The sequence below is a fragment of the Haliotis cracherodii genome, unplaced genomic scaffold (genome assembly GCF_022045235.1).
Source record: "Haliotis cracherodii isolate W230 unplaced genomic scaffold, xgHalCrac1.p SCAF_2, whole genome shotgun sequence".
In the NCBI taxonomy this organism is placed as follows: Eukaryota; Metazoa; Mollusca; class Gastropoda; order Lepetellida; family Haliotidae; genus Haliotis; species Haliotis cracherodii.
In genome coordinates this window covers 5,580,419-5,652,507 of record NW_027266275.1, presented here as the reverse complement: position 1 = coordinate 5,652,507, position 72,089 = coordinate 5,580,419, and positions in this window count along the sequence as shown.

Below are 72,089 nucleotides of genomic sequence, written 5' to 3'. Positions count from 1 at the left end.
AGGGTAAAAGGCGGCGAAGAAGGAGAGAACGTATGAACAGTACCATAGGCTGGAGGGGATCGTGTCGACAAAGGGTAGCAGTTTGGGTTAGAATAAGAACAAGAGGATTAGGACAATGAACATATAAGATGAGGCAGTGTTTTTGGAAAGAGGATGGCAACGTCAAAGGCGACAGAGACAAGGCAGTGAGTGAGTGAGTTGGGTTTAACGCCGCTTTTAACAGTGTTCCAGTTATATCACGGCGTGTCAGCTTAATGTGGGAGGAAAGCCCGAAGTGATGCAGGTCACAGACGTTTACCACTTCGGTGAAACCCACGAGCACGGGTATGGTGCTGACAAACCTAGAAACATAATCGGGGCGAACCGGGATTCGAACCCACAATCATAGGTTTCTGGCGTGCCCAAGGGACGCAACTCTACACAGCGAATCGCGGCGCCTTAGACGACTGGGCCACCCGTGCCCCCTAGAGACAAGGCAGACCGCTTAGGAGGATGTAGAGGCGGAGGAGAGCATAAAGAAGCCGCTCATGCAATAACGGAAGCGAGATGGAGCAGCAACTGGGAAAGAAGATGGAGAAGGTAAAGGAGATGCCGTTGAACGTAGGAGCAGAAGCAACAATGAGTAGAAAAACAATTACATGTTAAAAAGATTTGAAAGATATGATACGAGGGGTAGCTGAAACGTTCTGAGTAACCACGGAAGATGTATAATACATACTTCACAGTTTGCATGTATTAAGTACGTACAATACTTTGTATGCTTACAATCTGCACGTGAACCACATACCACATACCCATATTTCTACAGGCATCAAAGTAACTGGGTATTCTCTGTTGATGAAAATGGACAAAACTGGCTACTGCGCTGTCATAAAGTATCTCCAAATGAAGAAACTCCAACAGCCATTCATGCGAACGTGGTGTCAATTATAAGGGATCATGCTAATTCCATTCTCATTATTAACAAGTGGGGGCCTGCCTTTAGAACTCAGCACCACAAAGTTTACAAACACGTCACAAAAGTACATTATGACGTAATTTGTGAAATTGTGATGAACAGCTCAGTGAAACAGTTCCCTGTGACGTCAGCCTAGCAACAGGGTTGCCTGGTTACCTAACCATGCATGCGCTCGTCTCCGCGATCTATCCTCTTTACATGCAATGTCAGTGATTAAGCCCAGCGATGTTGAGAGTATTGTTCCCTAATGTAGACGCAGTGTCGCATTGTTTTAGCAAATGCCAATTTATGAAAGCATATATATTTTCAATATATATTTCGTCTCGGATTCATGGTGCTAAGGTGATTATAAATGGTAACTAATATAAATATTTTATATTTTCGATCCCGTAGTTTTAATTATTATGCCCATGCAGTTTCTTTAGTGTGTATTTATTGACGCTGCACACATCCAAACGTCGCCGATCAGAACACTATCCATCTGCCTTGGGACATATGTTGCAAGGAATCAATCAGGCTTCTGATGACAAGGATGGAGACAAGCAGTTATGGGGGTCTTAGCGAGCTGTATCGCCATCTCATGCATTTTCAAAACATTGGAGTCGAAGCCATGAAGCCAGCAAATAAATGTATTTGTGAGAGTATTCTTTTCCATTTTAATGATTTCACGTGTTGATTAGCATTTATTCTTCACATAAAACCCCTATGGCTTCTACGTTCCATGATATTATTCCACGTTATGCTTATAGTGTTCCCTCCCACAATGTCTGTCACAAAATCACACAACGAATGATTAAATACCGTCATTCATGCCTTCTCATGAACCAAACGTCTGAATACCAGAACCGTTTTCAGTTCGTGGCATATTTTCATTCCTCTCCACTCGGGATCTTGTAGATTACGGAACCGGACGAGAGTGCTAAGCATAACCTTCGTTGGTGTCCGTCACCCCTTCCTCCCTTTCCGTTCATTTCTATACTATAACCATTTCAGCATGACTAGGTATATTTACAGGATGTGTAAACAGGAAGCTTATATGGTCTCCCTGGTGTAACAGTGTGCACGTAGCTCAGTCCGTTAGCTTGTCGGGGTAACGATCCGTTAGTCGCGAGTTGGAGAACAGCGGATATTCGCAAGTTGGTTGCTTGCCTAAGTGACATGTGTCCAACGGTGCCTAATTCTTAAGGTGCTACGAGGTGGGCAGCCTAGTTCAAGAGGGGATAGTACCTCGAAGAGGATCCAAGATCAGGAAGACCTCCAACTGCCACACCAAGCAAAAGGTTTGATAAAATACATGATATGCTCATGGATGGTCGACGACTCAACATAGTTTACATAGTAAACACAGCAGGCATTTGAGAACACGTTGAGGAATGAGCTAGGCATGACAAATGTTTCAGCACTGTGCTTCAAGGCTGATCAGAAACACTCGGGATCATCATCTCACAGCTGGTTTTCTGGACCGACATATGACCAATGATGAGTTCACCACTATCACCACTATCAACCCCAGCTCAAGCAATGGAACCGTCTCCTCCGAAGACAAAAGACAAAGTGTGTTCAACCAGTTGGCAAGTTGATGGCTTCGGTTTCTGGGATGCCAAAGGAAACCAACTGATGGACTACCTTCCGAACGGTCAGACCATCAGTGGTCAATATTATGATTATCTGCGTGAGAAGAACGAGGAAAGATGTCGTGACAAACTCACTACAGTAAACTACGGTTGTAACGAACACGCTTATAACGAACTAACGGATATAACGTTTTTTGTCCCGACTATTTGCTGTAGTTATGCTGTATATGTGCGTATAACGAACTACGGTTATAACGAACTAAAATTAGAAGTCCCTTTGAGTTCGTTATAACCGTACTTTACTGTACTTGAAATGGGGTGTTGTTCAACTAGGAAAATGCATCTCTGATCATTGAACACCCCCCGTATTAACCAGATTTTAAAATGATGATGACGTCATTTCTACACCAGTGGGATCCAGGCAATCCAGCCTCGTTTGCAGGAGTGTTGGGATCATGTTGAAACATCATTAGCAGCTATGCAACACATGATCGATCAACGCAGTCCATCATAGTTGATCTTAGACCTTTTCAGCCACCCATCGTAAAACCTTTAGCAAAAACCTTCGTAAAACCTTTCGTACAACAGAGTAAAACCATCTACTTTTACACCGATGTTCACGTTTCATTGTTGGATGTGAATCTAGGCACGAACCTGCGTAGATAACGATTTTGTCATTATGTGAATAGAGAACTTGGTGTACATGCCTTCCTTTCTACAAACTTTGAAATGTCCATCAAATACTTTACGTTCAGCTAATTACGGTACAAGTGTATATTGGGACAATGAAATCCTTAACGAACATACTGTAACAGTTTCTTCATTTGATAGACTCTGTTCATAAATGTCCATTCGTTATTTGGTTGATTAGTGTCACTTCAAGGCCTCCGTAACGATCTAAGACACTTTTATGGTAGACATGTGGAGGCTGTTTCCAAATTTGACGTATCAGTGACAAAATGATGTCCAATGCAATTCACTATTTTGACTTACACCATATGCTCCGTGGTTTTTGGGTGAACATTTGACTTGTCTTTGCATGTGTTTCTGACGGGTGCCACCGGTGGCGTAGGTTACGCGAGCCGTTTATCGAAAACCGATATTAGCGATATTTAATGGTGATCTATAAACATACGATCATGGAATCCCGTACCATGGACTCTGCTTTATCATATGGAAATGGTTTGTGGCCTTTCTTATTATAATCCATCTCTTACCAAACATTAACGTTTCAAAAATATGAACGTCATTTTATGTGTGAACTAAATGTGACAATAAACGTATCATGTTATAGCCAATCAATATTGTACTGAGCCCACTGTACTCATAAGGGGTCTTAAAAATCCGGGTTCGCGACATTCTCAAGAACTAAACGACTTTATCATAAAAGAGCTTAACTTATCATTATCGGCAATATGAGGCCACAGGAGCATAACGCGATCGTCTATTATGTTTAAACCAGTCCCCTCTTTCTGGCAATACTTGTCCTTTGTCAAACAAATAACTGCTGAGAGAAATAAAACAACAGGCAAAGACCAAGTAGTTGCATAACCTTGTTAGCCTTACAGCAACCGTGTGTCTAACACAAAAACCACCAGGAGCCTCCTAAATATGTCATCTTAAAGTGGCGCGTGTCGACAGCCATGTCTTGGTTAAGTGGTGCGGTTGTTTATTGACGATATTACAAAGCAACAAACTGTCGCCCCGAGCAGCGGCTTGCGTGATGGCTGCCTGATGACTGACTGCCTGATGGCTGCATGAGCGACTGTCGTTTACCTGACTATCTGTGTGTAAGACTGTTGAGCGAGTCTTGTGGAACATTGATTTGTCACGTTGATATGAGTTTACTTAAGCTGGGAAGCGTCAGTTGCTTTTTTTATCCTGTGATTTGACAAGGCAAATTTAAATTAGGCCATTCAGATAGCTGACATTAGAACTGATATCCATTGCTGAGTTCCTTCTGTAAGAGAGGACCAGTTCTAACTCTTGTTATTCCACTCCGTACATTTACATCTATACAATATATACTTTCTTCGAAATCTCCACATTTGTCAAACGCCATGAATTGTTCTTGGGTAGGGAGGTTTCTTTTCATGGACATGTATCAATTGTGGCTGAAGATGTCAGCTCTTTCAGGGAATACGAACTTTTTGCATTCACAAATATTATATTTGGTTGATTTTCAGTTTTTTTAAACACACCAACAAATGCAAAAAGAACGTATCAAAATTGTTGCGTCTTGGAAAGCAATACACGTTGTCATTCACAATACATTCGTCCTAAAATGGCCTGACGAACAAATCAGTTATTATATTTTAAACTGATCACAGTAAACTATAACTTCTTTGATAGGCATTTAGAAGTTGGAGTACTAAGTAAGGATAAGAATTTATGGATGAACAACTTCTTTATTACAATAAGAGCGACGTTTCGGTGTAGGTTCTAACACCGTTATCAAGCTTGATAACGGTGTTAGAACTGTCCAAGGGCGTTCGTTTCGGCCCTCGGATGGTAGCTCAGGGTGATGACGGAAGACAAAACTCAGGGGTGAAGTTTAGACGACAGCAGCCATATTTATTGTTGATGGTTGAAATGAGTCGAAAGGGTACATGTTAATAAGAACGTGACAGAACGCAAACCGGGACCGAGTGGCCAATCTTCCCGGGTGGGAGAACCGTTCTGTCACTTACCTTCTGGCTGTTCTCTGGGCTGTCTCCCGGCTCTCTCCCTGACTGACCAGGTCAGTCGGGTTTTGTAGAGCGAGGTATTACGTAACGCGTGGCAAGGTCATTGTCCCACGTGTATTTATATACGTAAGCTCCGGCGACGTTATGAGGTGTTAATTGAAATTTATAGATAGCGCTGGAGATTAAGGGTCCTGCCCGGAGGGGCTTATGATAAGAGGGTATACGCCGAATGGTTACTGAATATATAAAACAGACAAAGGGCATAGAATTTCGGTGGACTTGGAAACATATTGAACCAGTTAGGTATTTAGATAAATGAAATGTTAAATAAAAGTATTGAAACGATTTGCACTATTACAGAACCTACACCGAAACACCGAAACGTCGCTCTTAATTGTAATAAAGAAGTTGTTCAACCATAAATTCTTATCCTTACACAGTAAACTATGGTTATAACGAACTTTCAAGGACCACTAATTTTAGTTCGTAATAACCGTAGTTCTTTATAAGCGTATATGCTGCATATGTACAACAAATGGCCGGAACGAAAAATAAGTTCCTTATATCGGTCAGTTCGTTATTAGGGTGTTCGTTATAAAGTAGTTTACAGTATTTTCAATACAAGAATACACCGAGTCTCTTATTTGTAAAGCATGCCCTTCTTATTGTCACTATTAATCACTTTAATGACGTTATTATATCACCATTCATTAACAACACCGTCTTGACCGCCATCAACTTCATCACCATCGATAGCTAAATTGGACCCAGCTTTGACAGTATAAGTATCAGGCACTATTTGTTGCCATGGAAACAAAAGAGAGCAATTATTTCGCTTTACCTCTCCTTCTTTAGGTTCGACAAAATGCATGCATCAAAGTAATTGAATGTACACGCAATACAAATGAGAGTATTAAATGAGTTAGGCACTAACGTCGCATTAAAGAACTTCAGTCGTCCACCATCGCGTCTCATCTGTTTGAGAAACCCCCACACTTCCGAAGCCACATTTTGTACGATGAATCTTTGGTAACGACCAATGTAACATTATTATAAGGGTACCCTCATAAACTGCCTGACCAAACCATAATTATCTACACAATTTGTAATAAGCCTATACCAGATGTAAAAGATGGAAAGACACTTCATCATTCGTATATCTCTTCAGACCTCACTAACCCCTACGTATTATTCACCTACGTTAAAAGGAGATCCATGCTTCATACTTTATAATTATATCCCACCATATTTACGTTTATACCTCGATATGGTGGTGGTGATCTGGTGTTATAATAATATATAGAGTCATGTAAACATGAAGTGTAAACAGCCAGTAGGGGGTATCACCAGTTTCAGATAATTAGTTTCATCAAAGTGTAGTAATATACAACATGTATTACCATTATTTTCATGTTTCCACCTGAGAGTCAGGATCCGGGTCTAAATAGGACCCCAGTAAACAACGCATGTTGTAATACCCGATTACTATGGAAATCGTACACTGACATCATGTTTCGCTGCTCATGCTATCATTCACTGGTTCTCTTGGCCAAGAATAAATTATTTACAAGTCGTCGTAGTATATCCAGGACCCGTGAAAATCCGGGTTAGAATAGATCTTCAGCAACCCATGTTTGAGAGGCAACTAGCGGGTGGTCAGGTTCATGCATGTCATCGTATCCCAATTGCGTGGATCGATGCTCACGCTGTCAATCACTGGATTGTCTTGTACAGACTCGATTATTTACAGACATTATATCCGGAATATGGTTGACTCTGGCATAACTAGTAGATTTCTAATCATGACGTCAAGGACTTAATCGTCTAAAACAACATCAATGAACATACCATGTGTGTATTACATGTGTGCAATGTGTTCGAATAAGCATGAACCGAAGATTCGTGTAGATTTCGCCTCACATGTATATCCACACCGTGAAAATATACATTTACCCCTTATGTCAATGTAAACTGACGTCTAAAAGAAACTTTACCAACTGAAAATATAAATTTCAGACAAAGTATACATTTTTTTTTCGATGAAGTTTATCTAAAACACATAACCTAAATACAACAATAGTGTATGCAGAAGATATTAATCGTCTGTTACATGTTTGCGAGATAACACGCGAAAAAGTGAAAAATACATGCACCACGGACAACTGCAAATGCACGTGCGGGTAAGGGTATAAAACGATTGCAACGGCAAGTCAGACATCCACAGTGATAAAAAAACACTAAAGAAATGCCACAGTCGAACAACGTGAACGAACCTTGGGTATGGTACAGATGGGAGCCACCCACGCCCATATTGCATGAACCTTCGGTTGCTCCCGTGTTGCTGTTACCAACTTGATGCAACGTTACAGACAGACAGGGCGGATCGCTGACAGGCAAAGAACAGGCAGTCCCAGGGTGACCAAGCCCCATGATGACCGGTACTTGCGTACCTTGCACCTCCGAAATCGCTTCCTGACATTGACGTCATCGGCGACAAATGCCTTAGGTCACAGGGTTAGTCGACAGACAGTGCCCAGGAGACTCAGGGCTCATGGAATCAGGGCTTTTAGACCATACAGAGGACAGCTATTGACAGCGCAACATCGTCGTCTGCGATTGAGATGGGCCCGGACTGTACAACGTTGGCAACGACCTGACTGGCAAAGGGTTGTCTTCACTGACGAAAGTCGATTCTGTATGTTTAGGGCTGATGGAAGACAACGTGTTAACCGCCGATGGGGTGAACAAACGGCGGCGTGTTGCGTGCAGGAGGTCGTACCATATGGTGGAGGGAGTGTCATGGTGTGGGGAGGGATCTGTGAGCAGGAGAGGACACCGCTGGTCATCGTTGATGGAAACTTGACAGCTCAGTGGTACATGGATAACATTCTTCGCCCAGTTGTCCTACCATTTCTCCAACAGCAGCCACGTGGTGTCATTTATCAGCATGACAACGCTAGAGCCCATACAGCCAGAATTGTCACTAACTTCCTCGCAGCCAACAACGTCAACGTCCTGCCGTGGCCTGCACGCTCACCCGACATGTCCCCCATAGAACACTTCTGGGACTTGATGGATCGTCGTGTTCGACAACGACCACACTCTCAAGCCAACCGGCAAGAACTGATCTTGGCCCTCCAAGAAGAATGGCGTCAAATCCCACGTGACCTCATCAGACGACTGACTTTTTCTGTGCGTCGAAGAGTTGTTTCGTGTATTGAGGCATTTGGTGGTCACACAAGCTACTCATGACTTGAACGTGAGCGATTGTTTATGTAATCTGCCTATTGTCCATGATTCTGAAAGCTCGAGTTTTGTACCACACCCAACTTTGGGGGGGGCTCTGACGTCAATTTCGGTCGCGGTATGATTGTCATTTTCAGTGTTGATTATGTTGATATATTGATCTTCTCAATACACTTTACTTCATGCATGTATGTTTTGTTGTTTTTGAGCAAGAGTGATTTCAAACTCTGGTAAAGTTTCTTTTGGACGTCAATTTACATTTCCTCTCACATGTAAATGTACATTTCCCCTACACATCAATTGTACATGTCCCGTCACATGTAAATATACATTTACCCCTCATGTCAATGTACATTTCCCTCACATGTAAATGTACATTTCCCCCACATATCAGTGTACATTTCCCTCACATGGAAATGTACATTTCCCCTCACATCGCTGTAACGCTGACGCAGTGTTCACGTTAATCGCCACCTGTCACGGATGCCGTTAACAATATTACCATCTTGACATTTCAACTTGTATATATCAGACGAGTCTTTGTGTGCTATTGGAGACAGTCATTTCAACGATGTGTCGTTTTAGCAAAGAACTTCACGATAAGCACCTCCTCAGCCGCTTAGGAACTTCCATTAGCGACACTCGAGCGTTCTGTTATCTTCCGTTAAAGTCATCAAACATTTATTTATAGGAACAAAGATCGCATGATCATGGGTGGATCACCTTTATCCAGGTTTAGGTAACAAATCGAATACAATCAAAGGTTTTTCGTCACGCAGGGGAAAGAAATGTTTTTCATATGTGTTGATTGTATTTTTGCGGTACAGTTAAAACATCGTTGATGTGGTTGGTCACAAAACCCCATGGTCGATGGATCATCATCATCATCATCATCACATTTTACAATCGGTTACATGACAACGGATTATGTGTGAGTGAGTTGTGTTTAACGCCCCTTGTAACAGTATTCCAGTTATTTTACGGTGTGTCAGCTTAATGTGGGAGGAAAGCCCGAAGTGGTGCAGACGTTTACCACTTCGGTGAAACCCACGAGCACGGGTATGGTGCTGACAAACCTAGAAACATAATCGGGGCGAACCGGGATTCAATCATAGGTTTCTGGCGTGCCCAAGGGACGCAACTCTGCACATCGATTTGCGGCGCCTGAGACGACTGGGCCACTTATATATTCATATTCTCCAAAATCATACCAGTTTTGAAACATCAGATCGCTGCGAAATATCAACACCAAGATGGGATTCACACTTTGTACCCACATGGGGAATCGAAGCGTGGCTGTCGGCGGGGTGTGCGAACGCTCACGTCAGCAGGTTGTTGACCCTAACTGAATGTGATAACTATTTTTGTTGTTATTAAACATACATGATACCGCTCCTATTGAAACCGTCCAGGACCTTTTCTTAAAAAAACCGGTCTATTGTGAATATAAAACGTCATCGCCAGAGAATAATCAGTTTCGATTTTCTGACGAAACACATTCCATAAGGCGTAAAAGGCAAAGTAGTGGTGAAAATTATATGACTTGATAGCTCAAAATATGCGCGCGTGCGTGCGTGCGTGCGTGCGTGTGTGCGAATCCCGACATGGGTACAATGTGTGAAGCCCATTTCTGGTGTCCCCCGCCGTAATATTGCTGGAATATCGCTAAAAGCGGCGTAAAACCAAACTCACTCACTACTTGTGTATCTCTATTAGTGTGTAGACAGTCCACAGACACCAAACTTGACCACGCAAACAAGCTGATATTCTACACACAATCAACGGGGTTGAACGAGACCATCCGGGGAATACGTCTTCAAGCCAGAACGCCCTGATTAAACGATTCAGCATTGTATAATGGCCGTCTAGACCAACGACCTCGGGGAGATTCCATAAATAAGAAGGAACAGAAGCGAAACTATTACATTGTCACATTATGTTAGACCAGCGGCCCCCGTTTGCATCTTTTCTATCTTTTGTGCGTGTAAAGTACCATCATTTGATCACATCCCCGTCCTTGGTGCTGTGTTGACCATTACGTTGGTGCTGACGAACGCATCCTTTGCTATGTTATGTCCTATTCCTGTAGGAGGATAAAATAGGTTCAGTGGCTAACATTCTCCACTTTGTGTTTGATGTTGTAGAATTATTGTGATCCGTATATATGAATATCGACATCTTTGTGTTTTGTATATTTCAAAGTGAATAATAAGTGTTCTTAAACAATGATCAAAAACATTGCGTCGTCGAAACTTTTTTTTCTGGAGATGATAGAGAAATATTTACATTTAGCTGGCAACGGCAATATTTGGATATTCAAATGTAGATAAGAGTAGTGAGTGAATGTTTTACTCCACTTTTAGAAATATTCGAACCAATCAATGCGGGGGACGCCAGACATGGTGAGTGAGTGAGTTGGGTTTAACGCCGCGTTTCCAGTTATATCACGGCGTGTCAGCTTAATGTGGGAGGAAAGCCTGAGTGATGCAGGTCTCAGACGTTTACCACTTCGGTGAAACCCACGAGCACGGGTAGAAACATAATTGGGGCGAACCGGGATTCGAACCTACAATCATAGGTTTCTGACGTGCCCAAGGGACGCAACTCTGCGCAGCGCCCCCAGACATGGGCTTCACATATTGTAAATATGTATGGAATAGAACCTGGTCTACGGAGTGACGAGCGAACGCTTTAACCACTAGTCAACTTCCGATACAGGCTTCGGGTGTACGCCGCTATGAACAGTATTTCAGTTATATCCCTGAATGTTTGCGGAACGCCCAATGTGGCAGCTGTCGTAGGCGTATACCACTTGGGTTAGGGATGACTGTCAAAACCACCATCAGCGGATCCTGCGACGACTATGAGACGCAAATATGCAAAGCTGATTGTGTTTGCTAAGAACACATGGCCACCCGACTCCCGTAATTATATAAAGTAGAAAGCTAATGCAAATATCCCCAACAATACCATACATGTTCTAGGCTGTTTGGGGTGGATGTATGTTCGAGTTACAGTTTCAGTTGTTCCTCAGTGGCCCGTGTATGCCATCAACAATACCGTTTTACGGATTTCACTGTTACAGAGAAAACTTTTAATGGCCTCCTTCATTGGTCACATAATTATGTTGTCGTGTTGAGTGTTGCCCAGACAACAACCACAGGTCCAGAATTTGGCGCTAGAAAATTGGAAAAGATGAGTTTCGTAATTCGCCTTCTTTCAATTCTTCGAACTCTTGGGGTTTTCTCCAATAAATAAGACGCAACTGCCTTTAAGAAAACAATCCATTATTCCCCTAACTTGAAGGTCGAGTTGTGTGTGTGGCAGCTTGTACTAGTCCGGACTGATGCCGATTTATAGCGTAGCACACTGAGATACCATGTCGCAGTTTAACATAGATACACCCACTCTGACACAGTATACTGACTCCGAGCCGACCACTTTTAAACCATAAATGCCCAACACCAGACAGGGTAACAAGAAGTACAAGAATATATAATAATACAAATTGAATATAGATTAGAATACATTGCGAAAATTGAATTGGTAACCAGTTTGCGAAATCCATGTCCAAAACGGTAATAAGAAGGAAAAAAACAGTTATACAAGACTTGGGAACTCAAATAAAGAATGATGACAAATAGCAAAATCAATATACGCATCTTTGTCTTCCAGATCTTTTTAACATTTTCACTGTAACTGGTGTTGGGCGACAATTTCGAAAAGCGTACGACCTGCCTCTTATTGAATATATATACAGTATTATAATATTTGGCTATCAACCAATACCATGAGCTTTTATTGAAGTCAGTCAAATGTTCCCTCAATGCGTTTGGTTTTAAATAAAGAACCAGAATCGGTCATATCTTAAATGTGAACACATCTTCTCTGTCGAAGTCTCGTTAACTGAAACACAATTTCCTCGATGTATTGTTTGCGACGACACAGCTGTATGTTGTGGGCAGAATCCGTTCCTTACTATTTGAATATTTTAACATATGTATTGGTTTTTTCATATATACAGGTAACATATTTCTCTTTATTTACTTTTATTCATTTGAACAAACACGTTTTCTTTGAAATCGATTTGAATCAAATAAATAATACTTATTGTGTAAGCTTACATCAAACGCCCAAATCTAAGAACCGAGATGAGCGGCTGTTACGCGATCAAGGCATTTCATTTCTAGCGGTTCAGCCAAGCAGTGGCAATGCCCTTTCTCTGAATTTAAACTCGTTTACAATTGCAGCTGTTGCAGATTTGAATTCAAAACCTTTGTTGGGTGAATTTGATATCAAACCTTTTTTCACACCTAATTAATTGAAAGTGAGTAAATGTCAGTCAGGGGTGGCTGTTTCATCATGTGTGTCTGGGTGTATGGCACAGCAGTGGGTGGGTCGACAACCGCGGTGACTCTGGAGGTACTTTTTGAACATATAGCTCATATGTATATTTTCGTTAAACACAATGAAAATAGGCTTAGAATATGGAACCGATCGGCCTGGGATTTCCGTTTGAGACAGAATATTTGTTTTAGTCAGCACTTCACAACACATGCAATTCTGTCCCTATATGGAACCAGACAATTATATTTTACCCACAACACATTGTCATAGCATCTAGAATGTCGAGTGAACGATTTATTTTTCATTTTTAAATCTGAGAGGAAAAAAATATTATTTTCTAGTTTTTTAGGGAAGGCAAAATGGCTTGGTTCCACTTTAAATATAAGCGACAAGACAATTTCCATAATCATAAGAAATATCTATTGTCGATTTATGATTCCGACTATATCATGAGCATGTGTTTATGAATTACTATCAAATCGTGATGATACCGGATGCTCGCGAAATGCCCGAACGGTGGCACTTGTCACAAACACATACAAAGGCAAGGCAAGAGTTAACCTGAAATACACGAGAAGATATGGTACAAGTCAAAAACGACATGTCTTCATGTTCCTCCAGCTCCTAAATGCCTATCAATGACTCAAAAACAAAAACAATCGTTCCCCGACTTAAATAAAACCGTTTCCTAAAATATATATATCTGTAATCCTAAAATGAAAATCTTGAATGGTTAATTTTCATTTCACAGATATTTATCAGAAACGTACTTCAGCACGAAATTTATGTCCCCTCCCACTGCAAGAACACAACCGTCATACTGACCAATTACCAACCAGCTGCATTAGGGGAATCATTGAACGTTTTTTATCACTTAAGCCTTTTCTCAGCCGTCGTGTATTCATTGGTGCCGACAGGAACCCCCTCAGTGTGTTGTAAAGTAACTACGAGCTATTCTCACAAAGTCTCGCCGAGTCTCGTCGAGTCTCCCCGCCGACAGTATCAGTGAGTACACAAGATCCGTCTACAGCGGATGAGTGTCTTCGTTCTCTTGGACATAAATGTCACCTTGGGCAAAAACCTATCGCCCGACACTAAAAAAGCACATCCCGAATTTCTCACGGAGCGACTCAGTCTGCTGACATTAGCAGAGGGTCAGCTTGACCATTGGGTCATCGGAACGTCTCAGTGCCGATACCTGGCTGGACATTGACCAGTGAAATATGTCTGACAAGACCGTCTAATGGCCGCAGTTGGTTGAAGATTTGGATAATTGATTTTATGTAAGGCCCCTGCTAAGTTTGTATAGAGTGTCATGTACTCGATAGTGTTTTATTGATTGATCCTAGATGAACTGATAATGTAACATTGATACCGATAATTTGATTGCTATTGTGTCTGTCTACGAAAGTCAGCGGTCATGGCAAAACGTATATGGATCGGTCACATTACAGAATAAATAGGACCTGTGAAGATCCGGGGTAGAATAGGTCTTCAACAACCCATGTTTGCCGTAAAAGGCGATTTGTCGTAAAAAATGACTAACCGAATCGGGTGGTCAGGCTCACTGACTTGGCTAATACATGTCATCGTATCCCTACTGCGTTGATCGATGCTCATGATGTCACTCACTGGATTGTCTGGTCCAGATTCGATTATTTACAGACCGCCGTCATATAACTGGAATATTGCTGGATTGCATTGTCCAGACTTGAGTGTGGCGTTAAACAAGAAACAAACAAAAGGAAAAATAGGATTTGTAATAGATGTGTTGTAAAATGTGTACTAAATCGGTTAAAGGGTGGCGTCACAGGATATCAGCTAGCGTTGACAAACTTCCACTCTGTCACTACACATAGAGTTAGCTACTGAGTTCTGGTAGCCTCGGTGTGTGTGTGTGTGTGTGTGTGTGTGTGTGTGTGTGTGTGTGTGTGTGTGTGCGTGTGCGTGTGCGTGTGCGTGTGCGTGGTGTGTGTGTGTCTCTGTGTGTCTGTGTCTGTGTCTGTTTGTTTTTTGTGTACTTTTCCGAAATAATACTAGTGCCATGGTGCTTGTCCACTGAGATACCGTGCCGCAGTTCAACCAAGGCTATCAGATTTTACCCTCTTATGGCCGACCGCCAGACAGGGAAACAACAAGTATTACGTTTAACTCGTTAGGTTGTAGACTGAACCACCGACTTTCCCCTCTCCGGACAAACACTTATAATCTACAGTAATCAATATGACGTCCGTAGCGTTTCCGCGACATCATCTTTGGTCCTCTTGTACATTATGCATCGTCTTTGATAAAAAATTGTATATGCATACACATGTGTTTTAATAATCATTCAATAAAAAGAATCATCACTCCACCTTTCACTGTTATTGCGCATGCATTGTAAACACCGATGAGTGGTTTGATGCCACACACTTGTCTATATGTCTATATCAGCCTCTACACCAAAAGCAAAATTATAAAAACCGACCGCCAATCTCAGAACGGTCGGAGGCCACGCGCTCCATCAATGTTGCATTATGTCGTAAATATGTCTATATCAGCCTCTACACCCATCGGAAATCAGCCAAACTGCCTATTACAAAAGCCAGACGAAACCTATCACGTATATCGAAAACACTTGTCAATTTCAAAATGTGTGTCAATTTCTCTGAACATACTCATGTCAATTTCGCCATCACCATGTCACTATCAGCCATTCACGGCACCTCCGTCGTCACTTCCCGGGCGGTTTGTGCAATTTGATGACAAAGACTGCTAGATATTGTCTGATCAAGGCGCAACGAGACAAAGCGGTCTAAGAACACAGACACAAATTGATCGAATGCGTCTGGTTAATAAAACAACGACATGGGTCAATTTCAAAGCTAAGAACGACACGGTGTAATCGACAGATGAGATAGTTGTCAATTTCGCAGGTGAACAGACAGGGCAAGAGGTGATAGATCCGTGCGGATTTTCAGACTGTCCGCAGTTTATGTGATTAAATGATACGGGTTGTATGGCGCAGAGTTTGTGTTGTCTGGGCACTGGGGAAAACACGACTGATATAAGTAATCCACATCAATAACATTATATTGATTAGATACGGCTCGGGACAGATCGATTTGTGCATAGACCTAATGTTAGTCAAATGCAAGGGAACTGATTTGCTGATCGGTTAATGTTGTGTGTAGTTCAGTAGTATCGATCTTTAAAGGGCAACCAACTCATTGATCAAGACACTTAGTTACCACCTTGGAACCGGGAAGGGTAATACATTTCACTATGTCAGCAGATTGACACTGTTTGATCTATAGTAACACGGATTGCGTTTTCAATCACTGATGACCTGGGATCCATGTCGATTTCAATATTTTCCTGATTTTTTTCACCGGGATGGTGATGACATAACGCATTAATTTGTGTACCAAAACATACTGAGAAAATATTGGTCTTTGGCTTTACCCTCCGAAAGTAATGGTTCACTTGATGTACTGGTTAACGCTTTCAGAGCCAATGATCGGAGAGTGTCTTGAAGCTGTCAGATATGAAATGTAATAAATACAAGCTTGTATACGGGGGCAACAAAACTCTAAGACCTTTTTGCGTTTGGTTTTGTTGTTTGTTTGTTTGTTGTCCAAGGCCGCACTCGGCAATATTCCAGCTATATGACAGCATCTGGAAATAACCGAGTCTGGACCAGACACCACTGATTGACATCATGACATGACATCATCGAGTTATGCAATTGGGATATGATGACATGCATCAGCCAAGCCAGCGAGCCTGACCACCCGACCCCGTTAGTTTCCTCCTGCGACAAGCATGGGTTGCAGAAGATCACTCCTATCCCGGATCTTCACGGGTAGATCGCTGTTGGTATTTTTCTTAATTTGACACGCCGTGATAAGAAAAAGAGGCGCCAATCTCTCGTGTTTTTTTGTTTGTTTGTTGTTTAACGCCGCACTCCAGCTATATGATAGCGACATGTAAATACTCGAGTCTGGACCAGATAATCCAGTGATTGACATCATGAGCATCAACCAAATTAGCGAGCCTGATCACCCGATCCCGTTAGTCGTCTCTTACGATCCTTGCAGTCGGGGTTCGATGACACGACATCAACCAAGCCACCGATCCGGACCATCCGTTGAATTTAGTCAACTCTGGCCACCATTATAAGTTGGTGGGCACAACTGAACCAGGAATCCCCATGGTGGCCAATTCACTCACTCACTCAGTGGAGCGTCGGGCAGAGAAACACCATTCCACTTGTACGCTGCTTTGTCTCACGAAACACACACGTAATGCACCAAGTCGGTGAATCATAATCCCATAACCGCTTTTATGTGATTCTCCTTGCGTCAGTATTGTATTGTCGATTAAAATTCAAGGAATTACGTGATAAATCTCCACAACTCATTGTTCAAACTGGATCCACCATGGCTGTCTAGTGTGACATATCCTGGCAGTTCTAGTTGGCTTTGTTAGCATAAAACATTCGAATAGACCAAAGACACGTTTGAGCTGTTCACCACACTGTGTCGGAGTTTGTAAGGGACGTGAGAGAGATTGGCATCCAACCGCTTTAACATGGAACATTTCTCACCTGGGGGCACTGAGTTTTTTTACGCAGCTGTGAATATTAGTTCAGTTTAACTACGGCGAGAAAACAATCAAGAGTGATATAGGCCTCAGACGTTTACCATATTGGTTCCACGGCACGGGATTGGTGCTGAAAGACCAATCACTAGTAATCAGTGCAAATGTCAGATTCGAACCGAGCCACCAGTTCAACATTGCAGATATGGGACGCAAATCGGAAACCTTTCATACCACAGTGCCATCCGTGTATTCAACACAGGAATGGAGGATTGGATGGTCTAGTTGTCCAGGATCCGCTGATCTATCCTGGTTATGATCCCTGGCCTGGTTTGTCAGCTACACACGTGCTGGGTTTCACGAAAGAGGACAACAACGTCCCAGCACTGCATCGCTCAGGGCTCATCTCCCACATCACATGCCATAACAACGATACAGCATCAACACAAACTCACCCATTCACTTCACAGTACTGTAGTTACGTCACGGTGTGGAAGAGTGAGTGCGTTGGGTTTCACGTCGCTTCGAACAATGTGGTGCGTTTACCACTTTGATGAAACCCACGAGCACGGGTATAGTGCTGACAAACCTAGAAACATAATCGGGGAAACCGGGATTCGAACCCAGTGTCATAGGTTTCCTTGGTACCCAAGAGACGCAACTCTGCACAGCGCATCGCATTGGGTCATCCGTGCCCCCGGCGTGGAAGAGAAGCTGAGAGTGACGATATTCGTGGACGTGACAAAACGCACGGGAAAGGGTGTGACACTGATAGAGAACATATCAAAATCGGGCGAATCATGGATTCGAACCCTGCCAGTAGTTTATTCGGGCGGCGACGGAACGCTGATCTGTAGGGCTACTTGTGACCCCTTAGACCAATAAGTAAACGCGCCTCGTTGTACATCGTCACCATCACTAAACATATCTAAATATATCTGAACATATCTAAATGTATCTAAACATCTCTAAACCTCTGGAATAGCATCGTGTCATGACGAAGCTATGACTGGAAAGACTGTACGGTATTCACGGTGACAGTGTGAGTCATTGCACTCAGACGTGGGGCATCCAGCCACGCCGCGGTTAAAGTCAAACATTAGGTCATTTAATGTATTTATTATGAACGATGTTTACCCTAAATTATTTCGAAAGCAAAATCAAGTGTGGGGATGTCCTTTTCCGTTTCTGCATAAAACCGGAAAAGATCTTATCAGTACATCGGAAGTGACACACCATCTATTGACTAAGTTATACCGTCGCGAAAGACCGCGTGTTGAGAGGTAAAATATATCCTCGTTTTTCAGTGAATTCGTGTCGACTAATATAAGACAATCACGAATTATAATCACCCACGCCGTTTAGCAGGGTGTGATATAGGGAATAAGCAAGGTTTAGGGATGGTTTTCAGGATTTGAAATATGATTAAACACAAGGAGCGGTGTTTGTACATTGTTTCCAAATAAGGCAAATCGGGTTACGAGAACCTAGCATCACCTTACACAACTAAGTATCCTGATCAAGGCAGGTGGATAGCGAAGTGGGTCAAGCGTCCGCTGAATACCCTGGTTCGATTCTCCACATGGGTAAAAGTGGTAATAATGTTGGTCACGTGCTCCCTCACTCACTCTCTCACCAAACGAAGTTGCCGATTTCTTCACTCAACAACATAGTGTTTTATCGATCCAAACTCGCTAAAAGAAACAAGACCTTTTCGAATCCAAACAGATATATTGACGTATAACCGATTCTAGTCCTCAAACAATCAGTTATAATCAACGAAGTGAAACACAATATAATGCGTTATTCGTATGTTTCGTAATTATCAAATTTGCTCAACCCGATTTGCCTCAAGCTGCAATCCAAACACGCTGCGCTTCGCGCAAATGTTCAATGCGCCGTTGAAGATGAGAACCAGTTTATCTGTGTCACATGTATCGTCCCATTGTCTTGATGACTAACTACCACCATGATTCAGAGGCGCCCTGATGGCCCACCTGCTGTTTGCTCATTAGAAGAACGCTCAGGTGAGAAAAACGATGTATTAATGGAAGCAATCGAATAAACACTATAAGGCAATTATTTGATATTAATCCAAATTGATATTGTATTTAATGTTCCCGAGATTGTCTAGAGACATTTTAAGACGGATGACGTGTTTCTATTTATAGAACTTGTCACTTTGGAAAAGAGATGCAAATACAATGAAGCCGAAAGTATCCAAACTGGAGGGGCATTTGTCATAAGAACTTTATGTCTCTTTAATTCACTATAAGCAATGACAGACAGAACAGCTCCGCAGTAACGATAACATGTCATGGGGTGAGGTGAAGTCAAATGGGGTGAACGTCGCATCCAAGATGCACTCCGAGCCGACCAGTCTTTGCTTTAGCCCCTTAATGCCGAACGCAAGACAGGGTAACAGAAAGTACCATCTTTTAACGTCTTTGATATGACACGGCCGGGGATCGAACCCACGACCTTCCGCTCTCCTGGCGGACGCTCTACCACTAGACCACGGCCACGGCCCATCGTGTCATGAGAGGATTGAGTCATCACAATGTTGGACCTAGTTGATTGTGTGTCATCGTTTCCTGACGACCTCGATCGATGCTCGTGCTGTCAACCACTGGTTTTTCTATTTTGCTTCTGTGCAACGACAATATACAATTCAGCGTCATGAAGTCCGTGTTATCCTACACTGACTGGACTCACATATCACGACTTTGATCTTTTGTTAAAAATGTGAAAAAAGATTGAATTCTTTATTGAGACCTTCCATGTCAACCGCATTTGAAATACAATTAGAGAAATATAACTAATGATTTATAATAATGACGTTCATGTAATTATAAATCTTTTAGATTAGCAAAATCTGTTCAATTTAAACATTCACAAATACTCCAACAATAAAAAGGATATCAAAGGGCCAAAAATACAAACGTTCGGATGAAAATATATGATATTCAACTTAATTTCTTAGAAGGTTATTAAGACTTGAGCCAGACCTCAAATAGACAGGTAATTTTAGCCCTCCGCGAAAACTCACTGTTGTTGACAAGAGCAGCTATTTCGGACCTTGCTTACGTCAACTAGGAAATTAATAGGACCTTCGGCTCTAAGCCCAGTGAGGATAACCGCATCGAGGTATAAAAACACTGCACGCAGCTGGCACTGCATATGTATGACTGTATCTCTCCACGCGATGCTGTCAACAGAAAATATATCGAACGATGAGCCCCAAAATGCCAAAATACATCCGAAATTGGAAACGAAATTGTGTTGATGGCGAGAAGAGGTTCAGATGTTTTATGAATTAATTACCCGTCAGTATTGTTAAAAACAATATTATGGAATGCATGTTTGTGTTAATCTTGCCAAGGCAAGCATGTCCACTTGTCTATATCAAAGAGTAGAAACTAGCCTTTGATATTGGCCCGTGGACACGTTTGCCTCGGGAAGACGGATTGTTTGATGTACGACGAAGTGTATTTTTGACGCCCCAGTTATCTGCAGTATTTAAGTGTCTATTGTAGGTGGAGCAAGGGAGGGCGCTACATATGGTATCTTTGCTCGAAAGGTACAGTTATCTCGAACGTTTGGTTATTACGAAGTTCGATTAAGACAGGACAAATCAATTATACTCTCACAGGACCTCTTGTTTATTTGTTTCTCATCATCCTTCCATGCTCCCGAGCGTCACCGAAATGTTAATACCCACAACCTGCTTTATCCCGCGGGCGTTCCGAGTGTGTGAGTGAATCGGGTTTAACGCTGCTTTGAACAGTATTCTATTTATAACACGGGTGTCAGCTTAATGTGGGTGGAAAAGCCATGGTGATACAGGTCTCAGACGTTTACCACTTTTGTGAAACCAATGCGCTTTGGTGCTGACAGACCTAGCAACATAATCGAGGCGAACAGGGATTCGAACCCACGATCATAGGTTTGTGGCGTGCCCAAAAGGACGCAGCTCTGCACAGCGATTTGCGACGCCTCAGTCGACATGGCCATCCGTGTACTCCTACATCCCTGTGCTGGTCGTCACAGGCGGGAGTCAGGGTCGGTGATTTGGACGATGGCGTGTCATCGTACCCGAACCGGGCTCTCTGACTCGATTATTTATAAGTTGTTGTCACGGAGCTGGAATATTGTGAGGCGTTCACCATGAACAGACATACACACTCAGACACAGACACACAAAGAAACACACACACACACACACACACACACACACACACACATATACACAAACACAAACATAATGCATCCATACACATATACAAATACACATAAACACGCATATAACAAACATACAAATACACATATGCACACAAACACACACACACACTCACAAACATACATACATACATACGTACATGTACACACATACGCGCACACACACGCACGCGCGTCCCTTGGGTTTTCATCTCATATTAACCTGACACTTCGTGATGTAGATGTCCAACGCGGTTAAACCAAATTCACCCCATCACTGTCTACACATAGAGTACCATGCAACAATCGTTCACATTAATAAGTAAGCTTTGTATTTTTTGTTTAACGCAGTACTCGGCAATATTCCAGCCATACGACGGCGGTGTGTGTAAATCATCGGGTCTTGACCAGACGATCCAGCGATTGATATAATGAGCATCGATCCGATGACATGTATCAAACAAGTCAGCGGTCCTGACCACCCGATCCCGTATGTCGACTCTTACGGCAAGCTTGGGTGCTGAAGACCTACTCTAACCCAGATCGTAACAGGTTTTTTAAGTATGTAAAACGGATCGAAGGTTTATTTGTAAGTTTAATAACGACAATACAGTGTATAACCTAAATCACTACATTTTACATACAGTCAATTCCCTAATCATTACGCTGACAAGAGTAAGATTTGTTATCAGCCACTAAACAGGCGTTTTATTTCATTACTCATTTTGTCAACAGTACAAGATGTTTCTGAGATTGCGTGGCACTCATATATTATTTATTGACATATTTTAAATCAAATATATCCCTTACACATGTACATTTTATTTATTGAAGAGAACTTCACTAACCCCATCTGCTAAATCAATATCGATATAATGTGAAATAGTACAAGCGTCACTCACCAAGACGACTGTTTACTTAAGACTTGACAGATAAGAAGGTTCTTGTTGGTTTAATCACTGACTCATGGTGATTGACATATGTCATGTCGATTTCGTAGTAATGCATAGTAATAGTATGGGGTGGGGTTTGGGGGGAGGTGGTAGGGTAGCTCTATGACTGGGCAATATGCAAGCCACGCATGTTTGGGACACGTTGGCATGCGACAATGACCGATGACAAAGCACTAAGAGTCATGTCTAATTATAGCGCTGTTTAATCACTCGATGAGTTTATTTTTAAAACATGTTTTTTTGGAAAAGGGCAATGACGTCATGCCGTTAAGCGTGGGAGGGAATCATGGAAACTTGAATGGTGCTTAGTCACGCTTAGGCTTTGTTTTTCCAAAGAAATTCCTTTAAAGGATCGGCCCAGTTTACAATACGTCAAATGGGAGCTTATTATTTGCATTTGCTAATTGAAATCGAATTTTGTTTCACAACAGCCAAGGGAACCAGTCCACAGAGCGAGTTCAGTTATAAGACTGATCTAAAGTGTTAATGAAACTGGCATTTCTCACACCGACGTATCCTTTGCCTTTGCCATAGAGAGTTGGTGAGTGTATAGAGCGTATATGGGAGTGAGTGAGTATCGTTTTACACGGCATTTTTCATTATTCTGTTAACTATGGATGGCACCACAAGAGCTTCACATATTGTACCTATGTAGAGAATCGAGCATGACCACCCCATCTGTTGAGACTTCTCCCCAGTATCCATATATGTGAGGTAACATATACTGCCCGTCAACGGAAACGCAAACACAGGAAATATATAGAGAAGTATGTGCGTTAATTGGTTGGTTGGTTTGTTGTTTAACGCCGAACTCAGCAATATTCCAGCTATATGACGGCGGTCTGTAAACAATCCAGTCTGGACCAGACAATCAAGTGATTAATATCATGAGCATCGATCCACGCAATTGGTATCGATGACATGCATCAACCAAATCAGCGAGCCTGACCATCCGATCCCGTTAGTCGCATTTTACGACAAGCATAGTCACCTTTTACGGCAAGCATAGGTTGCTAAAGACCTATTCTACCTCGGAATCGTCACGGGTCTTGTGCGTTAAGAAGAGATGTTTCCAATGTGTACCACTTTATGACAAAACTAACAATCAGTCAAGTTTTACCACAATGTCTTTATTCTTATCACGATGTGCCGCACGTGATTTCCAAAGTTTACACGCTAATCCTGCACGAGACAAATGTTGCATCTCAAGTCATCTATGACGTCACGTGATGCGTTTATGAGCGCCGGTTCACGCAACATAACAGTATATTTGTTGATGTATCGAACCAATCTAACATCTCTTGAATATGAGTAATATATTTTTCATATATTCACCATCATGTATGGTTTCGCGTTTCTTTTGGCGCTGAGTATATGTAAACACCTTCGATACATACTGAAAGTATCAAAACCCCAAATGGCATTGTCAGCCTGGCCTAACTAATAATACAAACCCGGATGCAGAATGTAATCATTTTGTCCACATACTTACACATTTACCTTATTTACCCCGAAAGTATCAAAACCCCAAATGGCATTGTCAGCCTGGCCTAACTAATAATACAAACCCGGATGCAGAATGTAATCATTTTGTCCACATACTTACACATTTACCTTATTTACCCCGTGAAGATCCGGGTTAGAATTGGTGTTCAGAAACCCATGGATGTCGAAAGATGCTACTAACGGGATCAGGTGGCCAGGTTTGCTGACCTGCTTGCATGCTGCTGATGCATGTCATCGTATCCCAATTGCGATGCTCGTGTTGTCAATCACCTGATTGTCTGTTCAGACTCGTTTATTTATAGACCGCCGCCGTGTAGCTGGAATATTGCCAAGAGCGGTGTTACACAATAAACAAACAAACAAGTTTACAGAAACTAATTCACCTACCAGAAATATAAAGTAGATGGGCTTATACTAGTACGTTTGCGGCTTTTTCCTACATGTGAAACAAGTCAAGAGAATGATTATGATTTTATATTAAAATGTGAATATGACAATAATAGGCAACTGAATGTAGATTTTGCTTGATCTCACCCAAGCGATATCTCCTGTGGGAGCCAGTTTGGGATGATAAACTTTGTCAATACCTGTATTATAGCTATGGTTTGATTTGGTCTGTTGTTTAACGTCGCACTCAGCAATTTTCCAGCTATATGACAGCGGTCTGTAAACAATCGAGCCTGGACCAGACAATCCAGTGATTGACATCATGAGCATCGATCCATGCAATTGGGACAGGTGACATGCATCAACCAAGTCAGCGAGCCTGACCACCCGATCCAGTTGGTCGGCCCCTACGACAAGCATAGTCGCCTTTTATGGCAATTATGGGTTGCTGAAGACCTATTCCTCCCCGGATCTACAGCTATGAAAGGTAATTCTGAAAAGGCTGTAAATCTATAAAATTGTACCTGACATTACTTTTACCATGAACAAGACTATGTCAAATGTATGTTTGTATTATGTATGAGTCAGTACAAATAAAAGAAATAAACTTGATAAAACAAGCCTTCGTGGCACATATTTACACGAAACTGATATCAATAAAAAAAAGACGTAACATGCCATAAAAGTCAATGACACATTATCCACACATCTCTTCATATATGTTTTTCATCATAAAAAAAGTTGTAAAAGAGAATCGTGACCAATATGAAAAATGATACAGATCATATATTTTATGTATTGCAGAAGCGAAAAAAAGCAAAATCAACCTTTATACTGGAAAACGTGATGTACAAAATGAAAAATGTTTTCTGTTACTTTCAAAATATAACAAAACCATTATTACAATCTCAGAAACGGACAAGCTCTGTTGATAGGGGAAATCTCCCGCCATCTGACTCATCGTTCCGGGAACCTGACTCACATGTACAGACACTTCAATTCTATCCGTCTCATTACACAATTTTAAACCAATTCCCACCACTTTTAAAATCGCGTTTTGCTAATTTTACTTCGCGCTGTTGTAATGGAAAATATGGCTTGAGACAAAAACAAAGCAAGAGGCTAACATTGGAAACAACATGATCGAACGGACGCCGTGCTTAATATGCCTTGTATCAGCATACGAACATGTTTGGGACTTGTAGACATGGTGGTTCCTCGCCAGTAGCAAATTTGTTATCGTACGGGCAAAATGTCAATGTCATTTCTCTGGAAGTTGAAATTAGTTGCAAATTTGCGAGTTAAATATATCTTGCAAGACACTGAGTTATTATTATGGCGAAAATACCATTTTACCGACATGGAATATTGTCACCAGGAATATCAAATAAAACATGCTCAAAATAGTTTAGTGCTTATTCCATAATGTTGTAATTGTGAAGGGTACTGGAATTAGCATCTTCGGTGATTTAATAACGAGAGGAGCTGTGTGAAATTATTCCTAAAGATAGCCGACGAAAGAATATGAACAAGCACATATGTTGGGGATAGTTAATAAATAGATCAACAAACAGGTATTGGAGCAAAGGCGGTGAACTCAATTTATCAGTTGATTGATTGATTCACGAAGTGAAAATGAAATAGCTATAGCAACCATCTTACATAACTACCGTAAATGTATCCATGAGTCCACTTAAGCTACGGACAATGTCCTTTCTAAATCTTTCCTAATTCGTCAAGACCGGTGTGACTCGGGCTTTCACTTGGTCGAGGCTTTACAAGTTCCACCCAAACCTCGGAGTCGTATTTTAACCTTAACCAATAATAACTATTACAGCCCACTTCAACTTTTGTCTGATTCTAAGTTTCTCCAGAATGACTGCCTGAGTACCTGGAGCACCTGAAGATCTACAGGTTGAGACCACTGAGGCGAACAATGACCATGACAGCGCCTGGGAGCTACAAAGGGATGACAGGATAGGTCAGTTCAAATATGTTGGCAATGGAAAACATCAGAGTATACAACAGATTTTGGAGTGGTGTACTTTTGTTCTTCTCTGCCGTTACATAAGGATGTGATAAGTAACCTTTTGAGTCACTACAAACAGCAACTTTCTACATTACATGTTTTTTTTTTAAAATATTGTTATGGAAGTTACCAGACATGTTCAACAGATGACAATTATTCTTTATAATTACAGAAACGTTTCCAATTTGTTCCTTCAACTCTTTGTCATCAACAATCCATGCTAGTTAAAACGATGTATCACTCCCAGGTCCCATATCACCTGCCAACAAAGTATATCTTCCCTCATCACCTGCCAACAAAGTATATCTTCCCTCATCACCTAGTCAACAAAGTATATCTTCCCTCATCACCTGCCAACAAAGTATATCTTCCCTCATCACCTAGTCAACAAAGTATATCTTCCCTCATCACCTAGTCAACAAAGTATATCTTCCCACATCACTTGTCAACAAAGTATATCTTCCCACATCACCTAGTCAACAAAGTATATCTTCCCTCATCACCTAGTCAACAAAGTATATCTTCCCACATCACCTGTCAACAAAGTATATCTTCCCACATCACTTGTCAACAAAGTATATCTTCCCACATCACCTGCCAACAAAGTATATCTTCCCTCATCATCTAGTCAACAAAGTATATCTTCCCACATCACCTGTCAACATAGTATATCTTCCCTCATCACCTGCCAACAAAGTATATCTTCCCTCATCACCTAGTCAACAAAGTATATCTTCCCTCATCACCTAGTCAACAAAGTATATCTTCCCACATCACCTGTCAACAAAGTATATCTTCCCACATCACTTGTCAACAAAGTATATCTTCCCACATCACCTGCCAACAAAGTATATCTTCCCTCATCATCTAGTCAACAAAGTATATCTTCCCACATCACCTGTCAACATAGTATATCTTCCCTCATCACCTGCCAACAAAGTATATCTTCCCTCATCACCTAGTCAACAAAGTATATCTTCCCTCATCACCTAGTCAACAAAGTATATCTTCCCACATCACCTGTCAACAAAGTATATCTTCCCACATCACTTGTCAACAAAGTATATCTTCCCACATCACCTGCCAACAAAGTATATCTTCCCTCATCACCTGCCAACAAAGTATATCTTCCCTCATCATCTAGTCAACAAAGTATATCTTCCCACATCACCTGTCAACATAGTATATCTTCCCTCATCACCTGCCAACAAAGTATATCTTCCCACATCACCTAGTCAACAAAGTATATCTTCCCTCATCATCTAGTCAACAAAGTATATCTTCCCACATCACCTGCCAACAAAGTATAACTTCCCTCATCACCTAGTCAACAAAGTATATCTTCCCTCATCACCTAGTCAACAAAGTATATCTTCCCACATCACCTGCCAACAAAGTATATCTTCCCACATCACCTGCCAACAAAGTATATCTTCCCACATCACCTGCCAACAAAGTATATCTTCCCTCATCATCTAGTCAACAAAGTATATCTTCCCACATCACCTGCCAACAAAGTATAACTTCCCTCATCACCTAGTCAACAAAGTATATCTTCCCTCATCACCTAGTCAACAAAGTATATCTTCCCACATCACCTGCCAACAAAGTATATCTTCCCACATCACCTGCCAACAAAGTATATCTTCCCACATCACCTGCCAACAAAGTATATCTTCCCTCATCATCTAGTCAACAAAGTATATCTTCCCACATCACCTGCCAACAAAGTATAACTTCCCTCATCACCTAGTCAACAAAGTATATCTTCCCACATCACCTGCCAACAAAGTATATCTTCCCTCATCACCTAGTCAACAAAGTATATCTTCCCACATCACCTGCCAACAAAGTATAACTTCCCTCATCACCTAGTCAACAAAGTATAACTTCCCTCATCACCTAGTCAACAAAGTATATCTTCCCACATCACCTGCCAACAAAGTATAACTTCCCTCATCACCTAGTCAACAAAGTATATCTTCCCACATCACCTGCCAACAAAGTATAACTTCCCTCATCACCTAGTCAACAAAGTATATCTTACCACATCACCTGCCAACAAAGTATATCACCTCATCTTCCATGCGTAGCGTCCAATATCACCTCATCGTCGATGCACACAGTAAAATACGTATATAACGAACACGCTTATAACGATCTGACGCATATAACGAACTGTGTTTTCGGTCCCGGCCATTTGCTGTATATTTAATCATAAAGAATTAATGGATACAAACGAACACGCTAAAAACGAATGTACTCCGTCAATGACAATCCTTTTGTTCAGAGTGAACTGTTAATCTCTGTTAATCTTCTCAGACAAACAGATAGACAGACAAACAGACCGCTGTATATCATAAAATAAAACATGCATAAAATAAGAGTAATAATAAATAATGATACAGCGCAAATCATATAAAGTTATGAGAGAGGATACAAAACTAGATGACATATACCGATAAAATAGTTTTACCCATATAACAATAGCTTTCTGCGTTGTAATATTAAGAAGCTGGTTTAGGCAGTAAATTATACTTCATGTTTAAAAAGGACACATATTTTCTCATTGTTTGACCGGTTGAAAGTTGAACATTTTAGCCGTTATATTGGTAAATAATATAGATCTAAGATCATCGTATAAAGGACATTGGAATAAAACATGTTTTTCATCTTCAAAATGATCATTACAATTAAAGCACACACTGTCTTCAGCCTTTAAATTGATATATTTGCTTCGATACTAAAAGATGCAATACCACATCTGAATATGGCAAAGGTAGAACGGAACTCAGGGACATACATATCTTTACGTAGGTTTCACAGCAAAAACAATCTCATATCACCTCACCGTCCATGCATACCTACCAACAACACCTCACCGTCCATGCATACCTACCAACATCATCCAACCATCCATGCATATTTTCCATTACCACATACCCACTCCCCCATGCCTCTACACACCACCTTACAACTATTTGGTATAAGACTACTGGGTGAAGTGGGCTGACAACTGAACAAACCAGCCTTGTCGAAACGTACAAATAAAAGGGAGTTGGGTAACCTTAGAGGCGTTCGCTCGTCCCACAGAAACCTATGGTTCGATTCCCAACATGTTCACAATGTGTGAAGACAATGCCATAATCTTTGCTAGAATAACTGCCGCAATACCACGCCCCCACGTTTAATTAACGATGTGGATTAAACGACCTTCCAGAATAAAATATGTTCAAAATGTCAATACCACCAACCCATACACAGGAAGACTTAAAGGTACACCATCATTTGAAAAAAAGACACCGACCAGGTGAGCTTATACTTTTACACATAACCTTAAACTCAGTCTTCACTCCGACTTATTCCATACAATGTATGTAACAATTTGCACCTATAAAACATTCTACGAACGGCTTATTCACCACCGACTGCTACAATGACCGTGTTCATACATATCTGGAGACTTTCAATGATACGGCTTAGTCTGAGATAGTTCCACATAAAAATCTATTTTCAGGGATGCAAGGGTTGTTCTCTGATTTTCTATTGCCCTTCTGGCAAAGACCGTCTACGGTCCATCATTAAGCGTTGAACGCAGGAGAGCTGGATTGGGTGTTGGTATTTTTGTGGGGAGATGGTTTTATTGTCTTTGATATGTGTATGACAGAGCGACTAAACATGAGGGTAAAGACTGTGTGAGTTGGTTCACCGATGTATTTCAGGTATAGCACGGCGTGCCAGCATAATGGCACCATAACGCATGTCATTAGCGTTATTAGATTAAATGGATGTGCACAGGTATGGTGTTGGAGACAACGATTCAAGTCGAGAGAATCAGCGGATCCTGATGCAGCTAAACGGCCCCTCAGACCAACTGCGTGTTGTAGAAGAAAGTGGGGGTGATGTCGATCGTGAGAGAGTTATATTAAATTTTATATAATTTGTATACTGTACCAAGTTGGAAACAGGCGGAAACAGTGTGATGAAGGCGGATACTGATGGTTGATTTTGTTTTTTTGTTTAACGCCGAACTCAGCAATATTCCAGCTATATGACGGCGGTCTGTAAATAATCGAGTTTGGACAAGACAATCCAGTTATTGACATCATGAGCATCGATCCACGCAATTTGGACAGATGACATGCATCAACCAAGTCAGCGAGCCTGACCATCCGATCCCGTTAGTCGCCTCTTACGACAAGCATGGTCGCCTTTTACGGCAAGCATTGGTTGCTGAAGACCTATTCTACCCCGGATCTTCATGGGTCGGATAAAGATGGAAAGAGCGAATACAGGGGGGTACAGGGGGGTACAGGGGGATACAGGGAGATTCTAATAGTTATTGTGTCTTTAGTTGCCGTATACAGTGTCATATTAGGTTAGCCACCACAACGAATTTATTCTGCCGAAAAGTTTACACTACTACACTCGTATCTGGCAAATGTCACGTCAAAATGAAAACTCGATACTTACAACTGGTATAGATTACAGGACCAGTACATGTTTCCGATACACCGCTTTAATGTCAACGCAAACTAAACAATGGAATATATAATGTGGACGTTTGAACGAGTTTTATACCTAAAATGGATAGAACAATCCTAAAAATGCCGCACGTTATTTGAAATCTGCGGGCCACTGTAACTTGATAGCAGCCCGCATTTCCCCAGCGACGGGCTGCTATCTATTCTATTGTTATAAGACGTTATTGGCGTCACGTTTCTTTTGTGTGACGTCATCTATAATGTTCTATAACATTGCAATTTGTAAATCAGTAACTTCCATTGTGAGGTTTTTTTTATATACGGCATCTGCACGCTGATGTTGTTTTGTTCTTTTGTGCATTAGGTACACATTCTATCCATTTTAGCTATGATAACGGTAACGTTATGTTTCAGGTCATTATCATTTGCAGAAGCCTTCGGTAGGTTCAGCTGCCCCCCTTCGTCGACTACCCTATTATTTTTATAAATATAGTCACGAAGATGATTTCTGTAATATCCTTGCACATCACAAATAATTATATATATATATATATGTAAGACAGCTACGCGGTAAATTGTAAAGAACAATGGAGAAAGCAGCGTGGTTTTTTTCACTATAAAATATTTTTCTATCATGAAGTCATTTCTGGAGATTCGAAACTTCGCTCGCAACTTGATGATGTCGTAAATTAGACGGCGTTACTTTTTAAGGGAAGTGAGTTGATCCCCTTAGATGTGGCTAGGCAACTCAGATGAACGCTATGGCTAAACGAAAATGAGGGAGATTCATGACAATCCGTATTGGGAGAAAAGGTGCATATTATCGACGTGAAAATTGTGAGAATACCAAACGTAACCCCACTGCCGATGGAGTCTTCATTATGGTGTATACGGCAAATGTTTTCAAAATTTATGCTTGTTATTGACATCCGCGAAAAGGTTGTACAAAATTTTGATATCTCATATAAGACATAACGACTCGTGGTCGTTGTTTATGGTATAATAACACACTGCAGGGAGAATAAACCAAACGCAGGAGTGGCGCAGTCGCGAGTAGTTTATTCTCCCTGCATTGTTTTATTGTACGATAAACAACGACCACGAGTCGTTGGTTTCTTGAATGGACACAAAACAGTGTCGTATAGCGAATTTCTGTACCAGAATGTTCATGTGAAATCTGTGGGTAGTAGAAAATCCAAGATGGCTGTTACTGATGGTAAACGGTCTCATACATCAGTAACAACCATCTTGGATTTTCACTTATGATAACTGGGAAAGAGGCGGATACAGGTGAAACAGGCGGATATTGTGGGAAACAGGCGAATACAATGTGAAACAGGCAGATACAGTGAGAAACAGATAACTGGGAAACAGGCGGATACAGTGGGAACCTGGCAGACATAGTGGCAAACAGGCATATAACTGGGAAAGAGGCGGATACAGGTGAAACAGGCGGATATTGTGGGAAACAGGCGAATACAATGTGAAACAGGCAGATACAGTGAGAAACAGATAACTGGGAAACAGGCGGATACAGTGAGACACAGATAACTGGGAAAGAGGCGGATACAGTGGGAACCAGGCACATATACTGGGAAACAGGCGGATATTGCGGGAAACAGGCGAATACAGTGGAAACCAGGCAGATAACTGGTAAATAGGCGGATACAATTGGAAACAGGTGGATACAGTGGGAAACAGGCGGATACAGTGGGAAACAGGTGGATACAGTGGGAAACAGGTGGATACAGTGGGAAACAGGTGGATACAGTGGCAAACAGGCGGATACAGTGGGAAACAGGCGGATACAGTAGGAAACAGGTGGATACAGTGGGAAACAGGCGGATACAATTGGAAACAGGTGGATACAGTGGGAAACAGGCGGATACAGTGGGAAACAGGTGGATACAGTGGGAAACAGGTGGATACAGTGGGAAACAGGTGGAGACAGTGGGAAACAGACGGATACAATTGGAAACAGGTGTATACAGTGGGAAAAAGGCGGATACAGCGGTAAACAGGCGGAGACAGGGGTGAAACAAGCGGATACAGCAAGAAACAGGCGGGTATGGTAGGAAACAGCCGGATATAGTGGGAAACAGGTGGATACACTGGGAAACAGGTGGATACAATAGGAAACAGGCATATGTAGTGGGAAACAGTCGGATACAGTGGTACAAAGGCGTATATAGTGGTAAACAGGCAGATACAGTGGGAAACAAACAGATACAGCAAGAAACAGGCGGGTATGGTGGGAAACAGGCGGATACAATGGGAAACAGGTCGATAAAATGGGAAACAGGCAGATAATGTGGAAACAGGCGGATGCAGTGGGAAATATTTGGATACAGTGGGAAACAGGCATATATAGTGGGAAACAGGCGGATACAGTGGATAACAGGTGGGTACAGTGGGAAACAGGCATATATAGTGGGAAACAGGCGGATACAGTGGATAACAGGTGGGTACAGTGGGAAACAGGCATATATAGTGGGAAACAGGCGGATATAGTGGATAACAGGTGGGTACAGTGGGAAACAGGCATATATAGTGGGAAACAGGCGGATATAGTGGGAAACAGGTGGAAAGAGAAGGAAACAGGCATATATAGTGGGAAACGGGAAGATATAGTGGTAAACAGGTAGAAACATTAGGAAACAGTCGGATACATCGACAAACAGGCAGATATAGTGGGAAACAGGTGTATATAGTGAGAAACATGCGGATATAGTGGGAAATAGGCGGGTATGGTGGGAAACATGCGGATATAGTGGGACACATGCGATATAGTGAGAAACAGGCCGATAATTTGGTAAACAGGTGGATATAGTGGTTAACAGGCGGATACAGTCGGAAACAAGCGGATACAGAGGGAATCAAGCGGATACAGAGGGAATCAAGCGGATACAGTAGCAAACATGCATATTTAGTGAGAAACAGACAGATATGGTGGTAAACAGGCGATATATAGTTGTAAACAGGCGGATATAGTGAGAAACAGGCAGATGGAGTGGGAAACAGGCGGATATAGTGGGAAACATGCGGATGTAATGGTAAAGAGGCGGGTATGCTGGGAAACAGGCGGATATAGTGGGAAACAGGCGGTTATAGAGGGAAAGGGGATATGCTGGAAAACTGACAGATATGGTGGGAAACAGGCGATATATAGTTGTAAACAGGCGGATACAGTGGGAAACAGGCAGATGGAGTGGGAAACAGGCGGATATAGTGGGAAACATGCGGATGTAATGGTAAAGAGGCGGGTATGCTGGGAAACAGGCGGATATAGTGGTACACAGGCGGATATAGTGGTAAACAGGCGGAAACAATTGGATAAACACTAATGTAGTTGGATACAGTGAGAAACAGGCTGATATAGTGGGAAACAGGTGGATACAGTGAGAAACAGGCGGATATAGTGGGAAATAGGCGGGTATAGTGAGAAACAGGCTGATATAGTGGGAAACATACGATATAGTGAGAAACAGGCCGATAATTTGGTAAGCAGGTGGATATAGTGGTTAACAGGCGGATACAGTCGGAAACAGGCGGATACAGAGGGAAACAGACGGATACAGAAGGAATCAAGCGGATACAGTAGCAAACATGCATATTTAGTGGGAAACAGGCGGATATGGTGGAAAACAGGCGGATATCGTGTTAAACAGGCGGAAACAATTGGATAAACACTGATGTAGTTGGATACAGTGGGAATCAGGCGGATACAGTGGGAAATAGGCGGGTATGGTGAGAAACAGGCTGATATAGTGGGAAACATACGATATAGTGAGAAACAGGCCGATAATTTGGTAAGCAGGTGGATATAGTGGTTAACAGGCGGATACAGTCGGAAACAGGCGGATACAGAGGGAAACAGACGGATACAGAAGGAATCAAGCGGATACAGTAGCAAACATGCATATTTAGTGGGAAACAGGCGGATATGGTGGAAAACAGGCGGATATCGTGTTAAACAGGCGGAAACAATTGGATAAACACTGATGTAGTTGGATACAGTGGGAAACAGGCGGATATGGTGGAAAACAGGCGGATATCGTGGTAAACAGGCGGATGTAGTGGGAAACAGGCGGAAACAATCGGATACACGCTGATGTAGTTGGATACAGTGGGAAACAGGCGGATATAGTGGGAAACAAGCGGAAACAATTGGATACAGGCAGATATAGTTGGATATAGGCGGACACAGTGGGAAACAAGAGGATGCGCTGTGGTACAGATGGGATTGTTTACAGAATAATATAATGATGAAACACCACAACGTAGACCTACGTTGATATTGTACATATTCACACAGTACATGCCCAGAAACGTGTTAGAGTGAACCTCCGTACTCCAGACGTTACAGAGAAATCCTCTGGATTAACATATGGTTGAATTATTGAATCATTGTTTCGGAATTATGGCCATTTGTATTTCTGTATAGAGCTACCCGGGAAGCAGAAGTTAGAGGCTCTCAGAGTCCCAGACCATGGAATATCATTGTATGAAAGCTTTACGGAAAATTTGGATGTACTTTTATGTATAAAATATCATAACCATCTCGGGATATGCGACTGATTTGTTTTGGCGTAATATCTAATCTAAAATTTCATTCTTATTTTCCTTCAGATTCGAATCTGTTTTAAATATCGCACGCCAAATTAATAGCTATGGACGGGAGTTAATAATCAGAATACGATAGCCCGTATATACTGGCAATAACCTGAAGGCTTCGAATGAAGAAAAACCTTTTAAATGCGCCTGGATCGTGAAAATATCGGATAGAAAAAGATGATTAACAAATCTATATTTGCAACAAAATTGCACAATTTCTCTGGGAATATGTCAACTTCAAAGATAGATATCCATGGAATGACAATTAATCTAAGGTGTCGTATTTATGTAGAATCGCGTCACTTTGTCGTTCCGGCATCCGCAACTCATATATTCTCAGGATTTTGATCGTAGCCTGTCAACTCTATCCCGACCAGTCTTAGTGAGATTCACAACAGTGCTTAACGTCTTCGGCATGAATCACGTGAGGCCTTTCTCCACTATATAAGAAACCCAACCCAAACTTTGTCAATGCATACCTTCAGGGATTACATGACAGTAATAGGTTTGCAAGTAGATTATTTATATATATTTCCCCAGGAAGAATGTATTGCATGAGAACTCGTAAAGAAAATGCAAACCATTCAAAAACCTAAATAGACGCTGCCATGTGTGACAAAATTTAATGTTCAAGAGGTGCATTGACTACACAACGACAGCATTCACCACACCTTTGTGTCAGCTCAGTCTTGACAAGTGTTATATCAGACCCCCGCGAAGAGAGCAAAGCGTGAACTGCCTTGTATAGCTTCTGACGTCAAGCACCTCCCTGTGTAACGCACACTCAAGCCAAACATTATTTCACGCACGTTCATTCCAAGCAAAGTTTCCCTTTTCGATTGGTGTTAATACCCGTACGATATAGATTCTTTTCATGGCAATTGATTGACCCATTCGTCATCCCTACAGGGCTAAACCAGGATATGTGTTGTGTTGATTGTTGTGTGGGTTGTGTTGCGGGCAGTGGGCGCTATGGCGTGGTACAAGCACCGGGGATGGGGGTGTTGTAATCTATTGATGAGCTGGTAAACGTTGCAGTTAGCATTCATTTGGCTTCGACTATGATCATCAATTACGAGAGCGGGACAGCTCCGGATTACATGTATGGGTCTCGTGGGATATTCTCAATGAAATAATTTTGATATGTCCGTGTGGGTGTGGAGAGGGGGTGAGGGATGGGTTGGGTTGGCGGTGAAGGGTGAAGGCGTCGAGCGGTATACTTAGAGAATAGCCACCAAAATACGAAGAATTACGGATTATCTATCTTGAATAAATGAATGGTGCAAGCCCAGAGCCTTTTGCAATCACCACTCATTTAAGAGATACTGAAAACTCGTAATGCCGAGTTTCGAGTTTCGAATAGACAAATTGCTTATTGTCATTTTAAAGGGGCGGTCGGGTAGCCTAGTGGTTAAAGCGTTAGCTCGTCACGCCGAAGACCCGGGTTCGATTCCCGACATGGGTACGATGTGTGAAGCCGTGATATTGCTCGAATATTGCTAAAAGCGGCGTAAAACCCTACTCACTCACTCACTCACTCACTCACTATTGTCATTTTAAGAAGTAGCAAGTAGTGAATAATAATAACGCAGAAGTAATTTCACAGACACCTCACTGAAGTCGAGATAACGTTCATATCACGTAATGTGATCAATTTGTGACGTCGAGACCAAGTGACGTCACAAAGTTGTGTTGTTGCAAGGTTGCAATTTATTATATTGCTTAAATGACCAATCAGCATTGGTAATAGCTAAATTATACATGTGATAGTTATAGAAACTAATATGTAACTCTCACGGGTAATACCCCAAATTATACCCCACTCATTGCCTCTCCCCCTTATCCCCCCGTCTTAACTATCAAATGTGTCAAGAGACTTTGTGCAGACAGAACAACATGAGCACTCAATATGTCCATCGTTACAAACGTTCCTAAGAACACTCAGAGCTGGTGTATCAAGCCTTGGGACCGCCTCCGTGGTAGAGCGTCCGCCCAGAGAGCGAAAGCTCCTGGGTTCGATCCCCGACCGCTTCATACCAAAATACGTTGAAGATGGTACTTATTGTTACCCTGTCTGGCGCTAGGCATTAGGGGCTTAAACAAGGACTGGTCGGTTCGGTGTCAGTATACTGTGTCTGAGTGGGGTATTCATGTAAAACTGCGGCATGGTATCGCCATGGGCTAGCGGTATAACTCGGCATCAGTCCAGACTAGAACAAGCAGCCACACACACACGTGCAATAATCTTGGATGCGACGTTAAACCACATGTCAACATAACCTCACCTCTCCAGCCTTGATATTGCTGGAATACTGCTAAAAACAAACTCACTCACACTGACAATACCGAAAAGCACCACCATATAGCATTACAGAGGAATGTTACAACTTCAAAAATCTCTCTGTATAAGACAACACATCAAAATGAAAGAGCTCATGTTGATACGTTAAAAATCATGTTTGCAGACAAACCTGTCACCTTGTGTTTTAATTTGAAATATATAACAGGGAAATTGTTGTATGCATCTGACAATTATGTACAAATTAACAGCCAAAGTTGAACGGAAACTTTTAACTTCCGTGTTTGGGACTTCGTGAGCCAAGTGATATATGTTTAGCTGTGTAAGTTGTTACGTCAAATGGATAAGCATTGCATTCGCCCTCTCCTATCAGGCAAATTACAAATCACTATATTATCAAGCACCCGTGCAATTAAGTCTAAGAAGAAGTGTAAGAAGGAAAAATCATTTAAGTTTTCATTGCACAGCGCCTCGGGGTAAATATGACAAGTTATCAAACACACAGCTGAAGATTTCCTAAAACGGGATCTAAAATAGAAAACACGATCTTCAATGAATTGAATTATCGTGGTACTCGTGACTCTACACCTACGCGTTCACGTAAACAGTTAATTAGCCCCAGGCCATAGTGGTATTGATGTAGTGTTTAGATCATCCTCACTGATCCCGTTGTATTGGAATATTTGCGAAGCCGTTTAAGTCTGGGATTACGTATTTCTGTCATAGCAGGTTCCACCAACGCACATCATGGAAGATGGGCACATTTAAAGTACTATTGCCGTAGCTGGGGTTTGTTGGATGAGGTTCCCACCAGCATATGCGTTGGCTGACATGGATAATATTCGGATACCACGCCTCCGTCCAGGAGCTGAAACATGTACATGTCTGCCCCTTGAAACAGTGAAGATGGTGTGTTGTAACAATGGCCATGGAAAACTTGTAATATATATTTACCATGGGCTACCATGCTGGGGCTTCAATACCTGTTGTGATATATTTACCATGGCTACCATGCTGGGGCTTCAATACCTGTTGTGATATATTCACCATGGGCTACCATGCTGAGGCTTCAATACCTGTTGTGATATATTTACCATGGCTACCATGCTGAGGCTTCAATACCTGTTGTGATATATTTACCATGGGCTACCATGCTGGGGCTTCAATACCCGTTGTGATATATTCACCATGGCTACCATGCTGGGGCTTCAATACCTGTTGTGATATATTTACCATGGCTACCATGCTGGGGCTTCAATACCTGTATTGATATATTTACCATGGCTACCATGCTGGGGCTTCAATACCTGTTGTGATATATTCACCATGGACTACCATGCTGGGGCTTCAATACCTGTTGTGATATATTTACCATGGCTACCATGCTGGGGCTTCAATACCTGTTGTGATATATTTACCATGGGCTACCATGCTGGGGCTTCAATACCCGTTGTGATATATTCACTATGGCTACCATGCTGGGGCTTCAATACCTGTTGTGATATATTTACCATGGCTACCATGCTGGGGCTTCAATACCTGTTGTGATATATTTACCATGGCTACCATGCTGGGGCTTCAATACCTGTTGTGTTATATAATTACCATGGCTACCATGCTGGGGCTTCAATACCTGTTGTGATATATTTACCATGGCTACCATGCTGGGGCTTCAATACATGTTGTGATATATTTACCATGGGCTACCATGCTGAGGCTTCAATATCTGTTGTAATATATTTAACATGAACAACATCCCTAGGGGCTTCAATTCCTGTTGTAACATATTAACCATGCACAACCTCCCCGTTGCGTCAATTCCGGTTGTAATATATTAACCATGCACAACCTCCCCGTGGCTTCAATTCCTGTTGTAACATATTAACCATGCACAACCTCCCTGTGGCGTCAATTCCTGTTGTAATATATTAACCATGCACAACCTCCCTGTGGCGTCAATTCCTGTTGTAATATATTAACCATGCACAACCTCCCTAGGGGCTTCAATTCCAGTTGTAATGTATTAACTATGTACGACCTTACTGTGGAGTCAATTCCAGTTGTAATATATTGACCATGCAAAACCTTCCTGTGGCATAAATACCTGTTGTAATATATCAACCAAGCACAGCCTTTCTGTGGCGTCAATTTCTGTTGTAATAAATTTACCAAGCACAACCGTCCTGTGGCGTCAATTTCTGTTGGAATATATTAACCATGCATAACCTTCCTGTCGCGTCAATTCCTGTTGTAATATATTAACCAAGCACAGCCTTCCTGTGGCTTCAATTCCTGTTGTAATATATTAACCAAGCATTCTTGATAACTCGTAACTACCTATTGTATTGACTACACATAGTAACCATCGCATGGGTTCTTGATGACTCACTCCTACCCAGAGTAATGATCACCAAGGGAAACCACCACATGGGTTATTGATAACACGTAGCTACCTGTTGTAAAGATCACAAAAAGGTAACCATCACCTGTGTTCTTGATAACTGGTAGCTACCTATTGTATCGATTAGCAAGGGAAACAACACAGTGGGTTCTGGAAGACTCGAAGCTACCTGTTGTAATGATCACAAGGGTAACGACCACATGGGTTTTTGGTAACTCGAAGGCACGTGTTGTAATGATCACAAGTGTAACGACCACATGGGTTCTTGGTTACTCGTAGCTACCTGTTGTAATGATCACAAGGGTAACGACCACATGGGTCCTTTGTGACTCAAAGCTACCTGTTGTAATGATCACAGAAGATAATGACCACATTGGTTCTGGATGACTCGAAGCTACCTGTTGTAATGATCACAAGGGTAACGATCACATGGGTTCTTGGTAACTCGTAGGCACGTGTTGTAATGATCACCAAGGGTAACCACAATGTAGTTCTTGATAACTCGTAGCTACCTGTTGTAACGATCACCAAGGGTAACCACAATGTAGTTCTTGATAACTCGTAGCTACCTCTTGTAAACGATCACCAAGGGTAACCACAATGTGATTTCTTGATAACTGGTAGCTACCTCTTGTAAACGGTCACCAAGGGTAACCACAATGTGGCTTCTTGATAACTCGTAGCTACCTGTTGTAACCATCAGCAAGGGTAACCACATTGTAGTTCTTGATAACTCGTAGCTACCTCTTGTAAACGATCACCAAGGGTAACCACAATGTAGTTCTTGATAACTCGTAGCTACCTGTTGTAAGAAACAGCAAGCGTAACCACAATGTGATTTCTTGATAACTCGTAGATACCTGTTGTAACGATCACCAAGGGTAACCACAATGTAGTTCTTGATAACTCGTAGCTACCTCTTGTAAACGATCACCGAGGGTAACCACAATGTGGGTTCTCGATAACTCGTAGCTACCTGTTGTAAACGATCACCAAGGGTAACCACAATGTGGCTTCTTGATAACTCGTAGCTACCTGTTGTAACCATCAGCAAGGGTAACCACATTGTAGTTCTTGATAACTCGTAGCTACCTCTTGTAAACGATCACCAAGGGTAACCACAATGTAGTTCTTGATAACTCGTAGCTACCTGTTGTAAACGATCAGCAAGGGTAACCACAATGTGGGTTCTCGATAACTCGTAGCTACCTGTTGTAAACGATCACCAAGGGTAACCACAATGTAGTTCTTGATAACTCGTAGCTGCCTCTTGTAAACGATCACCAAGGGTAACCACAATGTGGCTTCTTGATAACTCGTAGATACCTGTTGTAACCATCAGCAAGGGTAACCACATTGTAGTTCTTGATAACTCGTAGCTACCTCTTGTAAACGATCACCAAGGGTAACCACAATGTAGTTCTTGAAAACTCGTAGCTACCTGTTGTAAGAAACAGCAAGCGTAACCACAATGTGATTTCTTGATAACTCGTAGATACCTGTTGCAACGATCACCATTGGTAACCACAATGTAGTTCTTGATAACTCGTAGCTACCTGTTGTAACGACCACATGGGTTCTCGATGACTCGTACTGACCTTTTGTAATCGTGTGTGGGGCTGGGGTCTTGTATCGAACTACAAAACCAGAGGTACGGTTTTTTTTAACTATGAGCCTGGTTTTTATCATGTTGGATCATGATTATCTGTGGTTACCGAATAGTGACCCACGGTAATCCCCATGTAGCTTTATGTGTTAACGTTTAACCTTGCCATTTAGTTAACGTTTAGCACGCTTTCCTGCTGCAATCAATACAGTTTCGCCAATGGCTAAAGTAGACGATCATGTTTCCTCCCATGCAGACATTGGCTTCACCTTCGAGTTATAAGATAACAAGAGTTGCTTCCCCTATCATTTACTATACCAGCGAATGTATCAGCAATTATCAACAGTTGAATAAATGAGGAAACTTTTTTCAATCTGTTACACAAAGAATGAGCATTGGTATATTGAACGCTATATACACAACAACTGGAAAAGGACTGCATTGTTATATTGAACGATAAAAACTGGAAAAGGACTGCATTGTTATATTGAACGATATATACTTACCAACTTGAAAAGGACTGCATTGTTATATTGAACGATATATACATACCAACTTGAAAAGGACTGCATTGTTATATTGAACGATATATACATACCAACTTGAAAAGGACTGCATTGTTATATTGAACGATATATACATACCAACTGGAAAAGGACTGCATTGTTATATTGAACGATAAAAACAAAACAATTGGATAAACTGCATTGTTATATTGAACGAAAAAAACAAAACAACTGGATAAACTGCATTGTTATACTGAACGATATATACACAACCACTGGAAAAGGACTGCATTGTTACATTGAACGATATATACACAACCACTGGAAAAAGACTGCATTGTTATGTTGAACATTATATACACTACAACTTGAAAATGACTGCATTGTTATATTGAACACTATATACACTACAACTGGAAAAGAACTGCATTGTTATATTGAACATTACATACACAATAACTGGAAAAGGACTGCTTTGTTATATTGAACGATATATACACTACAACTGGAAAAGGACTGTATTGTTATATGGAACACTATATACACTACAACTGGAAAAGGACTGCATTGTTATATTGAACATTACATACACTATAACTGGAAAAGGACTGCTTTGTTATATTGAACGATATATACACTACAACTGGAAAAGGACTGTATTGTTATATGGAACACTATATACACTACAACTGGAAAAGGACTGCATTGTTATACTGGACACTATATACACAACAACTACAATAGACAGTACACTTGCTATACTAAACTCTACATATACAACAAATGTATCTGTATGTATATTTAAGAAATAAACGACGAGTGGGCGTTGTTATTTCGTACAAAAAACACTGCATGAGTGGATAGTCTCCCTGCAGTTTTTTATTGTACGATAAACAAAGCCCATGAGATATCAACATTATTCTCAGCCTCTTTTAGGATGATGATAAAATGTATAAGCTTTAAACATTTTACACGTATTTTAATAATGATGACTCCCTCAATAGAATCAGACGCTTCGTTATTCAACGCTCTTTTCGTTTTATTCTTATACAAACCGATATGAGATAGCTATGCGATAAATTGTAAAGAACAATGAAGAACGAAGTGTAGTTTATCCACGATAAAACATTGTTCTATCATGACGTCATTTTGGGGAGATTCGAGTATGCCCTCGAAACTTGATGACGTCATAGTGTCTAGTGAGTTGTTCCCCAAAGATGTAGCTGGGCCGAAAGTTAGCATCCAAACGTAGGAGAGATATGACAATCGGTATTAGGAGAAAAGGTACAGTAATCGAGGTGATGACTGTGAGAATATGGAGGAAATAACTTAACCCACCTCTTCATAAAATGGACTGTTCCGACATTGCTGAGGTCGGATTCTATTCAGGGAGTCATCATTATTAAAATTAAGGTAATTTAAAACTATTTAAAAGCTTGCACATTTCATCAATATCCTTAAAGAGGCTGTACACAATGTTGATAGCTCATATAAGAAAATTTACGACTCGTTGTTGTTTTATGTCGTACAATAAAACACTGCAGTGAGAATAAACCTCTCGGGGCTGCGCCCATCATGGTTTATTCTCCCTTAAGTGTTTTATTGTTCGATAAACAGCTCCCACTCGTCCTTTATTTCTTACGTATTAGTATAAAACAACTGCACACGGTAACTGTGATTTAAAGTGTTCATTTTCATTGTTTGATTACACTTCAGATACGACTACGTGCCAAAGGAAACAACAAAGTCCGGCTGTTACGAATTCTTATCATAACCGCATAGCATAACAATAAACGTTACCTCTCATGGAAGCAACATACTTCGGATATGGCAAAAAGTGAGCTTTGGAGTTAGTTTATGTTACATCGATCGCTCACATGACGGTATTTTTGTTTCATATGCAGAGACAAATACTTCTTTCGTCCGGATGTTAGGAAACACAATAATTTATCTTTTTATGTATCGATTTTCTATTTTGTAAGTTAATTGCCTTCTTCAATATTAAATTTACAGGGTTGCTTTTATTCTCAGTAAAACTATCGCGATGCATCCCAATGCAATAAGCAGCCCATTCAACAAAAGCCTGCCCGGGGGTCAAAATGCGCCACGCCCAGGCAGTGACTTGGATACTTGGCAAGTAATGGGAAACCATAATTACCCAAATTGTAATAAGAATTTCGGAAAGCGATTTAATAATTGAATTCATGTAATCATGAATAAAACATGCATCACACGTATGAATAACGATCTTGTTAAGCTCTTAGTTGTTACCTTATTATGTCGGTAATTAGAATAAGGAAAACAAATATAGCGGTTAATTATTCAAATTCTCAAATTGTGTTATCTGGGAATATTACGTAAACCGATCTATAAGCATCGAAAATAAGTTACATTATCAGCTTGAACTCAATCAACTACACTAAAATGCATAATTACATAACAAGCGCTACATGAACTTATTAGAATTAATTCAAAGAACACATTCATAAAGCTCGTGTAAAAATAGCAACATTGAATTAAAATTTGGCTTTAATTCAGTGGCACCTTTGTGTCATCAAATGTTTGAAAGGTTTTCATTTTGGTACCCTGTCGCAGTGTATGGAGTGTAATTGATTATTTCTTATGATGTTCATAATCTCAATGTTTTGTGCTCTGAAGGCGGATATTTGTGAATACGCAGATGTTTATTCCCAGGTTAGTTTCAATGCTTCGGCATCTGGGCTGCTTTATTCCACGCAATTATAATCTGACGCGACTTTAATATCAGATTTTGTGTCCCATTTCGTCTGTTTTGTCCCCGCGCTCCATTTGCGGAGACAAAGCTACGAGAATCGACCGGACCGACGACATATGGGGGTTTTGAGCGCGATCGCCACCTGTTCTCGGAAACAAAAGCGTTTCAGCCAATGAATTCTCCCCCCGCTGTAGGGAGATATCCTTTGAGTGTTCTACGTGTCTTTATTTTCGGCCGCGTGACGCTGTCACCAATTACGGAGTTTATTTTGTTTCAGTCCTTAAATATCGAATAAATACATCAGCCACTTGTGACGAGATGGTTTCTTGTTAGCTTGTTCCGCGCTTTCCATTTGCTCAGTGGTGCGAAATAAAATCTTCGTTTTGTTCTGGGCGGCGGAGTATCATGACTACGGAAACGAAGGTTGTCAGGTTAAGGCGGGTTTGAGTAACCTCATTGCTACTATTCTCGCGAACTGACAGAGCAGAATTGACATTCGTATTGCTCATTATTGGAAATAATTAACACCCTTTTCACAAAAACGTACATGTTTCGTCGGCATTACATTTTCATAATTCATAATATTTTTTTCTATAATATAATACCTGCCCAACCCAACCTCACCAAACCCCACCCACCCCAGCTCCCACTCACAACTCTTTCTCTTTGTCTTGAAAAGAAGATTAGAAAAGGCGCGGGTTTTTCTAAACAAAGGTTAGCTTAAGTTGAGTTGAACCAGCGTCGAGTTTGATAGGTTACACAACATGCCGGTTTGGTAATAAACATTTAATAGGATTCTAACTTCATTTCTTTTTTCATATTAAAAAATTGGCATCTCCGATGCTAACGCCATGTGCAATTAACTACCACAAAGACAGGCACATGGCGCGCGCGTGTTTTTCGCGATTTTTGTGTTCGCTAATAATTGTTACGTTAAGCCAAAGTTTTGTAATGCGAAGTTCAAAGATAAATTTTATGCAATATGCACCCGTGCAGATTATCAGTACAGAATAGGTCCCGCCTACCCTCAAATTATACAATTATTGTGACATAAGTTATAATTTCTTTGCTATTTTCAACACAATGGACGCTTCGCGTTTATTTCTGAAATATACTTAACATAGAAGTATTTGTTTTAAAACACGCTGCATTTTTTAAAAGTTAAAAAAGCCCATTCTGCTCGGTATGATTAGTAATTCCGCCATATCAACAGGCGGTAAAGTGTATTTGTTAAAAAAATTCACCTACAAGATGACATGAAAATAACAAAAAATTGAAGCAAGCCCTACCTTCACATATGTACGCATGCATTTCTTACAATTTTAAACTTTAAACTGAATTTCGTACCATATAAATGCGTTATATGGCAAAATATCAAAACAAAACAGCCAGTGTTATGTGTTCACCGTTTTCAAAAAGAACCTTTATCGTAAAATGTCAGAATTACAGTTTCTTCTTTTGTGACTGAAATGTAGATATTGTTCTGACCGTGTCCGACTACAAACCCACTTCATTTTAGTTCTGATACAATACATACTTGACGGTTAACAAGTCATACGAGGAGTAAAAACAACGCAGTGTAAAACCAATCAGGCAAAAATATGTAAAAGAAATTCAAGTTAGTACATATCGTGAAATGATATACAAGATCTGTCCTCAATAATCGCTCTTTACAAAAAGACAATATCCTTACGGTTTTTTAAATAAAATAAGAAAACAGTTATTTTCATTTTAGAAAAACAATATAGCCTATCGAAACAATAATAAGACACTTCGTTGAATGTAATCTACTGCGGCCGCCCTTCAGTTACAGATTTAGTTCGTGTAGATGTTGTGTTTATTTTGGTTCAGTGACTCCTCTGATCGTCATAATGAAAAGAAACGTACATACATAATTTTACTATGTTCTTAAACTGTTGTCTGACAACGCAAAACCGACTGTTACCACAATACTTGATCAATTTCACGTGCACTGAATGACAGCATGAAATTGACAATATTTTCGCAATACTAATACGCGTAGGTTACAGCTTAATTATTGGGTATTGATTAGATACAATGCATTGATCATACGGAGGTTTGCGTTTTCCGCGAACGCACGTGTTTCTCCCCGTCTGCACGTGGCGTATGTGCAGTCACGTGCTAGTCATCATGTGACTTGTTTGGCAGCCAATAGACACATCGCCACGGTTCACGATCCCCACGTGTGCAGTTCCGACACCGGAAAAAAGCCCGGACGAATGTAATTGTTTATGAATAACACACGCACGTGAACATGAAATTTCACTCCACATCATCATGAACACTCATGGGGGACTTGGTGTCTAACAGAAATGATTTAATTAAGAAGTTTCAGAAATATTTGCTTTTAGCCAACCTTTTCAAAATATGCCATGTGTTGATGGCAAACACGTGGCTACACTTTCGACAGTAGCATTTTCCCTTTTTTAATGTACTTTTATTGATTTATCACGGTGGCTTAAGATTTCAACGCATTATAAAGTCAAAACTTTCTGTAAACACTATGCTTCATAAAGCTGTGGAAAACAGCGCATATAAAAATTTTTTACCATGAACCTTTTGACACGCGCTACCTCATTTGTTCTGCAAAACATATATTACAAGAAACGTATTCAAAATGAGAAAAATGTAAATGCCGTAATAAGTTTTGTAAGTTGATTCAAATAATTGAAATGTAATATGAAAGGTAATTTCTTTAACAGATGCACGAATTATCAAATTGGCCAGAATACTCACCATTTAAGTACCAACATGATGTAAAATGTTTGGTGGATGTGGTATAGTTGTAAGAATGGTTGGTAGATGTAGTACTGTTGTAACAATGTTTGGTGGATGTAGTACTGTTGGAACAATGGTTGGTAGATATAATACAGTTGTAACAATGTTTGGTGGATGTAGTACTGTTGTAACAATGTTTGGTGGATGTACATGTAGTACAGTTGTTACAATGTTTCGTAGATGTAGTACAGTTGTATCAATGTATTGTAGATGTAATATAGTTTTAATAATGGTTGATAGATGTAGTACAGTTGTCGCATTATAATGTAGCAATGTTTGGTGGATGTAGTACAGTTGTAGCAATAGTTGTTAGATGTAGTACAGTTGTAACAATGTTTGGTGGATGTAGTACAGTTGTAACAATGTTTGGTAGATGTAGTACAGTAGACCATCCAGATCTTACGGCAAGATATGGGTTGCTGAAGATCAAGTCTAACCTGCATATTCATGAATTGTAGTAGTGGTGGTGGTAGTAGTAGTAGTAGTAGTAGTAGTAGTAGTAGTAGTAGTAGTAGTAGTAGTACTAGTAGTAGTAGTAGTAGTACTAGTAGTAGTAGTAGTAGTAGTACTAGTAGTAGTAGTAGTAGTACGAATTGTAGTAGTAGTTCTACTAGTAGTAGGACCTATCATAACTTATTCTTATCCAATTCCAAGGCTTGTTTAAATTGAATAGAACCTCTATGTACGAACAGTGTTAATCGACTAAACCGTTTCAAGACATAGTACAATTGATTTTGATTTAACTAACAAAGAGTGTCGTGATATTTCATGTCGAACAAGTTGTAGCTGAGCTGACATGCGAATTCATAACAGACGGCATAAGGGAGATAAATCTTCTAAGTCTAGCGCGCATAATCCCGCGGAACACATCGACGCCAAGGCTTGTTACAACCCGGTTTTGATAACCATAAACGCAATGTGATATCGCAGCTTTAACACATGATTTCTTGAGTATTATATCGACCTCAACCAGTAACCGCTACATTCAAGTTTTCTCATATCATGTGTCATATCCGTCTGGCCAATTGTTTCTTCAAAACGTATAAATTAAGAAAACAAAAAACACCAGACTTTTATATCTACGTTAGTACAACCTCTATTATATTGATTATATAACAGTAGAGACAAAATTACCATTTATACTATATCCGTTTTTCTCATCTAAGTCCCACAATGCTCACGTAAACTGCAGACAAACCTGTTAAACACCTAATGTTGAAAATATAATATGACTGCCGTGGGTCAAAGTTTCTGTATTAATGGTTGATGTTTTTTTATATAAGGTAGCTACGCAAAGAACAATAACGAACGAAGCCTCGTTTATTTCACGATAAAACATTACTCTATCATGCCGTCTGATACATTGTATGAGGAACGAAAGGTGGTTTATTTCACGAAAAAACGTTGTTCTATCATGACGTCATTTCTGGTAATTTGAACAGGACAACGTTAGTTTTGAGAGGGAGGTGGCAAGTGAGTTGTCCCCCCAGTAGCTGGGCAACGTAGATTCGAACATGCGCCCGCAACTTGATGACGTCATATATTGGACGACGTTATATTTTAGAGTGAAGTATCTAACGAGTTGTTCCCCCTAGATATAAATGGGCAACGCAGATAAGCGCAGTGGCCGAACCTTGGCTTCCAAAATGGTATTGGGAGAAAAAGTACAGATAATCGACGTGGGGATTGTGAGAATATGCGGAAAATACCAAATACCAAACCCACCTGTTCATAATATGGACTTGTCCGACATTGATGAGGTCGGATTTAAAGCTTGTACATTTTATTAACATCCTTAATGAGGCTGAACATAATTTTGATATCTCATAAAAGAAATAAATGACTTGTGGTCGTTGTTTATTGTAAAATATATGATACATTGTATGAGGAACGAAAGGTGGTTTATTTCACGAAAAAACGTTGTTCTATCATGACGTCATTTCTGGTAATTTGAACAGGACAACGTTAGTTTTGAGAGGGAGGTGGCAAGTGAGTTGTCCCCCCAGTAGCTGGGCAACGTAGATAAACGCTAAGACCGAACGATCGCTTCCAAAATTGAGAGAGATATGACAATCGGTATTGGAGGAGAAAAGGTACAGATAATCGACGTGAAAATTGTGAGAATATGCGTGAAACCCTGTTCATAAAAAACGGACTTGTCCGACATTGCTGTGGTCGGATTCAATTCATGGAGTCATCATTATTTAAATACGGGTAAGTATATTTAAATCGTATACTTCTTACTAACATCCTCAAAGAAGCTGTATATAATGTTGATATCTCGTATAACAAATAAACAACTCGTGGTCGTTGTTTATCACACAATAAAACACTGCAGGAAGAATAAACAACCCCTCGTGGAATATTCTCCCTGCAATGTTTCATTGTACGATGAACAACTCCCACTCGTTGTTTATTTTATAAATTTAACATGCAGCAGTATGTTGTTTCAAGTGTATTACGTGCAGGTAAAACACATCCGAGGGCTTTTAAGAGAATCTCAGAAAAAAACACAGAAGTATTATTTTTTTCTTTTTAATCCGGAAGAAAAATCTGAAACAACTTTCATGAACAATTGTATGTTTCAAACACACTTTCCATGAACCTTAGGAAACGGACGGAAAATATCTCTTGCTGTCTTACATGCACTTGAAAAAAAATATTGATAAGGATGTGTAGTTTATCAGTGTCCTAGTCGTTCACTCCCTCGGGCCAAGATGCGAAGGTTGCAAGTTCAATCCATTGAAATATAATCATAGCAGACATCTTTCGTTTGATGTGAGACGTTACAATATCATCGGATTGATTGGTCTTCATTGAGTATAGTTTTAAGCCGCTTTTGGGGCGATATTCCAGCTAGGTCATGGGGAATACCAGAAATGGACTTCACACATTGTACCCATGTGGGAATCGAACCCGGGACTTCGGCGTGTCTAGCGAACGCTTTAACCACTAGGCTATCCCAACAACGGGATGACGGTTTATAATGAAGAATACTACAAGTCTCAAGCATCTGCCCAGTACGTTTTATGAGACACGCCGACCAGTGTAGTTTGTGACAAGCGCTGTACTACTCAAATTAATGTATGATTTCGTGAGCATGCTTGGTCGTCAGCGCTACCACCAAACACCATCGAGTTCTTCAAAAGGGATTTGTGGTGCGCTTCAAACAGTTGTTGTTCTTAAAATTATCAGGTAACTGTATCATGTAATTATAGCGCAGGTGAATAATTTTTAGCTAAATAAAACGTTGCGAACAAACTCAACAGTGATAGTTGTGTAAGTTAGATTCATACTATGTTTGAACAGTATTTCAGTTATGTTACGACGTGCAGCACCCGAGTGCAGATACGGGTTAGGACTGGTCGGGACTAACGGGATCGGGTGATCAGGCTCGCTGAGTTGGTTGAGGAATGTCATGGTATCCCAGTTGCGCAGATCAATGTCCAAGATGTCAATCACTGGATTGTCTAGTCCATACTCGGTTATGTACAAACTGCCGTCACATAGCTGGACTAAAAATTGCGTCAAACAACAAACAAACATAAACGTTTGGCGAAACCAACTAGCACGGTTATGGTGCAGACAAACCAAAAGGTGACAATCCGCGATTCAAACTCACGATTATAAAATTTCGGAATTTAAGGGAGGAAACACGCCTAATGCGAGTACTGGTGAATCCATAGTAACACCTCAATGTGCATTGTTAGGAGTCATCATCACGACAACGTCTCTGTACAACGCAGTGTAAGAGAAATAATTGTTTCTATCGACGAGGTAGATGATGTATAAAAAATAAAATGGGTATTTTTCATGATATGTGAACGGCATGCTCAACATCAATATTTAAATTTATGATGAAGCATCGTGTGTATTATAATGTTTAAAACCTAATTTAAACAACCGTTGTTAAGATGAGGAGAGGTGAAATCGGGTTTAACGTCGCCGCAATATAATACATATACTAATATATATCGACGTGCGTGCATGTATGTGTGTGAGCGTGCGTCCGTCGTGCGTGTCTCCGTGTCAGCGTGTGCGTGCGCGCGTGTGTGTGTGTGTGTATGCGTGCGTGCGTCTATGTATGTGTGTGACTACTTGTTCTGATCCAGATTCTGAATTCCGGATTCCTATAGCGCTAACCACTGACGCAGTTTAACATAGGTAGACACATTATACTGACTTCTAGCTGTATCCCCTTAATACCCAGTGTCAGACAGGATTCGACCTACCATCTTTTAACGCGAGGTGGTAAGGGGTCTATCCACTACACTACGGGAGAGGTCGTATGAAACAGGAATGTATGTAGCAAATGTGTAACTGTGTAATTATTTTGACATGTATGACGATATATACACGCGCTTCGGTTCATGACCATGTCTACATGTACGTATCGATATGACAAAATCAGGCCAGTAATCACCGTATTTAGTCATATTACAATACACGTACTTGATAATCTATTCCCAGCTGCGGCTGGGTCAGACTAGATCACCGCCACCTCATGCTGGTCTTAAACCCGACTGATTAGACGAATATTAAGAGTGAGTGAGTGAGTTGAACAGTTTGGACAGTATTCATGTTTTATCACGGCGTCTCAGCTTGATGTGTGGGGAAAGCCCGAAGTGATGCATACCTTTACAACCTTGGTCAAACCCACGAGCAAGGGTATGGTGCTGACAAACATGGAAACATAATCGGGGCGAACCGGGATTCGAACCCCCAATCATAGATGTCTGAGGTGCCAAAGGGACGCAACCCTCACAGCTAATTGCGGCGCCTTAAGCAACTGGGCCATCCGCGTCCCACCAATATAAAGACCAATTTCTGATTGTTACAATGTCTGGTCTGACTTAATGGTTACCATTCCATCAACCACTAGTTTGCCTTGCCCAGAATCTGGTGTAGCAAGGGATATAGCTTAGACATTGCCGACAAAGGCGGAGAGAAATGTTACTGTCGCTCGCTCTGCACTTTAGGATTTGCACGATTTGGGCTATGTGGAGAGTGAGTGAGTATAATTTTACGCCGCTTTTAGAAATACTCCAGAAATATCCCGGCGGGGAACACCAGGAATGGGCTTCACACATTGTACCCATGTAGGGAATCGAACCCCGGTCTTCGGTGTGACCCCACTACCCTATGACTATGTAACCAATCAGTGCTCTTCGAGTGTCATTTCAACACGAGTCATTGAAAGTTTAAACCTACGAGGCTTGCCATTTGATATCACTAGACACGAGGGTGAGATTGAATTTCTATTTATCATCCAAAGGACATGGGAAGCCGTAGGGTTTAAGCGTTCCCGCATCACGCCGAAGACCCGGATTTGATTCCCCACATGGGCACAATGTGTGAAGCCCATGTCTGGTGTCCACCGGCTAGATATTGCTAGAATATGGCTAAAAGAAGCGTAAAAGCATACTCACTCACTCACTCACTATCATCAAACATTTGGGTGGCCCAGTTGTCTACGGCGACGCGATTCGCTGTGCAGAGTTGCGTCCCTTGAGCAAGCCAGAAACCGGCGTATCACGGTTCGCCACGATTATGTTTCTAGGTTTGTCAGCACCATACCCTTGCTCGTGGGTTTCACCGAAGCGGTAAACGTCTGAGACCTGCATCACTTCGGGCTTTCCTCCCACATTAAGGTGACACGCCGCGATATAACTGGAATAATGTCAACAGCGGCGTTACACCCATCTCACTCACTCACTCAAACATTTTACAGTTTGACCAGTACTAACCAGTGTAACAATTACAGCTAACCAGCTTCAGCAGCAGAGAGATATGTGATGTCATTTAAAAACCAGTTCAAAGGAGATATCGCTTGATCTCACCAAGCGATATCTCCTTTGGAAGTCTGTTTTGGATGATAAATCTTCTATACATGTAGACATTTGAAACACCCCGTGTTTTACAACATCACGGCTGGGGAAACCACAGATAGGTTTCATACAATTTCCCCATGTCGAATCCGAACGTCACGAGGAAGCACTTTGATCACACGGCGACCCTACCGCCAATTGTAACATAAATTGTGTCTGAACCCAAACCAATTTCCACTGGAATGTTATTGTGTCGAGTAAATGATGCAATATAATTGAGAGTTTTTTCTGCGTACCGTTTGATTTCAAGCAGCAGACAAATTCCAGGAAAGGAAGTCCGACTAGGACAGGCATTTGGATCGTCTTTTACAAAAAAAAGAATTCTGAACAAAATGTTTCCTAAACATTTTCTTTGATTACACCTTTACCCTGAAGACTCTTGTGGAGTTCTCTTTTTCATGAGTTATTGAGTTATTTGTCTTTTTTACTCAAGTATTAACAACTGAGTTAAACAATGAACCAGTTTGATGTACCCCATGATTTTTATGCTACAAATGTTTTACCTTATGCATGTTTTGACAGACCAGGGATCATAATCAAAACAACTCAAGGATTCAAACCCACGACAAGCGGATCCTGGTACGGTTAAGGGACACTAATCTGTTCAATGTGTTGTTTGCGCAATGAGTGACTGGCTGAACGGCACTGAGGAGTATTTCAGTCACGACCTGGCGTATCAACTTGATGTAAGAGGAGAGTCAAAAGAAATTTTGGTGAAGCCCACGAGAACGGGTCTGATGCTGACAAACCTAACATCTTTTTCTTAAATAAGTAAATAGATAATTTATCCACGTTAAATTAAACATTTGAAACTTCACGCTGCGCGTTCGTTTCCAAATCAGTTTAGCATGGTTATGGCATGGTATCTCCTAAGTGAGTATGGTTTTACGCTACTTTTAGCAATATTCCAGCAATATCACTGCAAAGGACACCAGAAATGGGCTTCACACATTGTACCCATGTTGGGAATCGAACCCAGGTTTCCGGCTTGACGAGCAAACGCTTTGACCACTAGGTTACCCCACCGCCCCTGAAGCTTAAGTGATACTAAGCAGCTCAGAACATGACATCAAAGAGACAACAAAAGAAAGCCTATTTGTCAAATTTCGTTACTTGAAGCCGCACTCAGCAATGATCCAGGCCCATGTATATGATGGCGGCCTGACCGCCCGATCCGGTTAGTCATCTCTTGCGCCACTAGGGTTCACAGTGGAAAGCCTTATTCAAGTGTATTTTTGCCTCATTATTACTTCTCATCAATAAATGATTTGCTAAGCCTTTCTGGTTTTCGGAAATACACACTTTCGTTGTTTTCGATACTTTTTTTCACGGCCTCCCGTTGAGTCCAATGTTCAAGCATAAGCAGTCCTGATGTGCACTTCTTACACTGCACTTAAACTTTCTTTTTCTTTGTGACGACTGTCCCTTCCACAGTGTTGAAGACCTGAAAGCTTGGTTTTATCGAATAAAAAAGAACCAACATCAAATTTCCACTGGAACCGATGGCAGCTTTATATCAATCGATACGTGTTTGCTAAGAGCGTTCTATTTCTACAGATATGATCGAATTTGAAATCAAGCATGCAGAAATTTTGAAAAATGAAGTGTGAGAAAGTGAGTCAGAATATGGTCACATTAATTCTGCCTCTCACCAGGCTGAGGACATATCGAATGGCGTACAGCATCCCTTGCACGGTGTTAGGATCGTCGGGAATACAGTCTGTTTTCTTGTCACCTCTTCGTTTTGTTATTTGGCCTTCATGAGCAGTTGAATTTGGCGGTGATATTTGACATGGCATTCTCACACCTACATATATTGTTTAGCCTGTTGAAGAATCCATTATTATTCATGGAATGGTTTCCTTAAAAGGTTTGATCTTTACAATGACATTCAGTAGTGCTCGCAATTCCGGATAGCCTAGACACGTGTACACCTGACATAAATGTAATGGATGTCAGATCCGAGTTATTATACTTTTATGGAATATGTTGATATTTATTTACAGCATTTTTGTTTACTTTCCAGAAGTTCATATTCCTACTCCGTTCGATTCCCCACATTAGTACAATGTGTGGTGACCATTTATGGTGTTCCCCGCCGTGATATTGCTGGAATATTGCTAAAAGCGGCGTAAAACCATACTCACTCACTGTTGCTCGTGACGCAAGGCTGGAATTTACCATGCGATATTGGCGACGGGTCCTCAATGCTAATGAAAGTCGATTCTGTATGAACAGAGCAGATGACAAGTAACATAGGTGTATCGTGGTAGGCGTACACACAAGGCGCGTTGCTGCGTACAGGAAGTGAGGTGAAATGGGGTTTAACGTCGCGTCCAAGATTATTGCGCTTATTTAGCGACGTGCATGCACGTGTATGTGTGTGTGTGTGTGGCTGCTTGTACTAGTCCGGACTGATGCCGATTTATAGTGCTAGCTCACTGAGATACCATGTCGCAGTTTAACATGAATACCCCACTCAGACACAGTATACTGACTCCGAGCCGACCAGTCCTCGTTTTAGCCCCTTAATGCCGAGCGCCAGACAGGGTAACAACTAGTACCATTTTTTAACGTCTTTTGGTATGACGCGGCCAGGGATCGAACCCCGGACCTTCCGCTCTCCGGGCGGACGCTCTACCACTAGACCACGGGCGTACAGGAAGTGGACGTGTTGATGGTGGTGTCATGATCTGGGATGGAATCTGTGGCTAACTGCGTTGTGGATGTGACATTGTCTATCTTCGCTCATTTACGGATAGATCCTGCGTTTCACAGTTATCACGCTCGGACAACAATGTGGGCAATACATGTCGTTCTGCAAGTCGTTGTAGATCATTGTGTCTGTTATCTTGTGGTCATTCAATAGTCAATTTTGTAATATTCTTTTGACTGTCAGCAAGATTGGCGTAGTCATTTTCATGTAACAATAACCTTTCTATAATAGAAGCGTGATCATTCACTTGTATAAGGGGATATAATGTATATACAGTAAACTACGGTTATAACGAACTCAAAGGGACAACTAAATTTAGTTCGTTATAACAGTAGTTCGTTATAAGCACATATACAGCGTATATACATCAAATGCACGGGACCAAAACAGTTCGTTATATCCGTCAATTCCTTGTAGGCGTGTTCGTTATAAACGTAGTTTACTGTAGATATATATTCATATATGCTATATGCGAAGTCCAGCACCAACGGAGAGGGCAAGGATTCTTTAATGTTATACATTTCCAGGTATGCTCATGTCAGACCACTAGAAACTATTCAAAGCATGTTTCAGGTTATTGCTGCCAGCATTGTGTAGAAGGTCGATGCACTCCAGTCAGTCACTATATGACATTGATGAGAAAGCTGCTTCTACTATATTTAACTGGTTTCACGGCGTGTGACTTTCAGAGAAAGTAATCCCGAAAATGTTACATAACCTGAACATGTACTACACTGACGATAACAAAAACACAACTGTGAATTACGATTACCGGATCGTGGCATGACTAAGAGAAGCAACTCTACACAGCTTGGGCAAACGTTCCCCGACGTTAACGTGAAATGTTTCATCACGGCCCAGGACGTGGATGGATAATATAAATATCCATTTACATGTGAGAGGTTTCGCTCAATGTACGATGTGTCAAAAGATCACAAGTGCTCTGATTTCATTACAACACACTATTATAACGTGATACGAGTTCGACCGCCTCCGCCCGGAAAGCGGAAGGTCCGGGGTTCGATCCCCGCCCGCGTCATACCAAAAGACGTCAAAAGATGGTACTTGTTGTTACCCTGCCTGACACTCGGCCATAAGGGGCTACAACAAGGACTGGTCGGCTCGGAGTCAGTATACTGTGACCGAGTGGGGTACTCATGTTAAGCTGCGACATGGTATCTCAGTGAGCTAGCACTATAAATCGGCATCAGTCCGGACTAGTACAAGTAGACACACACACGTGCATGTACGTCGCTATATAAGTGCAATAATCTTGGACGCGACGTTAAATCCCATTTCACCACACCCCAACTGATACGAATTCATTTTGGGCAGATGCGGTCTGTAAATATGATCTAGCAGGGGAAGTATACGCGAACTCCTGTTTCACATCAGGCAATGAGACGTCGAGCCAAGATGAAACATATTGTTTCAAAATCCATTTGGTATTGCTTTTGACGGAGGCGGCAGCTGAGCACAACGTCGGATACATGGTGTAGATAATAGGATTGGCAGTGTGATTTTCGACAAGAAGATTTTGCAGGAAGCTACACTGACGGACAAATTATATAAACACGCAAAAGGGCGTTCATGCGTACGATGCGCTTCTTGCGTTTGGGATAGTATAACAATATTTCTGGCAACAAAATGAACAATGCAATTATGACAAAACATGTCTCCCACGAAAAAACCAGTTCAGACATGTATTACACATAAACATGCGAGGATTGTAATAATAAAGGAAGCTGGTTAAGGGATGTGTTCTTTAAATGAAACACGAATATTTAGAGAAGTTAACATAGGAGTGTTTGTGTGGATGAGTGGATTGTTGGGATTTCTGCAGTACCTTTTCTACGCATGAAGACCGTTTCACCAGATATACTCTCCCAAAGAACGAAACGAATAGGTGAACTTTCAAATATTTAATCTGCTGTGTTTAATTTAAACCAAATGTTATACAGAATCGTGTGCTGTCAAATTAAGAAATTTGGGATTTAAATAATGATAAATAAGTCAATAAAAGTTCAATCAGTGATGACGTCAGTTTATACGAGGTCATTGATTTCAATATTGGAAAATTGTGGAACACCATTTGTATATTGGATCTGAACAGTAATACATGTTTTGAACTGTATACGGGACTCTTAATATTACTCATGAATATTCATGACGAGATTTAAAACGAGGCGAACTCGGCAAAATATGCCGGAAGTGAATGAGTCGAAATGGCGCGATCTTCGAAAGAAACAGTCACCTATCTTCGATGTGTTCCTGAGCACATACGATCGTGGTGTATGTATCTAAAAGCATTTATAATTTAAAAATTATTGGATGAATTGACCATGTTAGTAAATCATAATTAGTTCTTAATTTAGTTGACAGATTTTCTGCTCATGACCACAATAAAAGCATCTGTCAGGCAACCTGTTGTCCTGGTTAAAGGCCCGTACTCAAAACCTTTCATATCCTGGCCAAAAGATTGTTTCAATATTACAAAATTTAGATTCTTAAAAGAATTTATTAATTCAGTTGTGTTGAGATATTGAGTAGAATGGTTTCAGTGTTAATAATACTTACCTCCATTCTCAACTTTAGCAACAAGGCATGTAGGGTTGGGTTAACGAAAACAAACCTATATTTTGTGGTGCCCCAATTCATGATTCATTATGGCTATTATTATGATGGCAAAATGATGTTTTAAATAAGATTAGATTTAGTTTTCTAAGTGCTCTATTAGTTTGTTTCTGGTATTCCTTGTTAAAGACACTCCCATATATTGTACTAAGATGGCAATTGAAACGTACAAGGTCTCACGCATGGAGGCCAGTTCTCAATCTGCACAGAAACATAAAAAACTGATTACATAATAAAAACACGGGTGGCCGAATCGTCTAAGGCGCTGTGATTCGCTTTGCAGAGTTGTGTCCCCTGGCCACGCCAGAAACCAACGATTGTGTGTTCGAATCCCGGTTCGCCCCAATTATGTTTCTAGGTTCGCAGCACCATACACGTGCCCGAAGTGGGAAACGTCCGAGACCTGCATCACTTCGGGCTTTCCTCCTGTTAAGAGCGGCGTTAAAGCCAACTCACTCACTCACTTAATAACATTGTCCTATGTCGACCTACAAGAGAAACTGAATCGCATGGTAAATGACATGCACTTCTCATGTCGGATGCACAATGCTGTATGAAAGAAAAAAAGCACAAAACAAGGCATACATCTTAAAACCTGTATAATACCGTATCAAAGAACTGTCATGACTAAAACGCCTAACACCAAATGTTTCCATTTGAATGTTGACATTTTTCAGTTAAATTTTTGCACTGTTCTTCTCTTATTTCAGCTCAGCTTCCGGGTGACTTGAGTTGTCCTGTGATACGTCACTTCTGGAAAGAATTAAACATTTTATAGCCATAATAATCTCAGACAATTTTGACTCATGTTGACTGAAACGCGAATACCGTATGTCTCATAAATCATATTATTATATTTTACTATATTTTATTACTAGAAGTAGTTGCAGTTCACCAGCATGTTGACTTTGGTATATAATATCATGCTGCTTTTTCATGAGGCACCATCGAAAACAAGAGTTTGCCACTAACGTGGCTATATCCCCCGCCCCTGTTGCAGAATTTATGACATAATTAAATCTAAACAAACCCTAACCTTTTTTAAGCAAGGTGGAACTTGTCATGGAACTTGTAAAAAAGAAGAGTTTGGAACCTAAGTCCATCTTGCTCCCATGGAAACGAAAAAAAAATAAAAATTTCTAAAATTTCTAAATAGCAAAAGGCACCAATTCAGCATGTACCTGACAGACCTGCAAAGTTTGATGAAAAAATATTGAACGGTTTATGAGTTATGCTCCGGAAACGAACTCTACCCTCACAGAACCTAAGTCCATCTTGTTGCCATGGAAACGTAAAAAATTAAAAAATCTAAAATTTCTAAATAGCAAAAGGCACCAGTTCAGCATGTACTTGACAGACCTGCAAAGTTTGATTGACAAATATTGAACGGTTTCTGAGTTATGCTCCGGAAACGAAACGTGACGGACGGACGGACGGACGGATGGATGGACGGACAGAGCCCGTTTCTATATCCTCCGCCAACTTTGTTGGGCGGGGGATAATTAAACATCAGACAGGAAACAGGATGTATCATGCATTAATGAGATACAACAATAACAAACGATGAAACAGCACGTACCCATGTATTTCAACTTCAGCAAGCTCTTTCCTTGCATGGACAGATGAAGGTGGTGCTCTGTGTGTTGGCGGCTTTCTCTGTGAGTATGTGAACCAGGCTGGGTCCAAGCAAAGACTGATGGTACTGAACCTAAAAACATCAAATATTATGTGTGAAGCTAACCATTTGTTAAAATAGGTAAGGTTGATAAGACAATATGTGCACTGTTGATTATAATAATCACAACAGAATACAATTCAAGAAGATTTTGTGATGATACATGACATAATTCTTAATAATACTTCAATCATGCCTGGTTGCAGTAAGGTTTTGCAAATAGTTTTCCCCTTCATCCCTGAAGTGCTAGCCACAAACTACAGTGCTTTTGGATATTTCAAAAGAGATGATATTTTACGATTTACAGGGGTATTTGTGTAGCAAGTGATGACAATCTACTTACCAAACAAATAAAACTGTGACCTTCATCCCTGCAGACAGCTACGATCCATTGCCTCCTCCGAACATCGTCTGTTTTGGGAAAGACATGGAAACTAAGGTTCCCTTCGTATCGTGAATCGCTTTTGCACGCAGCAGTGGAGGTGTCTGGATGATCGCGCCATTTTTGAAACAGTACTTCCGGGTGTTTATACAGAGTCCGCCTCCTTTACAGTGGGCGGAGTTGTTTATTACCATTCAATGTATCATGTCTCAAATAATATATTGACAAATCTGCAAATTTGACGCTGTTCATTAACTGTACCTCATGGTAATGTTGACAGTAAGGAGGCTTCGAGATATCCTTATCACTGATATATAATGTTAAAGCAACTTGATGAACATGTTAAATATAACACAAGTTAGATACATGTTAATGTCATTTTCATCTGGTATTACTCATCTGTCGAAAGCTTAACACGTTGAAGATGAAACGGTATCATATATTTCAGTACGTACTTCTAAATTTCGAACTAACTATTCTTATTCAAAAGCTTCCTATGAGATTGAATTATATGTCACTCACTTATGAGAAAAATCACTTAATAATTTCTTGTTAGAAATTTAGGATATCACATATAGTTAATATTAATATTCTCCGTAATTTGAAGGATATTAATCCTACTTCTGCAACTTGTGCCCATTGTACTGGATTCCATGTATCGATTGTGTGTGGAAGATACACAAGTTAAAGATTACATTTCTCCTACATGATGCCAAAATGGTTAAAGGATATTAAATTCTAACAATATTGTAAATGTTGGCTCTGAAGCCAAGTGTCTATATCATTTGTAGAACAAGCAACCTACCTCGGATTACTGAGCTTACATATGTAGTATCAATCAATGGAGGATATTTCATGTGTCGAGTGAAATATCATGTTTCTTTTATCGAGTGACAGGGGGAAAGGAGATATTTCTGCTTTTCCCCCGTCACGAGATGGGAGAAACATGATATTCTACGCAACACATGCGATATCCTCTTTATTATATACTTTATGTGTCGTTGTCTTCCGGAAAATTAATTTTATTTCATTACAAACGTAAAACCTTGAAACGTAAATAATTATTCTTCCTACCTAACACAAAGATACGGGTCACACACACACACCCCTTGCGACTTAAAAAGTAATTTAGTGTTTGCAAGATCATAAAAAATGATTACATACAAAAAAGACTTTATCACAAAATATTCTTGAAAACTTCGAGACCACTGTTGGGAGCGAAAGAATAAACGCTCGTCAAGTAACACAAATGGCGCTTTGCGAAACGAACGGTCTCGATTGACGTGTTAAGTGATAAATTTACAGTTTATAACGGAACGTTTTCAAGAAAATAACAAATGCCATGAGACGATAAAAACTCCATTAATGACCATCTGTCCTTATTTTGCCTTCTCAATGTGGAAATAACGTAAACAGGAAGTCAACAGTTTGTGAACGGGCCAGACACTTACGATAAAGGGAGATAATTTGAGGGGAGGACACTCTTGTATGACAATAGTTCCGTCAAAGTGTTATGTTCATTGCAGTGAAATATCAATTGTTATGTTCACTGCGATGACAATATAACTGAAGAAAAACTCAGTCTTGCACACATAAGTATATAATAAATCATACTTCAGGCCATCAGACATCTTATACTAAGTATATATTTATCTGTCTATCTATCTCATTACTTAAGCTGACCTGAATCATATGAAACTATTATATCTTACTCCAACCAGACGAGGATAAGCCATTTTGAACATTGGATGATTTTAGCTTATTCTTTTGAACGACATATCCGACAACAATGTCAAAGTGCTCATTTTGTAAATAACAACGATTTACAAATATCTTGTTAAAAGGCCATGTGGAAATACCGATGCCGCTTGAAAGACTAACCTTTGTCAGAGAGCCAGCAGAGAGGCACCGGACCAGATTATTCATGGCGGCATCGCTGGTCTCCAATGAGCTCTGTTCAGTAATAATCCTGTAACGAAGATAAAGATGTGTCAGATATGTTGTTTCTTAACGCCATCCAGATCTGCCAAGAGGCCGTCAATAACGAACTGCCCTGCTGATCTTTTGGAGAAAGTACTAGGTTCAAATTATCTCGTACCAGCTGAATTTATAGGGATCTCGTTGCTTTATCTTACTCATCAAAACCCAAACTCAAAGATTGTATTAGTAGTCACCAGAGGTTATGTTGTTTATTATAGTCATGTTTATGAGAGTTAAATGCGAAAATAGAAAATTGTGTTTCAGCAGGGGATTCTGTAGAGATTCTATGGTGATTCCATAAAAAAAATATTGCATTTATAACTTGCAGTTATTTTGTGGTTACTCATAATACATGTAGATAGAATAGCCATCTGCATTTACTGTTGATATTTTTTTCTGAGTGAAAATAACATTCGCCTTCGCAACACAATATATATGTATAGCTAGTTTGAATATACATGGTTTTAAAAGCTCATTACATTGAGATTAGTTGCAACTCTCTTTATGAACGCAAGCAAAGGTGTTATGGAATGAGAATGTATGAGGAGAAATGTATCGTCAATGTTCTTAACAACCGCTTACGATAGTAGAGCATGCTAAGCGTTGGAGTTCACGTCTTGACAACACTAGTAAAGAAAACCGTAACATAATAATTGCAAACCATGACATTTTCGTCTTCAACTTTACAGATTGTTGTAAGACATTATTCAGGATATACTTCTCTTCTCTGATATATGATATGAGTGAACCGCGAAAGGTGTAGCGACCATTCCCTGGTCAAAACATTACAATTCTAATGGCTGTTCGATCACCTGTTACCTCTGATTTACGCCTTTGAACGAGGTATACATTAACGATCGTAGCACCATATGCCCAGGATGACAGTCAGGCTACCAATTATTGTCACTTGTCCTCCAAGACATTTCTGGTTGCCATGATTACACACTGCTGACTACATCGCTGAAACCCCATTAACTCACTGGCTCGCTTATACGTGTACCAGGTCACACGTGGATGGAGAAACCATCTCAGTATAGATACAGAGGACGTCACTCAAATCGAATTATTCATTTCGGAACTGATGTTAAAGTAAACCTATACATCAGTGGTCAGATTAATTATTAAACATGATATGTCAAATGAAACAGTAACCATGACACTAAACCTTATTAATCTGAAGTTTAGAACAGAGCTTTCTGAGAGACAGGTATGTATCAGATATCCAGAGGCGTCCATAAAATTAAAGCTCCCTTACGAATCAGTTATTGAAGCAAAAGGCAGATGTTCCATTACAAAGATCTAATTACAATGATCACATATTATAGTATAAGAGGGAAAGCATCTAAAGTGTACTTTCGTTTATCACATTTGGGTGCCACGTACACTCGACACATCAGACGGAAATAGAAATTGCATAAAGGAAGATTTAACAACATCTGACAGGAACTGTGATGAGATATGATACCACTGTACATGGATCCATGTAAACATCCGAATGTCTGCTTCACACCCTTCATTATTCTGGCTGTGTATTTTTGTTGCATGATGTGATGCCGCGTTGTCTACCCGATGATTCTCGTTTTCATACCATCAAATGTAACGTTTAATTACATTTGAAATCACAGAGACGCCAATAGAAGGCAGATTTAATACATAATAATGAAGGAAATGCGTAAGCACTATGTGTTTGTTCATTACCCCACACTTGTCTAGTAACACCATGCAGGCAATGATATAAAACGACAGCATTCATTCTGAATCACGAATACGTGGTCATCACTATAGCGTCGGTGTAACAACATATTTCACTGATGGCATTAAGTGTGGTCTGCATGGTCAAGTAAGTACAAGATGAAATTACCTTACGACTATCGTCACTGTGGCATTTAAAAGCATAAATCACATATACATTTCAAATGATACCTCACTCAAAAAGGAAATAAATACGGTTGGTTTAAAGCATGTTTAAGTTTCGTACTAATCGAAGAAAATGGTAATGATATTGACCAGATAAATTACTTACAAAATATGAAATTCCAGTAAATCTCTATATTTGTGATGATTCACAGAAAGTATTTTCTGTGGAACTAATGTCACGTGGATTCTCAAAAAAACTCAAAGGATTTGCTTGACTTTTTACAATCTCAGAAAAAAACTAAGTTCCATTCTGTCAAAACTTTGCACACCACTATCCCACGTGACAAAACTTCATTCCTTGATCCATGAGGCTTTTGTTACAAAACGTGATGAACACAGTTACGTATGTGTATTCAGGGTTCAGGACAATTTGTGAAAAATGGAAGCAAATGCCATCTGAAGTTTACTGAGAAAACAATGTGTGAAATGCTGGACTTCTTCATTAACATCTACATAACATTTGGGGGTATGACATTTAGGCAAGAAGTAGGATTCCCGTGGGCACCTCCTTGTGGATCTGTTCTGTTTATGCACATGAATCGGAATATCTGCTCGGGTTGTCAAAAGTCAAAACAACGTAATGTGGCCAAGAAGTTTAACTTAAGCTTCATGTATATCGATGATCTGATATCATTCAATAACAATCAAATAGCCAATTCCCTTCCACTGATTAACCTACCTGTACTGGAAATAAAGGAGACCAGTGAGACCGCCTCATCTGTTTCATATTTAGATCTATGCATAACGATTCAGAGTGACAAAACACTCTCCACGCGACTGTGTGACACGAGGGATGACTCCAACTTTACAATAGTCAACTTTCCCTTCATGTCGAGCAATATTCCAGCAGCTTTAGCCTTTGGTGTTTACATTTTGAAACTTTTGAGATACAATCGAGCATGCTCCTTTTACCAAGATTTCAAAGAGCGCCAAACGACTCTTGCGCAGAAGTTGTTTGATCAAGGTTACAACATTCAAGGCCTTTCAAATGTTTTATGGTAGACATGTGGAGGACATTTCCAAATTTGACGCATCAGTGACAAAAATGATTTCCGATGCAAGTCCCTATTTTGACTTGTACCATATGTTCCCATGTTTTGTTTGTTCAGTTGAGAAATTGACTTGCCTTTGCAAGTGTTTGTGACGGGTGCCACCGATGGGGCAGGATACGCTTACCTTTTCGCGAACACGTGGTATCATTACTATTTGATAGTGATTCATAGCTTCACGCGTTCGCTCGTCACGCTCAAGACCCGGGCTCGATTCCTCATATGGGTACAATAGGTGAAGCCCATTTCTGGCGTCCCCCTTCGTGATATTGCTGGAATATTGCTAAGAGCGACGTAAAACCCTCTCATTCACTCACTTACTCGTCGTTAAAGGGGAGTGGCTGAACTGTGCGTGTTAATGCTGAAATTACCAAAACGATCAATCAGCGACTTCCATGCGTGCCTACACTAGATTCTCACGAATCGCATATCAAAGATTCTATCCAGCTTCAAAGAAAACCACATAAAGCCACGGCTGCGAGGAAGCAAATGCGATAACTCAATCGGTTGATACACACAATCATGAATTAAACAGACTTCTACCACTTTGAATTTGGACGATAACTCATGCAATAAAAGGGATCTGTTGAAACATAAAACGAAAGTCGGTGCAATTTCAAGAATCATTAATAAAATATTAGTCCTGTAAATACACTTATGGACATGTCATACATGTATTCGGACGGTTTGAAATAAGTGTTGTCTTAAAGCCATGCTAGTGTTAATCCTCACATGCATCACACATCCAAAAATTAATATATCAATACAATTGACTTCAAGACTGTCAAGAATGTTTATACCCCCGGTTTCCAATTTGACTGCCCTTACTGGCCATCTTTTATCGCATGTTTAGAAATACGTGTAACTTCATTATGTAGTTTAACACCAAACAGCAACCGAACTAAAGATTCCCCACTGACTTGCCCTTTAATAGATAATGCCAGTAACATATTTTAAGCAGCAGAGATCATGTGCGACTGACCGAATCAGTTTCCGAAGGACCCGTGAAGATCCGGGGTAGAATAGATCTTCGGCAACCCACGCTTGCTGTATAAAGCGACCCTACTTATCGTAAGACTCGCTGACTTGGACGATGCCTGGCATCGTATCCAAATTGCGTGTATCGATGCTCATGCTGTCAATCATTGTCATCTGGTGGAGACTCGATTGTTTAGAGACCGCCTTCATATAGCTGGACTATTGCTGAGTACGTCGTTAAACAACAAACAAACAGTTTCCGCAATGTGATGACTTCAGTTTCAGTTATGTTTCAACTTGAAACATTTAACATCTAGTTTGGAAGAACTGTTTTTAATGTGCATCACTGACCATTATTTCCAGGTTCTTGGTGTTATTTCATAGTTATTGACACAATGTAAACAATGCCATAAATACCACTTTTGATGAGAGTTCAGTGAAGGAGAAAGTAGAAGTATCTGTCCATTCCTCAAAAGTAAAAATGCAGGACTTGATAGTCTTAATGAACATGACAAAAGTATGTCAAGGACTTGTTTGAGAACATATTACTACAGAATTGCTCAAGTGTTGATAAGAATTTTGAGAGGGTGTTAGTGCATGTCTATTTGTTCGAAACACCCCGACTCGATCACACTATTTAGGAAGCATGGATATAAAGCTTCGAAAGAAGTTCGGCAAGAATATCTCACAGGGTCCCAGGGGAGAAGCTTTCGACTGTGCATTGAATGTTTTAAATGATTATGTACGAAAATAATTTTGTTCTTGGTAGCAAGTTATGCTAAGGCAGCATTCATTCCAAAACATGAATACGAAGTTTCAGCGTCCAAATGTAATCACTCTGTATTTCTTTTGCACCCATTTTCAATATTTATGCGTGTTGCGAGCAGCCAGACTTTGGATGCCAGCTGGCTCGGAATGAATGGGTTTACACCTCTTTGTCCTCTTTTTGAGTTTGCGCATTCTACCAATGAGAACATCACACGCTGACTTAACCTACTCTGAAAGACTTTCAAAGGGTTATTGGCCCATATTTTGCCTTCGTTTCGACAGCGTCCATATCTATTTTAAACTTGTAATCCCTATTGAAAGCAGGCAGTGCACGATATTTTGGACTTTGTTTGAATAGGGGATATTTGCTTTATGTTTATCTCAATTATTTTTAAACATGTGTTCTCGCTTATTAACTATATTCGTTGGACACTGTAATATTGTCTACAAGAAAATGGCACATTATCATTATTTTTACTGCAATGCGAAATATATCTTTATATGGCAGTGCATTTTATTGTATAACAATGATTGTAACTGTTCTATATTGTTTCTGTTGAGATTCGGTAGACGTTCATCGCAATATATTTGGGCAGTCATTAGTCGTCAGGAATGTAGTAATGTTTAAGGTAAGCAGTCGTCAAGAAGTTATTATATTTAGATGCTAGTGTGGTGTGTCAACTTCCGGAACCGTGAGACTCGTCCCGCATTGTCTTGAGCCTCAATGCATTGTCTTGAAGGTTCTAGAAATTTCCCGTAGTTGGGTAGGCTGGACATGAGGAGACACGAGCTTGTTTACGCATCCCTCACACATTTGATCTCTCGCGAATTTTCATCGCGTCGGTACATGCTTTCATGGGAGGATCGGTCACCATCCCAGATCATCAGCCTAAGCCATCTCGGAAGCTTGACTACTCTCGGCGCTGGGTAAATAAATATATTATAATCACTGACTTTTGCTATCACCACTGTATTTTTGTATTTGATACTGACAACTGCCATCATATGATTTATTGCCATTGAATATTGTACTGCCACTATATTGTTTACTGCCATTGTAATTGCTGTGCAGTCATTTGTATTGATTTGTAAATTTTGTAATACATTTGTTGATTGTATTTCTTTTACTTACACATTTCTGGATTAACATATTGTTTCAATTTGGGAATCAACATGTAACAATATGTAAATTTCTTTCAGTAAAGTATGGATCATTTATTTATTATATTTAAAAAATCAAATCAAATGGTTACTTCCTAACTGACAAAGGTTGTTATTGTCAACAATAGAGACGTCGCCTGTGATTATGTGACTTACAGGTTGGTAGCAGCATGAGGGGTCTTGGCAGCCTCAAGTAACGGAATTGTTTTCATGACCGGCCAAGTCCACACTCTGTAACAAGTTCCTTTAATTACACAACTTGGATGAGGCGGTGTTTGTATAGGGTAATGAAACTGCTGGTGGTGCTTGAAATTTGAAAATTTGCGGTTCATTTAGTTTCATTTTTGTCTGAAATGTTATTTAAATTTAAAGCATCAGTTCCCTTGTTTGCACATATAATACGTAACCTCTGACCGATCGATGTTGAATCCTCATCTCCTCTTTAAATAATCAAGTGTTATCATACAAGTCATAAAACGTTTCTCAGTTTTTTTATAAACACTCAGCTGTAGTCCTCATATTTCATTTTATGTTACGGCACAGTCAAAGGTAAGAGTTATGCTGTCTGTTAAGTTTTGACATTTGCGTCAGATTGATTACTCGGCTTACGACTATTATTACTAAATAGAAATGACATTCAAAATGATAAACAACTGGAGCAGTGCCAAGGATAGATCGCTGTTTAAGAATACACCCAGTAAATTTGTGCATCTTGTTTCCGGTATTCCGTTCTCATTGATTTCGAAAACATGTATACATACTGTGATTTGCTTGCAGATGAGTTATGATATTAAAGTCAAAGAGTTTATTTAAATTTGCTGTTTAATTCCGCAAATATGACAGCTAGGTGACGGCGGTCTGTAAACAATCGCCTCTGGATCAGACAATCCAGTGATTGACATCATATGCAGTAGGGATACGATTACGTGCATCAGTCGAGTCACCGAGTCTGACCACCCGATCCCGTTAGTCGCCTACGTATGGGTTGTCGATCTTCACGGGTACATGTAATAGTTACTCAGATAAGTATCTGTTTATTAATGTCTTCAGACAATTCTGTGGGATTTGAATTCAGTTTTCATACGGCATGTCCACTTTTTTGTGCATTTGGTGCAGTTAATTAAATGTCCGGGTGTTCTGATTTGATAAATGTCCACATCACTCTGTCTGTGTCTAGGGCTGTCGTGGAGTGAATGTGTATCGTATAACGCCGATTTTAGCAATATTCCAGAAATTACTACGGCTGGGGACTCCAGCAGCAAACCCAGGCAATCGGATGTCCGAACGCTTCAACCACACAGTTACCCGCGCTTGTTGTCTTTATGATAAAATGATTGTGTGTGTGTTGTTTCCAGTATTCCCAAAGCGTGATATTCATGTGGACATGTTATGATACTAATTCAAAACAGTTCCTCAGATTCATCTATGCTGATTGATGTCACACGACAGTTCTGTGAAATGTTTCATCAGTATTCTGTCATGAGTTCTCTGTTTCTTTTTTTCAATTCTCTGGATGTTTTGCTGTGGAAAAGAGGAGCCCCCATGACACAGTGACACTGCTGAAGTACACGAATGGAACATGGTTTGAATCAACAAAATGGCTAAACTGGACCTGTGCATGTGTTTTTAACAAAGCTTTCAATCAGCATCGATGCGTTAATTTTAAATGTTTTATTGCTTGTGTCGGAAATTGCAACATTCGCACAAATCCATGCAGATCATCGTGTTGCCGATGTAGTAAATGAGAGATATGATTGATTCATACAATCGTGGTCAAAACAAGCTTCTTGTGTTTTACAAATAAAAAGGATCATTTGGGAAATAATAATAAATACAGTAACTTGTTTTTTGCTGTGCCCAACACCCGATCCAGTTATCATGAATTTGTTTTAATTATAGTCATAGGTGTATTACCCGATACATATTTCATTCCCTCATGTACATTGGCCCATAAACAGGAATAACCAGTCTCGATTATCCACGGAAACACATTCCATTGCGCGTAAGAGACACAATAGCGGTGAAAATTATATGAATGGATCACTGAGAATCAGTGATGCCTCCAGGTGTTGGGTAAAAGGGTTATGACTGGACCAGTTGTCAACTCGTATTTTACGTAAATATTTTCAGTGTTTCATTAAATCAAAAACCATCATGTAAACAGCAAGGTAACAAACATTGGTGAAAAGTGTGAACAAATTATGGAATTATGCATTTCCAGCAGAAACCTTTACCATCACAATTCATGTCAGATATTGTTAAAACATGGTTTACACGATGCCAAGTGTGTCACATACATTTAGGAAAACCCACCATACCCTTGAGGAGATTTACCTCTCAAACATTATTGTTTAGTTATTGTGATTAAAAAGTGGTCTGACGAGTTAGTTAAGATGATATGGGCCATTATGTCACTCACTGTGTGACTTGGATTCAGATTTACTTCAGATGTAATCCGGGTAATGGGGCTAGTTTCATTTGAAATTGAAACAAAATTGCATTCCGACCGCAAATGTATATATTTAACTGATCAAGATAAGTTCTCACATGAATAATTTGTTATGATCATAGACATCCTCTGTATCTTAAATGTGATGGGTTGTCCAGTCACACGTGTAACACAATATGGACATCAACGAGCCAGCGAGTTAATGGGGTTTCAGCGATGTTGTCAGTCATGTGTGGTAATCAGGTGTAGTAATCTGCGAAGTCTAAAAGGATTTGAAGCAATCACAAATGCAGCTTGCATAACCTCTGTACTGTACCCAGGTCATACCTGAGAGTAAGTCGTTTCTTGAGGTCACCCAATTCAGCTGATGGCGCTATGTGTTTGAAACATTGTTTTGCCATGAATCCACTTATGCACCCGGATCATACCTGATCCTTAGAGCCATCTTTTGGTGGGCATCTGGTGTCATCACTATTGGACAGTGATTCATTAATACATGCTCTTGATGCTGTCGGAATCGTACGATCCCCTCTGCATTTTATCAGAACTTTCATATGAATATG